Source organism: Electrophorus electricus, unplaced genomic scaffold (genome assembly GCF_041902795.1).
Source record: "Electrophorus electricus isolate QZ-2024a unplaced genomic scaffold, ASM4190279v1 Scaffold49, whole genome shotgun sequence".
NCBI lineage: Eukaryota > Metazoa > Chordata > Actinopteri > Gymnotiformes > Gymnotidae > Electrophorus > Electrophorus electricus.
The window spans coordinates 883658-955746 of record NW_027658767.1 but is presented as its reverse complement, the minus strand read 5'-3'; the positions used below and the strand labels follow the sequence as shown (position 1 = coordinate 955746).

Below are 72089 nucleotides of genomic sequence, written 5' to 3'. Positions count from 1 at the left end.
TAAAGGAGTAAAGTTATGTTAATATGGAAAGGACATGAAATTCTATACCATACAGCTATTTTTGAAAGAAAGACTTAATTCCTTTAAATCCTTTCCATACAATCCTAATTCGAAATCTCTTCTTCTCACATGTTCTTGCTTCCGAGGCTCCATTCGCTTCTTTCGATGTCTGCTCTATGTCTTTTTGATGACGTTTCAGTTTCTTCTTCCCATGTGTCTTTTTCTCCTTGAACTGTTTCTCCTGTGCATTTGGTGCTGGCCTCACATCTGAGTGAGGCAGTAGTGGACGGCAAGGCCTGTAGGGTCTGGATGATGGGGCTTCTTGGAACCAGTGGGGCTCACCAGGTGCAAATCTGGTAGGCTGTCTGAGGGAGAGTGAGGGAAACCTGTTGTCTCGTGGTTTGGGAGACTCCAGGGGGAAACTGGGCCTTGGGCTTTCCAACTGTGAAAAAGCATTTAATTTAGCATCACTATTAAATACATGCATGTGCACACACTTTGATATACTATCAAAAATATAATGTAAGTGATATTGTAGTGCCATAGGCAATCCATTTGTTGATATGCCCTAATACATTTATGCTCACTATTTACCTGGACTTTAATTATAGTTCCTTATTTCAGTCTAAAACCATCTGCTGTGTATAGCAGAACATTGCTTCATTGGATGTGCACTGCAGTGTAACTAAGTGTTTCTCTTTTCCTACTTTCTCAAGCTGTGCTCTCAGCCTTCTCAGTTCAGCTTTGATCTCCACATTCTCCCTCTGCAGTTCTCGCACTGCTAGCTCGAGGTCTAGACCTCCAAGACACCGCCCCACACGTGCAGCCTTCCGTCGGTTGTCCTCCCATGTCTTTCTCCGACATTCACCCAGGGTCTCTTTGCTCAACTCCTCCTCCACCTTATGGATTCCCATTTGGAACATACAGAGACATATGACCCAGCAATGTGTATTCGGTATCTTCAGCCGACAAAGAGTATATATATATATATATATAGTTATTGTTCTTCTCTGCGTTCTTTCTTTCTTTTTCAATCTGAGATGTTGCAGAGCCTCATTCCAATCCCTAAAAGGCAATCTCTATCTAAAAAGGGCTCATATCAAAATTTAAAGTGGTGTGTTAGTTGTAACAGTCGCCAGCTGTGTTGATAACTCACTCTACGATGCGCTGACACGGTGGAATCTTCCAGCTGCTTACCGTCCTCCTACAAAACAGAAACCTGCTTAACACACTGATATCCAGCTCAACAGGAGGATGTTTTACAATGTAGGTCGGCTCTAAAGTGGGAGAATTGCTGCAACTAACTTCAAAAGGATGAACGCTGTTCTGCCAAAAATGCATCTCACTTTTTTAATCGTATCTTTTTTAAATGTTTCTACTACTGTTTGTCTTGTTTATTCTGACTAGCAGTTGCTATCACACCACGCGACTAGAATGTTATACGTATGACGCCGCATGGTTACAGAATTCAAAAGATTACAGCTCGGACGATATTGAACGCGCGTTAAAATACGCTCATGAATGAGTTTAACAGACACCTGTTCATTTCAACACAATGGGAGAAATTACTCTGCTCACAGAGCTTAGTAACGCGTTAGAGGAAAATTCGCTGCTGCACTTTAAAACACTGAGCGTTTTTCTTAAAACACATAAAAGGTGCAAGATCACGCGTTGTCGTGTGAGCACCTCAGTCGTAAAAAGGGCTGAGTTGTCATGAATACGTTATGATCAGGAGTAGTCGGCCGTACTGCTGCGACATCCGGTCAAATCAACTGTCCTCTAAGAATCAGCGCAGTACTAGTTTTGGTAATAGCAGCATCTATGGACATAAACGGCGGGGAAACGGATGGTTTCTTTCTCGTCAACGTTATAGTCCATCACACTTGCTCCTATAGATCGGGATAAAATCTCCATACCAAAACCTCTGTGCATTGGCATGATGAAAATTTAGAGCACGCAAATCCTTCACTTCTGAAACAGCAGAAATTATGTAATTTTACACAGATTAAAAAACCCCTCAACGTTAAAGACTGCTGTTGACGGAGTTTTAATGTAAATATAGCAGGTTGGGGAAGTGTAACGATGAGCGGTAAGGAGGCGGACGCATTGTGTGGAAAAGAGTGAGATTTATTAGGGGCAAATCCAAAGTCCAGGGTCAAATTATTAACATGGAGAGTCCGAGAATTCACGATAAACTAAAGTAAAGAAAAGTGCACGAAGACAAACCAGGGATGCAGGCTATAACATTGGGGCGAGGATAAACATTCAGGCTTATATTCACATGCACGGAAGCCTCGATTAACAAACAGCAGCTGGACTTACAATAAATAGCAACAAGACTAAACTAAAACAGGGCTTAAAAACATGGTCACATGAGCATGGGCCACTGGGACCACTGCACGCCTCGCACCAGAACACCTTTCCAGTGATGACTCCCCTCGTGTGGAATTAGTTCACAGCTGTTTAGTCTTATACTTATCCACAACTAGGATTAGTCCATTTACTATTTCTTAGAAGTGGGGATCAAGAACATTGGAAGACGTGAGTAGTTTTTTGGAGCAATACAGATCAATACATAAAAACAGGCAAATGACCTGGTTATACTCAAATACATCCATAAACTTATCAAACAAAGTAATGCTTAGGTATGAGTTTTCTTGACTTCGTGACTTATTATGAAGCTTAACTTGTTATGAACTGACACATGTGATAATGTTCACACATTTAGCTGCAATTCTTTGTTTAACTTCAGAGGGTTAAATGGAGCTCACTCAGATGATGGTGTTGACTGCTTCAAGGATTTTCACTAGAAGTTATATAACTGCAAGTTATATTACCGATGTCTAAGTGTATGCAGCGCAGAATTCTTTATTCGTAATGTAATACATGTCCTATTTAATTCTACAAGATAAACAGGTTGGAAAATATTTGTGTAAAATAGATTAGACATAAAGCCATGCAGACATTGTAAGTGGACATCAAGGAAAAATATAAAATAAAAGAATAGTATAGCATACAGTTACAGGGTATGCCTGTTTTCATTGATTACTAGGGAAGCTCTTTGTCTCCCTCTTGTGGCCATTGTTGTCTGAGCCAACAACCATATCAACATAAGTGACATGAAGTTATAGAAATTAATTAAAACTGAAACGTATTTTTATAAACACGATTTGACAGTGTGTTTTACATATTCTGGTTGAATATGACATTTGTGTCGACAAGATTATAAAAAACATAACCATACCTTTACCTGATACTTATATCCAAAGTGACTTACGAGTGAGTATAACTTGAGCAATTGAGGGTTAAGGGCCTTGCTCAGATAACCAACAGTGGCAACTTGGCAGCAGTAGGGCTGGAACCGGTAAGCTTCTGACTACATGTCAAGTATCTTAACCACTGAGCTACCACTGATCACTGCTGGGGGTCACCATAAATGTTAGAATTTAAAATGTTGGATACTAAACTATTTAAAAAAAACATTTTGGGACATTTATTTATTTAATTTCCCCTAACCTTTGACAGCACGGCTAGTACAGACCTCTGTATATCCATCTTCTTACCCCTTCTCTCTGCACACAAAAAATAAAACACATTGAGAAGAGACTAATTGCCCAAAGGATAAAAAATAAAATGACATATATAATGATAAAAGGAAAAGGTAACTAGATAACAGTAGATGTGTTAATATAAAATCAAAAGTCATCTAAACAGAACTCAATGCAATAAGTGTGTTTTGAGATGTTTTTGTTTTGCTGTTGTTTTTGTTTTGTTTTTTTTGTTTTTTTTTGCCTTCAAGTGCTAATGCCATTATGAGTTGCTAGACCATGAAGACATTTAAAGACATTTAAAGAATAATAAAATAATTAGATTTTGCTGTAAAAGACAGATGTCATGTTCACACTGCACAACTGCACTGCTTAATGTGAGCAGACATCTGGCAGACACGCTTATCTATAGCAACTTACAGTTTCAACTATATTACAGAGCTAGGTCCATATAGCGGTAGGAGTTTGATTCAGTTCAGTTCAGCTCACTCAGGCTTTCATTTCTGTTTTCTTGTCTTCAGGTTTTGTTTCATTGTCCCTAATAGGTCCAACTTGTGCTTGTCTACTCATGTCTCACTGTCCTCCTTTGCTTGATGTCACAACTTCATTGATACCTAAAGTGAATGTTGGAAATATCACATGTTCTTTGAGTAGGAATCAAACATCATTGCTCTAATACACTGGACTGATAGTGGACTCTGCCGAGGTACACCTACCCCTGATGTTGTGATGTTACTGAGCCTCATCCTGTCTCAGATGCCTTGGCTACTCCCATCATCCCCTGATGTCCCCTGTTGTAGCCCACACCACCTCCACCCCAAGCAGCTACTCTCTTTTGCCCTTAATGGACGTTCTCTTGTGACTTGGGTCTCGGACACATGCACACAAGTCTAGAACCTCCAGAAAGTTGGACTAAACATTAAATGCTTATTTTATTTTTTTATTTATGTCTCTCTTTAAACAGCCAGAGGAGGATGGGACCCCCTTTGAGTCTTGGTTCCTCTCAACGTTTCTTCCTCATGCTCTAGGGAGCTTTTCCTTGCCACTGTCACCCTTGGCTTGCTTACTGGGGGCTTGGACTTGGACATTTGAAAAGCTGCTTTGTAATAGCACCTGTTGTAAATAAAATAAAATAAAATACAATTTTAAAAAGTACTTTATAAATAAATTTTGAGTATTTGATTTTTATATGTAATCTTAAAATGTATAAGATAACTAAAATTTGTTTTTTAATCATTACATTTTTTCACTTAAAACAAAAATATAATTTGGATAGTCCCAATAATCTAGAAAAATCAAATCTCATCATTACAGTGCCAACAACACATCAACATCACCAGACTTCAAAGCACTTGTCTGAGAGGAAGATTTGTATGCCTGTAATTCTGTTGTTGAAGAGCCTATAAAATCAAAATAGGCTTTTAAATTTGAAATTTTAAACTCAAATAAATACAGCCTTATTTTAAATGCCTAAACACACACACACACAGTTACCTCACAGTGTGAATATTGTTGTTGGTGGAGAAAGTATCATAGATCCTCTTTGCTGACACATCAGTGATGTCATTGTGACTGAGGTTGAAATTAGATGGATTATAATTACCACATTGTTCAGGATTCCCAAACACACCTCCCTCTACTAAATCACCGTGTAGTACAAATACCTGTAGATTTATATATCAATGAATTAAAGTAATGAACGAATGAATGAATAAACGAATGATTGAATTAGCAAATCAATGAATAAGCAAAGAAATAAATAGTATATTTGTGTCAGTGGACCTGAGTCATTAATGGCCAGATAATTATGCATTCTGACATTTTAAACAAAATATCATTTATTTCAGTTCTTGTACACATGACTTGTTATCTATCAGGCATGACACTGTAAATCATAAAGAGTCTGTTATGCCTTATTTCTCTTTTTAATGAGAACATGTGTTTCTACAAGCAGTCTGGATATTTTGTAGACCACAGAGGTCCATCTTGCCAAGTACAGGCAGTGATCAGTGAACCAGTCAGCCAGTGAGAGAGGTCGTCATTTCCAAATAAAATCACCAAGAAAATCAAGCTTTTTGCTGTTTGCTTTTGAAAAAAATAAGTCCTTGAAGGAACACAGGATATGACTGAATGAGCAAAGTTACATTTATATAGAGCCTTTCAAGGAACATACAATGCTTTACAATGAACACACACAGCTTCTATGTTCAGTCACATGCCGGATTTTGTGTTAAATTGTGAGAAAAAGAGTAAAATGTGTTATATCTATGTTAGTGTTCACTGTGCACTCAACAATCAAGACTCTCTACACATTCCTCCTCCCGCTTGTCCACTCACTCCAGGATGTGGGCTTTGTGCTGGTGTGGGAACAGCAGCTGCAGGCAGTGGTCAGTGAGCTGACAGTGGTTAAGGTCCAGTTCTGACAGCCCTTCAGAATGTTCCAGAAACAGCGCCAGTGACCTACAGGCCATATCAGTCCCCACACAGAGAAGAGACAGGAACTGGAGCAGCATGGCTTTATTGCAGCTGAACACACTCAACATTCTCCAACATGTAGAGTCACAAAACACTAACACACTCACATAACTACTAACATTAATGCTATTTACACACATTTTGTTTCAGATGATAAAATTATTTTCCCTTTTCCAGAATGTTTCCCTAGTTTGTGTGGTGTTGAGTCATTGGCTTACTGAAGGGTGACTGTGTGTAAAATGGGGAAGAGTTGCCCTCACAGCCATGTAGAGTGAGCTGTGTGTGTGTGTGTGAGAGAGCTCACTCTCTGGATGACCATGGAGACAACTTTGCAGTCCTCAGTGCTCAGAGTCAGTAGGTGTGTGTGTCTGTGTGTCTCCTGTCAACACGGAGAAAATAAAACACACACAGACAGTGGCTGGGCAGTTAATTTCGGATTAATATAAATATTTCACTTAAATTTACCAATTTCCTCCAGAAAGTCATTTTATTCTAGGTAAATATCCATGGATATTGCTGATTACCTGACAGGAGTCTCAATAAAACCTAAATGATGCTGGCACAAAATGACTTTTGAGGAAACTCGTGAAAAACACATAAACGTACATAAACGTTTATATAACACTCCCTAAACAGACCAGTTCTGTCTTAAAATTCTGATTGTGAGAAAAGTTCAAGCCTGAGACGGGAGTCGTGTTAGAGCAGTGGCTCAATGCTCTCCAACTCCGCCTTTGGTATGGAGGTGAAAAGCAGGCTGAGAGAGACTGCTGTGCAGTGCTGGAGGGTGAAGCGCAGGGCAGCACAGTGGACAGAGTCCAGCTCTCTGCTGTTCAGGTTGATGCAGTTCTCTGCTGAACTCAACAAGCTGGACACACAGTGAGCAGAGCCAGTCTGATAGATCTCTCTGATGATGGACATTACAAAGCTGGAGCTCAGCCTGGGGAGAAGACACACACACACACATACACACATTTCCAGGTCTCATGCTGTACAGTATAATTAAAGTGTTTGGACTGTTACTAACTGTGTGAACAATCTGAGCCACACAACACATGACTGTATTCTCTCACCTTCTGATCTGAAGTCTGGCCAGTACAGGCAGAAGGTCTCTGGGATTTTGTTACTTAATGTTGGGGATGTGTAGTGGTCCCATGAGCTGGTGGAAGCTCGTCTACTTTGCCGTAACGTCACCCTTTCGCCTTGCTGTCTGGATGCGTACTGTCTGTCAGACTAGCAATTCATCTACACTTCTCACAGATAAAACTGCCACTAATGACGAAGAATAAACATGCTGCATTCAGTGCTCTGAAGCAGAACATAAGTCATGATGAAAAAGCAAAATGTTAACATTACTTATGTTTGTGGTAGTTCCTTAGATATAGTTTGTGATGATAAAATAGTTTTCCATGGAAGTTGCCAGTTTCCAGGTAGAAAGTAGTTAAATCCAACAAAACATTTGTTAAACAGATAGAGAGCAGTAAGAGCTAGTATGCTGAAACTACCTGTTTCAAAAACAGGAAGCTTCCTTATGAAGGAAAGAGGTTGTTATGAACCTCAGCATTTTGACAGCAAGTATTAACCATGGCTATAAAACCATGTGAATAATTCAGTTATGGGATTAATCCACAAAATAGAACATCAAATCTAATTATTTGGCCAGTACAGGGTTATGCAATATTCCTTCATCTCAGCAAAATGCAATAGCTTGACTTCCTTAACTGATTAATAATTAAAAAATATCTTTCTTGACTATAAGAATATAGCTTACCCATTAGAAAGATTAAACATCCAGTCAGTGTGTATCCTGGCATGTTAATGTAAAAGGCAGCTCCTACTGGATTTGGGGAAAGATTAGTAAAAGATTTCAAGTATCTGCAAAGCAGAAAACTGCCTATTCAACAGGCATGAATGATCTGCTACCGAAGTAGTTGTGTTATTTGCATAGCCTAATTAATATCATTAGATCATGTTCTATATTACCTATATAATTATATTAAAATTTTGCTATTGCTTTTTTGCTTCACAATTGTTACACATAATTGCTGCACCTGATACAAGGATAGGAATTTCAATTTATTCATACTGGATATAAGAATCATTAATGGCTGCTGAGTGAAGCACTTTCGTTGAAAATTCATCCACCAATTTTTTTTTTTTTTTTTTTTTTTGTAACTAGAAACAGGGCACATCAACCAGGAATACATTCCAGGTCTGTTTTAGAACACTGGCTGTGATTCATTACATTTTGGCAATTGTGAAAAGAAACTGGATGATACTTCTAAAAGTAATTGTGTTTGCAGTTTATTTGCACAGTTACATGAACAACACTGGTAGCATAGTCAACAGGCTTGATGGTTTTCCAGTGCACGACACTGTGATACCAGGGCTGGCCCAAGCCTGTGTGGGGCCCTATGCAGAAATCTGAGCTGCCACTGACATAACATAGGTAAAAAACAAATAGAAATAAATACATGGTCTTTGGCACCCTCTTGGCGGCCTTAGCAGGCTCTCATTTTGCTTATACGGCGGGACAATTGTTCTGCTGTTATCCTAGCTATTGAGCAGTCCTACCTAGATTTAATGTACTTATGTACATTACCCTTAGTCCAGGTTTCTGGTGTTTATTTTAGATGGATTTTTGGTTGTATATATTATAATTAGGCTACTGTGGACAATTGTATACCGTATAGCTACAGCACCTGTACTTCACACACATGTAGTAATCGGAACTAGAAAGTTGCCAACCCTATTAAAATATTAGGTTTATAGTATAATATTTGAATTAAACAGACAAAGCATTAATCACAATCATTTGCATGATGATTAAATCTTGAACCAAAAATGTATCAGAGAGCTGTAGTGTTTTTTACAGACACACACCCAATAAAACTGTGCTTGACCATTTCTTGCCCTCTATATCATTCTCTGCAGTTTACTGAGAAAGACCTGACACTGGGTAATGCCATTGTCTATTCGAAGGCCAAAACAACAACAATCTTGGTTATCAAAGACTCACTCCACCCTGACCACAGCCTCTTCTTTTAGAAGCCATGAGAAGACCACCATCGCAGCTTGAGAGCACAAATCTAGCCTCTTAAGAGGTGTTATGTTCCACAGGCAGATCGATATCTCAATGCGGTCCACATGAAAGCAATTTTCTTTCCATGAGTGCAAATTGCACTTTTAATGCCTGATATTTCAGCCACTCATTTCTCTCACTACATGACAAAACTCTCGAAACTTTTCTCCAAAAGCACTGAATGTTATTCTAACCATTTATGGCCTTTCTCCAATCATGTACACAAAGTCCAGTATGATTCCAAATGTCATCAAAAGATATATCTGTTTGTAGCTGAACAACTTATACAATACGATCTTTCTTCTTTGTGTCAAATGAACTTAACAATTGAAACATCCAAAACTGGCTGTGTTTCTTGCCAACATACTGGTGTTTGGACATGTGGGATTACTTGCATGTCGCTTTCAATAACTCAGTTGGTAGAGTAGAAGTTAAAACTGTCATCCTTAGGCTGTCGGCTCAACTCCAACTCACACAAACTTTATGTTTTAATGCAGAATCTGTCATTTTATATGAGCATAAAAAGAGGCTTTTCCCTGACCGGGAATCGAACCCGGGCCGCAGCGGTGAAAGCTCCAAATCCTAACCAGACAACCAGGTACAAAGCTACTGAGTTTACCTGACAAGACCATTTTTCAAAGTCTGCACTCCTACTATTCTGACAATGTTTGGATGCATACTGGACTTGGTATGCATGAGTGGAAAAAGGCCATAAAGCGAGTTATTTATCTTTCTCTTTGTTCTACAAAAAAATGAAGTTTGCAATAGTCAGGGCTCTTTTTTACCATCTGGGAAAAGAGGGAACGCTGGTGTCACTAACACATGGAAAGAGCTGTTATAGTATTCCCCATTTGTCTCCTTAATGTTTCTGACATTTTAGCCACTCATTTCTCTCTCTACATGAAAACACTCTAGAAAACTTTCTCCAAAAAATACGGAATGTTATTCTAAGTACTCAGAAAATAGTCTTTTCCTCCCCCTTCTGACGCGTGAACTTATAGACGCCCTTGATTGCACGGTGTCTCTGTAATTGACAGGAGAGAGAGCGTATGCCACTCCCTCTCTCCCTAAGAGTACAGCCAATTATGCTCTTCTAGACTCTCGGCCACAAATGGCTGTGACACCATCAGTTTCAAAGTTAAACACAACTCCTATAGTACTAATAAAAGCTTCACACTCACCTCAGCTGGGGCATGGCAGACACTGAAGGAAACTCCTCACTTCACTCTCTTCATCTGACCAGTCATTAAGCTCCACTGGTTTCTTCACTGTTTGGAGTTTCAGCACTTCTAGCACTTGTAATATTAGAATAGAATCCCTTTATTTACTAAAGGTACACAGAAATGTACACCGGTACACAGAAACTTACTGTATGTAAGAGTGCAATAGTTCAAAGCTGTATTAGTGCAGATAAATACAACTACAGTGCCATTGCAGCTTTTAATGCTGTTTCAGTATCAGGGTCTTCAGGAAGGCTCCACCTGGCAACCCTGAAGTGCCTTGCTATGCTTAAAACTACACACACACACACACACACACACACACACACACACACACACACACACACACACACACACACACAAACACAAACACTTAACAAGGTGAGTTCTGCTTATTTGTTATTGGAGATTTGTTAAGAAGGCTGATCGCCATTTAAAATTAGATTTCACAAACTGTAATTGTTACACTGGTGAGTTTGAGGTAGAGATGCACTTTCATTAATACTGCTTACACTCTGTTTCTTTACAACACGCATGGACGTGTTGAAGCATCTCATATGCATGGAACACTAATACTCAGAGCATTGGAAGGTTGAAAACAGAAGCTATCTGGCTCACACAATGTTTTAAATGTGCCAAGGGAAATTCCAAGTGTGGCCATCCTTGAGTGGAGTGGAAGATAAATATGTTTTCTTTGTATTTCAAAGCGGCTGTAAGAGTATAACAGGCAGTTTAGAACATGTCATTCCCTCCATGTAATTTGAGAGAAAATATCCTATGAAGATTGGACCAAGATTCCTGCAGAGTATTTTCAGCACATAGTGGAAACTATGCCAGAAAGAATTGCTGCAGTTCTGGAGGCCAAAGAAGGTCCAACATGCTATTAAATGGGTGTACTTAAGCCCACTGTGTCCTATAATAGGATGTTGCTGGAATGTATGTGAATGTTGTTGGAATGGTCGCAGTTGCGGCAGCAGTGCAGGTAAGCTGTAATCCTTTCCCCCATCCGAGTGAGTTTGCCCTATTGCACGGGGTCGAGTTATGATGTGAATGTTTAATTACACAGGATGGATTGTGGGCGACAGAACCGAACAGCCTTCAGGATTCAAGTAGAGAAAGGTGAAACTTCTCCAGCCTTTGAGTTAATCACAGGACTATTGCATAGCAATTAGAGATAACAGAACAGCTTTCGGGGGGTTTGGGTGGGTTGCCTTATCCGCCCCTTTAACAGAGTAGTCACAATTCAAATTTCCCTTGTTCCATTGTTTACAAGGCATTATACATGTGGTTTATTTATAGTGCACGGAGTAATATGCAGCAAGTCTGGTCTGTCTGCTTTGGAAGAGAAACATTTGGCCAAAAGAGCAAGACACAGCCAGGAGGATGATTGGTAAGAGCACATCATAATATGCACCTTAAAGCTGTGCTCTACAGCTAGGTCCTGTTCCATGACTGCATATATAAATTTACTACTGACATTGCCATTTATATCTGGCCATTTACAGTGCACTCTTGCTCAGTGCAGCACTTGAAGCTGATTTTCCATTGTGTAGTTATTATGTTCAAGAGATGTTTGACCCGGTCAGGGTGACACACTTTAGTGAGGGCAGCAGTATCCTAGAGGACACTACAGACAGTGACGGAGACATCTCAGAGCGCGAGGTGAGAGGTTGAGTTTTTTGTTACTCTCTCTACGACATACTTTTCATGCCAGGTACTATTGTCCAGTTCAGCTAAATTTAATTTACTGCCTTGTATTATCATATATAAATTGCTGAACATCTTATCACTCAGTTTCAAACATCCCCTCAGCTGTTTTAAGCCATTTCGGTTATTCAGAAGTACTGCTAAATGGATGTGGTGGGAAAATGAGAGCACATCAAACATAGACAGCTTTATGCATTGAGTAGTAAAGAGTAAAATTTTATTGAGTTCTGTCCCCTGTATAACAGAGTAAGAGGACTGACGCGCAGTACGGTCCCCCTCCCCTTATACAGAGAACAGAAGAAAGAGAAAAAAAAGAAAAACGACTCCTACAGAGTATCGGCTAATTCATGTTTTGGTCAGCCTGAGCGCTGAAGGCTTCTTCTATCTCTATGGTTAGAACGGTATGTGAGCAGCTGGTGTCCCTGACTCACACGCTTATCTGCAGACTGTTATGCTGTGACTATAGAAACATAAAGCAAAGTAAAATAAAGCAAAGTAAATTTCCACAAAATGAAGTAAGGTAAATTTCCACAACATTTCCCCCCTATATCACACATTATCACACATTTATTCAGCAAATAGCACTACAATGTCTTCATGTGGATCACCAGCACCGCCCATCTTGGGGAGCAGAATGTCTTCAAAGAGCTGGGGTTGGTCATTGGCATGGCCGCTGAACGCTGGCATGGTGAACACACTAGAAAGACGTCTGACACACAATGACAAAAAAGGAGGTAAACACAGAAGAAGAAGAAAAAGAAGAAGAATGAGTAGCAGAATGGGCAACGCTACAGCCGCTACTGGAACTGTAGGCTGCGGAGTGAAGGCAGATCACATAAGATTCATATAATCAGTAATATTAGCGCTGAGATCTGGAATGTAAAAACAGCAGGAAGTGTTAATCATTTTGCACACTCCTCCTTCCTTCATGGTTAGGAGATTTAATACCATTCTATGTTGAAGCACTGCTGCCCTTATCACTTGTTGTTCTATCTTTAAGGCACCTATTGCTGCTAAGGTGTCATTAACTACTTGCAGTAACTGATAAGCTAAGCCATTGATCTTTTGCAGGGCTGCTACTGTGCCACCGCCCAGGAAAAGGGACCAACCAATGGTTTCACCCGGAGTGGTCCATGGGTCCCTCAGAATTCTACCACAATAGTCTGTGCTGGTTATGTCTCTCCTCACCCTGTGCTGCTTGGCATGGGGAAGTGTATACACCTGCGTCCTTGGGCGCACTACAGCTGGATAACAACAACCAGTCCAGTTCTGTGGCAATTCGCCATAGGCCACCGAACCACCGACCCACATTACATTCCAATACCCCTGCAGGGTTGTCATGGAGCAATTCCACAGGGAACTGCTATTGGAGTCACTGCAAGTGCCATTGCTGTGCACCTGCACATAATCGATGCATCTGGACCAGACTTCCGGCACCTGCTGCTTCATCTGCTATACAAATATCTGACCCTTACTAGCTGCCACATGCAGCATCATTTTCGGTGGTGCGGGGTTAGTGGGACTGGGACAGTTTGAGGTCTGGTTAATAATCTGGCACATAGAGATTGTCATATTCACTTCTCCTACGTCTGCGTTTTTCAGAGGGATTACAGTCCTTGGAACACTGGTGTGCTGGCACACCAGGTACTCTTGCTCGATATGTTGGGCATGCACAAGGGCTGACATACACGCTGTATTTTGTTGGCATTTAGCTGCTAATCATTCTGCTTCAGTGGCGTTGGGACCCTGAAATGGTAACAAGTCTTCTCATAAGTCATGGGATTCTTCATCCATATTAATATTCAGTCTATGTTCTGACTGTGTTAGCTGTGTCTGATTTTCTCTACCGTCTCTTGACGGTTCCGAGTGTCGAAAGGGTAGGCCTTGCCTTTAACACCCTACTCAACACAGTTCTGACCTAGTCTGTTTGGGTGCTGCTGCTTGGAGTTGGGGCTGGTGTCGGAGCCTTCTTACGGTGTGTGTGATGTACCCAGGTTCCTCGTCCTTCTATTTTGACAGCAGCGTGGGTTGTTAACAGGAGGTTCTAGTTGTCTCCACCTGGTGCCTTCAGTGGCGGTAGCCCCTGACTGAATTTCCCGTAATGTGGCCTGCGGGGTAGCAGCGGTTTCCTGTATTGCTTGCACAGCGGTTTTAGTTGCAGCTGCCTTTGCTACTCTATCTGCAAAAGTATTCCCCTTGCTGATTTGGTCTTCTGTAGTCCTGTGAGCTGCACACTTAACAACTGCAATTGTCTTTGGCAGCGAAATGGCTTCTAGCAAGATGGTGATGTCTAATATATTTACCCGAGCTTGTCAGGAATTGCCTATGTTTCCATATGGCTCCAAAATCATTAACAGTTTTGTCTGCAGCTAGTTTGCATGCTTCCATCAGTGCTACTAGTTCAGCAGCCTGCGCTGAATAGGAGGATGGTAATACTTCTGTTTTAAGTATTTCATGATCTGTTACTACAGCGTATGCTTCCCTATTGACCCCTGTGTCGTCCCTGCATGCTGACCCATCCACATAGAGGCATAGGTCTGGGTTACTTATGGCTTCTTCAAAGAGATCAACCCGCGGTATATATACTTCAGCTAAGACTGCTGTGCAGTCTTGTGGATCTCCATCCTCCTCCGTAGGAAGGAGTGTAGCTGGGTTCAGTGTTATACACCTTTTGACAGTTATATTAGGCATATCTAAGAGGGTGGTGTGGTATCTCAGCTACCATTGGGCTGATAAGTGTGACACTCTTTGGTCCTGCAGTATTCGGTGTAATGCGTGTGGGACTAAAACAGTAAGAGGGGAGTATGCCACTATGGTTTAGGTAGCGAAATTATGGCTTGTGGTCGGTTTTGAGACAGCTTGTGTGTATTTCCCCCTTTAATGATATGCCCCAAGAACGTCACTTCCTCCTTACAATTCTGTAATTTTGCTCTACTAGGTCAGTTACATGTATATTACATCTGAAATATTTCCATGAGCTTTTATGCAACATACTAAACAAAGGTTAGGAACAGGCTAAGTCAAATCAGGCTAACTCTCAGCAGGTCATAAGTACTTCAGACTGCAATCTATGATCTAGTATTTTATCAAATTTTATCATAATTGTAACACAGGGAGGCTTGGCAGGATACAAAAGAGGAGCAATGATGCATACAACGATGTTTATTTAGAGACATGGAAGACAACGTAGCACTAAGGCTATCGTGGGATCAAACACTGACAACGTTAACGTTTACACAAAGGACTTATATACGCAAACAATAACAACACAATGAAGGGCAGCCGTGAAACACAAGGGAGCATGGCCACACGGATGAACACACACACACACACACACACACACACATAAGCAAACACACACGGGGAGACGTTTGGGGGGGGGGGGGGGGGCATACCGTGACAAGAATATGTTCACACATGCTCGCTCGCTCGCTCTCTCGCTCTCTCTCTCCCCATCCTTTCAGCCTTTGGGTTTCAATAATACCCCCAGGGCAGACAGAGCCACTATTCAAGCAATGTAATATTCTGTAATATTCTACTCTGGCTCCTCCTACCTCTGCAATGACATCCTCAGCTTTTATTTCAGTGGGTGGCGTGTGATGTCATAATGCAGCCGCATCAATTAAGCGATTATGATGTAGTCAAAGAACAGATTTTTCAAATGAACAATTTCTGTGACCCATTTTTAGACTACAGATCACAGATAACGGGTACACTAAATTTATTATGGGTCAGTGCGGTAGTTACAATTGCAATCCAAGACGCAAGGAACATGTTCCTTCTGAGAAATATGAAAAGGAAAAGCACGGGATATTTGGTAAATATGGGAAAAAGAAAAACGAAAAAACACGAGCCCAGATCCCTGCCAGAATAGAGGATGACTTCTTGGATGAACTGTGTGTGTGTGTGTGTTTGTCTGAGAGAGAGAGATCTACGTAGAAGTGTTCTAAGTATCTATACAACGCTAATAAGACATTTTCTGTTACTTTTTAAACAGATACTAGACCAAAGTATTTATTGAAAAATGACTTGCCTACTGAGAGAACTGAATCAGCCATGGTAAGTAAAGTAGAACCAAGACAAATGATTTAAAGCCATACTGAGGCAAGGGACAAAAGCCACAAAAAATGGAAAAACAGCTATGGTGAACAGTGATGCTAATTTAATACTTGTACTTAAGTACACTGAAATGTCTTTGAATATAAATTACAAATGCATTTCAACAAATGTTGGAGAAATTAATTAAAAACACTAATGTCAATTTATTTAGAATATATTTAGGACACATACATTTAGCATATGCAATCTTTGTCAATTACAGGAAAAAAAAATACTGTTGGTGGGTTTTTTGTTTGTTTGTTTTACATTCTCCTTACTATAGAATTAACAGTCGACTGTTCGGTGACTTTGCATGCTGAGTTGTAACACTGATTATTAGTATAATTGTGGCTAGAATCAAAATCAACACTAGTTAAAATGACTGAATGCATTGGAATTTATTATTCCAATAGCACAATTTGAATGGCTCTACGGTACCTTAGTGTGTCAGGTCCTGTTATTTCTGTTGAACATTTGATGTTTGGGGGCACATTTTTACATCATTAGGCCTGCAGGCTATGTGATAACGGCTATGCGATAAAAATTGTATTTGTTTCCTTTCCAGTCCAATACAAACTATAAATTCCAAATGCATCAAAATGTAATTAAAGTCATATTTCAATTAAATGTATTTAAATACTGTTCAACAATATTTCTACTTATATCTACAGGTGGAACTGAAGTCTTTCAAAAAGATAGAACCTCCAGATATGAATTTCAAGATGATGCTTCCTGAAAAGACTCCTTTGAATCAGATTTACGATGACAATGACTGGGATGAATGTATTGAGGACCTGGAAGCCATGTTTGCTAGAGTGAGAAAGTCTGCAGTGGAGCAGAGCAATCCTAACACTTGTTTTCCATAAATTCTCACAATGCTATGAACTATGCATTTCAAGTAGATGTAATTAAATATTGCTTAACACTGTTTCTCTTCATAGCTGGAACTGAAACTGAATTCTTTCATAAAGATGCAATATGATTTCTGTGAACATGATATGGGCCAACTGATTGAGGAGATGGAATCCACAGTTGTTAGAGTGAGAAAGTCTGCAATGCAGCAGAGCAATCCTAACACTTGTTTTCCATAAATACTAACAATGCAATTAAATATGCATTTCAAGTAGATGTAATTAAATATTGCTCAACACGGTATTTGTGTCTGCAGGTATTAGACGCCGTACTTGCTAGGGAGGATATGGCTGCATAACCTCTGACGACAGCAATAAACAGCATTAAAAATACTCTGACATTTTTCAGTCTAATCCTTGCCTATGTTGTCTGCAACACAGTCAATTATACCATGGATAGTAATTATATGTTATTTTTTTTGTCTCAGAAACATTCTGAATGTAACATTTCCTACAGCCTTTAAGATACAATCACCATACTTGGCACCCACACTATTTTTTCCCTCGATGTCAACTTACATCTGTGTGGCTTAACAATCACAATTCATTTTTACACAACCAATTTCCAACTTCTATATATATATATCGCTCGGAATTCAACAGACACCTGTTGCTACTGCACCTTTGAGACGGATGTAAGATAAATGAGCTCCTTTATGATTGGCTGCCCTGTATTGTGCTTCATTCAAAAGGTACTCAGAGCTGAAATGCCTGAGAAAGGCAATTTAAGTGGGTGTGCTAAACCTCTATAGGCTGAATAGGCAGAGATAGGTAAATAAAGTGTTCTTGTGACATTAGAAATACAAATTTCAAAAGGGGCATTTTTGGCAGCTTAACTGACATAGTTAAGAATTTTAACATTTAAAATATATATATTAAAAGGAGAATGTTACTTATTTCACTCTGACTGTAAAACAGTGCATATTGTGTTAAATGGGATTTCCATCCCATGTTTTTAAGGCTGCCTTATGTATAAATAAATATGCAAGAATGCAGAGCATGAATAGGTCGGTCTTCCATTCTGTATCACATACCTACCCTTGATAACACCGTGGTAACTGGAAAAAAAACCAACCCTTTTTACTCAGTTGTCACTACTTCCAATAGACTTCACGCTAATCTCATAGAAGTCCACCCGTTTCCGTGTCCTCCGGAAACAGCACTTCCGTTGTGTTGTGACAGGATTTGTTACTGAAGTTGTATGCGTTTTCTAAATTTGCACCGCATTTCTAAAGTGTGTTACCACTTTGATGAATATGCTTTGTGTATTTGCAGCACGATGGGTTTTCCAGGACACCGTAATTTATGCATGTTTAATTCCATCTTTTATTCACGTACTAAGCCCAACCCTATAGGCTAATATTTATAAAACCGAGATAACCATAGAAACGTCTTCATCTGTGCTTGATACTTTCACGAAAAAACGGAACTGCTGCTTGTCAAGCTTGTTTCATCAGGTTTTATATCATCGTCATGACGTGTTTGAATTGATCCCAGGCATATGCAGTCCTCATCAAAATCCATGCATGTCCTAGGCTGTGAGTAAGGTATGTTCTCTCTCTGGTCACAGTTGGCAAATAAATTATGCATATAGATTGTGGGGAAAACACTTTAGCACGTGTTCTCCAAAGAAGTGTCTTAATATGAGCTATCTAGCTAGTTCCAATGTCAACTGTAATCATAACACTGGGTTTCTCTCTGTGCTCAGGTGTCTTATTCGCATGCCAGTAACATGTTAGCGATATTGCAGTAGTGTGAATTTTTATGTTGCCCGTGATGAAAGGTGACAGGAAATAAAAATCCAAACATTTTTTTTGTTCAGGTCTTTTTAACGGTCATAACCGACACATATTTATCTAACAAAAAAATCAGGTTCCTCTAAATGTGTGGAAGAACTGCTGTGTATATTTTTGTTTCCAGTGGCCTGAGTACCTAAAATATGTCACCATTTTAGGAAGCAGGAAAGCAGGGCTGCTTACAAACATGACATTAGTATATTATTTTTGGGATATTTTCATTTATGATTTTCCCCTTTTTGTTGTTTGTTTGCTTTTTCACTTTCATTTTTTGTAGGGACTGTGATATATATTTTGTTATTTGAATGCATAATATAGCTTTGGGGCTCCCACAGACACTTGTGTATATAAACATATTAGGGGAGATTTTTTCATTGATTTGTATATGTTTGTGAAGGAATGCACATAGTTCTCATGTTTGACCCACTTTAAAGATATTTTTTGACTTGTATCAGAAAGGAATACAAGCATTTATTCACATCAGCATTTTCCTTGCAGAGTCATTTCAAAGATGATGCAACAGAATAGTTTTGCTTATCTATTCTGTACTTTGTTTATTGACAGGTAATTCCACCCTCAACTTTTTAGGGTGCCTCCCCATAATTGCTCAGCTCTTCTGTGTAATAAAAGCAGGATTGGTTTGTATATCACATTGGTGTAGGTCATTTTCACCTGTTATATAAAGAACATTCTAATGGCTTTGGGGGAGACGAACCAAATTAGTCCTTTATAATTGTAATTATATATTACTTTGCTTCATTAGAAGTTTGTGATTATTCCTGTTATTCATCAAGTTAGGTACCGTGATTTACTGGGGTAGGTCAAATTAAAAGATAATTGCCTGCTTATATTAGGTAAAGAAAGTTTTTTATGTCATAGTTTTCACTTACTATGATTGGGACAATACATCTTTTACATGAGGATGGATTTTATCAAAGCTTATAGGGATCTGTATGCCATGCATAGGACGCTTATGCTTTATTTAGTTCACTAAATACAAGCAGTTCATTTTTGTTTTAAATGTTGATGTTCCACCTGCTCCATCAGACCCTCTGCTTTGACACTATGTCCACCTGGTGTACATCAGTAAGCACAGCCTATAACAAGGTATGTCTTAGCCACTTGTAATCTTCTAAGCATTAACTTTCACAACATTTTTATGACAATGTTAGTCTTTATAGTTTCCATAACTAGGTGCTTAACTGAAATCAGCTCCAGTGTTTCATGTTGATGTCTTTCATTTTTCATACATAGTCATGTATATATTTGTGACATGCTACATTTGTTACTGTTTTCACTTGAACAAGGAAAATCATACTCAAAACAGATATATAAGTGGACAGTCAGGGTGAAATAAGTAACATTCTCCTTTTAATGTTATATTTAAAAAAAATATTAAAGGTCTTAAGTATGTCAGTGTTTTAGTTAGTCTTTTGGCCAATGTTTTTTTTAAAAAGAGATAAGGAGATACCAGAACAAAATAGACAAGCAAATAATAGGAAGATGGCATGGGATGGAGGGATGGAGGGATGATAAAAGACAGGGGTAGTAACGGATAATTTATTCTATTCTCTCAGCTATTCTCTTTAACTAATTCTGAAGTCTGCATCTTTATTTTATATTTGAATGTTAACTTTACGACTATCTGATTGGGGATTTAGGAACGACACTAGCGTTGATTTTGATTCTAGCCACAGTTCTAGTAATAAGCAGTGTTACAACTCTGCATGCAAAACTACTTTTAATATTTCCAAATGTGCATTAGACTTTACAGTAACCTAAGACAACCCTTTTGCATGAAGGGAACTGGTAACTATGCTCACACTCCATAATGTGCAAAAGATATTTAAAGTGTAGGACAGTCGAAGCATTATGTGTGCGTGTGCGTGATGTTATTCACGTGACAGTAAAAGCTTACCATTTTTAAATGGGGGCTGATCGACTTTCCACTTATGCAAGACTTATGTCAAGAGTACATGTCAAAAATTAGAGACGAAATGAGGTGCTAAATGCCGCAATTAGGCATACAGCAGTCAAAGGCAATTTGGAAACACACTTAGAAAACAAAGATCATGATCTTTGATCATGATCAAACTTTCAAAAAGCTTATCAACGTGACGAGAATGTGAGGTTTAGGTTCATCTATAGTGTTACAGTATCAATGTGAAATATGGATATCGAGGTCAGCATCACGTAAGAATGTATATGTGTGAAACATCTTCGTCGCCATAAATGTTGTGTTGTTACATAATTAAGCAGTCCATCCAGTTTCATTTACTTGATTTATTAGTGTCCACTGTCTAACTCAAGTATTTTTATTTTTATTTCCTCCATGTTGTTTATAATAGGCCTACAGTAAGAAATCCTTTTAACTGATTAATAATTAAAAAATATCTTTCTTCACTATAAGAATATAGCTTAACCACTAGAAAGATTAAACATCCAGTGAGTGTGTATCCTGGCATGTTAATGTAAAAGGCAGCTCCTACTGGATTTGGGGAAAGATTAGTAAAATATTTCAAGTATCTGCAAAGCAGAAAACTGCCTATTCAACAGGCATAAATGATGTGCTACCGAAGTAGTTGTGTTATTTGCATAGCCTAATTAATATCATTAAATCAAGTTCTATATTACCTATATTGTTATATTACAATTTTGCTTTTGCTTTTTTGCTTCACAATTGTTACACATAATTGCTGCACCTGCTACAAGGATAGGAATTTCAATTTATTCATACTGGATATAAGAATCATTAATGGCTGCTGAGTGAAGCACTTTCATTGAAAATTCATCCACCAATTTTTTATTTTTTATTTATTTATTTTTTAACCAGAAACAGGGCACATCAACCAGGAATACATTCCAGCTCTGTGTTAGAACACTGGCTGTGATTCATTACATTTTGGCAATTGTGAAAACAAACTGGATGATACTTCTAAAAGTAATTGTGTTTGCAGTTTATTTGCACAGTTACATGAACAACACATGTAGTAATCGGATCTAGAAAGTTGCCAACCCTATTAAAATATTAGGTTTATAGTATAATATTTGAATTAAACAGACAAAACATTAATCACAATCATTTGCATGATGATTAAATCTTGAACCAAAAATGTATCAGAGAGCTCTAGTGTTTTTCACAGACACACACCCAATTAAACTGTGCTTGACCATTTGTTGCCCTCTATATCATTCTCTGCAGTTTACTGAGAAAGACCTGACACTGGGTAATGCCATTGTCTATTCGAAGGCCAAAACAACAACAATTTTGGTTATCAAAGATTCACTCCACCCTGACCACAGCCTCTTCTTTTAGAAGCTATGAAAAAACCACCATCGCAGCTTGTGAGCACAAATCTAGCCTCTTAAAAATACTCGCCTGGAATTAAACCTAGTAGAGTTCCACAACGAGGTGCAATTTGTAAAAGGACGTCTTTTTCTCTCAGAGTTAGAAATCTGCAGAAATAAATACATCAGTTAAATTTTTAAATATGTAGGTTAGAAATCCAAGTATAAAGAGCAGATATATTATCTGTGCTAATTAATAAATGTATTTAAAGTATACATTTAGTAGGCCTAAAAATATAACTCGTATGTAAATCATATCTAAATCTTTTTATTTAGAGTAAATTACATGCGACATATTGAAGATTTTGATTTTTTTGGCCCGCTACCACCATACCGCCTCATCGGGAACTGTTACACTTTATTTTTTATTTATTTTTATTTATAACTTAAAAATAATCACCTGGAATGTAAACCTAGCCGAGGTCCACAACGAGGTACAATTTGTAAAAGGACGTTTTTTTTCTCTCAGAGTTAGAAATCTGGAGAAATATATATATGAATTTATTACCCCCCATCAGTGGACCTTTAGAGCTTTATTATTAAAAATAAGACAGACAGATGAACAGACAAACGCAAAATGTATATATAATATTTTTAAGTATTCGCCATCTGCACCATTACAGGAATAATGTGTGTGTGTGTGTGTGTGTGTGTGTGTGTGTGTGTGTGTGTGTGTGTGTGTGTGTGTGTGTGTGTGTGTGTGTATGTATTTATGTATGTATGTATATATCTATGTATATGGTTATGTGTTTGTACATGTATGTTGGATTGTATATGTACACGTATTAGAGTATGATATTTATCGTTTATGGATTGGCTCTGTATGGATTTTATCAAAGGTGTCCAGTCTAGATTATTGGTTCTGTTATTGATTAATTCTGAGAATTATTCTATTGATATATATACTCTATCAATAGATTTTTCTATTGGGTGACACTAATATTATTTTTTGTTTTCCAGTTCATGAGTATGTTTTTTTGTTTGTTGTTTTTTTGCAAGAATATTTTTATTATATCAATATAATAATGTTATACATAGTATCCTGTCATATTGGTTGATGATATGTCTCCTAGGAGACATAAAGATGGTGTTGGATGGATATGGTTATTTAAAGCATGGGATATGTTGGTGATGCACTATATTGGACTGTTTGCACTTGTGTAGCATGTTGTCTGTTGCACTGTTGTTTTTATGTTGCACCATGGCCCTGGAGGAACGTTGTCTCGTTTTTGTTGTGTACTTGTGTATATATACCTGAAATGACAACAAAACCACTTGAACTTGAACTCGAACTTGATGACGACTTGCCAAAATTGCTTGATAGGTGTGCTCTGCCACGTGGCGTGAATGTAATCGTCAACTGTGATTTGAGTAAAGTATGTACAGATTGCTGAGCTTGTGAAACCAATTTTAAACATCCAATGTGTAGTATAATGTACTCTGTATTATTTTGTACTGAATGCATTGTAGGTTAGTGTTGCTGTCATGTGGTAATTATTATTACACATTTTAATCCAAACTGCAGCGTCGGGGGCTAGTAATAAATGTTCCTCCTATTGTCTCGATGGGAGAGTAACTGTGAGATTTGATTTCACTATTATTTTGTATATCTTAGATAATAGGTTTTTTGTATTAAGAATGCTTGTTTATAAATTCTGATATGGATGTAGGTATCGGAATTGATTTTTGAACACATAGGTGATCTTAGCTGATGGTATTGTAGGAACTGGGGGCTTTCTATAGCATATTTTGGGGCTAGTTGTGGGCGTGACATGAAACAAGTCTTAGGATAAATATGTTTAAGGTTTGTAATGCCTTTTTCTATCCAAGATGTAAAGTTTAATATTTTTGTTCATGGTAAAGCCTGGATTGTTCCAAATTGGAGAATGAATAGTTCGTGTGAGTGTGGAGTTTGATATCTTGTGGAATTTCCACCAGACTGTTAGTGTCATGGCCACCTTCAAACTGTTGAAACATGGATATTTTTGAATATGAGTCTGGGCACATTTGAAACACCTGCCGCAAACATTACTGACATTATATCTTGTTTATGTGATTGGCTGTGCAAACAAGCTGGCCTGAGAGGTGTGTAGCGGGATATGACTCAGTGCATCTCTGGTGCAGCTTTTGATGAGTACAGTGTCATGAGTGTGTCTGTCCAGCAGCACAAAAAGGGGATACAGCTTCTTCTACTGGAGGTTTCCGATAAATATGTAGATATGTTAGTATGTAATAGAAAGACAGCTGTCCATCCTCATAGTCTAGGTACATGCCCACATTCCTGGGCAATTGTGTCAGGGGCAGAGGGGTCTCAGGCATGGTGCAGGTGTACGACTTCTGGTTGCTCCTCCAGAGCACCCAGAAACCCTCACAGTGGGTTTCTCAACTTGCTCAGACTCAAATCTCAATATCGGCATCCGAACCGTCTTAGAGAGGAACAAAAAACACAACTCATTTGATTAAATTGTTCCAGTATAAATATGGTTATCAAACATGCTTTTAAAAATATACTTCCATGGAGATGGTGCCCTACAGGGTAGTGTTGGATCAGTGTGTACAGGCTTAGTGTCATGTTGTGGCCCCGCCCCCTCCTCAAACATCTTGGTATGTGTGTGTTCGTCTGTGTTGCCACACCCTCTCGTGCCGTTCACCTGTTCTCTGTTATGTGTAATCGGCTTGGGTGTATATATGTCTCGTGTGTCATAGTACGTGTGTTGGTGTTTGAGATGTGCATAGTATTTGAGCTTTGTTGTATGTTTTGCATGTTTGCAAAAATAAAAGTGCGTTTCATCGTGCCTCGTCCCCGCATCCTGCTTATCCTCACAGCGTCACTACTAGACCACTTTAGATGTAACTTAGAACCTCCAGTGACCTCTGTATGTGTTTCTTTAGTTGTATGAGCTCCACTGGAGGACTCTGAATAGTTGACAATGGAAGAGGGGTATATCAGATTCACCCTTTCTGCCTCGGTATGACAGATTAACACACTGCATTAACGTTTAGAAATAAAAACATATGGTAAACACAGTCTAGAAAATATTACCTTGTAACAATTCATTCAGTATATGAACTGTTTTCTGTGTCCTTATGTCTATAAATTAAAATTAATAAAACATTTAAATGATAAATAAATTACAATGAATGTATAAATGTTCACAAATAAGAAACTGCATTGGTCTGCACTTTTCTCCACAGATTCAAGGAACTCATGAAAGTTGGAAGCTATAAAAATACATAATACAGAATTATAGACTGACTGATGTGTGATGTTCTCATATCTAAAGCACTCAAAGCATTGATGTTATGTAAATGAACTGTGATCTGATTGGTTTAAGGAAATAGATTCACCTACTTTGAAGTTCAAGTTTTTATCAAAAGGTTAGAACTGGTTGACTATACTTTGTCTGTCCTGCAACAGGAAATTTAAACATTTATATCCAAAGTATTACGCGATAGAAATCAATTCAAGACTACCCGTTATTGACCGCTAGATGGGGAAAGATACGAAGAAATAAATGAGTCCAGCTCCTCCTGCCCGACTTTATGGTGAGACTCTGCTTTTACGTCATTAAAACGCTAAAGAAAAAAGGCCGCCATATTTGTAGTTCCACAACGTGAAAAGGCGTCATTTTGTATGCCGAAGAAAGAATAAATACCATGCCATGCTTTGAAGACGACGAAATTGCAATTTATTTAGCTAGCCATAAGAATAAGAATAGCTGTTTAATTTACATAATCACAAATATATTGCATGTACATACATCTACATTTCAGTCGATCAAAATGTTTCACGTATTTATAACCGCAACTTTGTTACAGTGGTCATATCAGAGATTTACCAATATAAAACGCAACAGGTGTCGTGTTCTGTAATAGAACATTTTAACATTTATATCCATATTACACATAACCAAGGTGTAATATAACCATATGTACTGAACAGACATGAACAGCCTGTGTATTGTGAAAATACATGTATGTGTCTTCTACAGCAATTACTGTGCAGTGCACACCTTAAGTTTGGCATGAAGTGTTTGCTTTTTCCAAAGCAAGTAGTATTAAATTATTCTCATAGAATAAATTTCACAAAGACATGGACTTCTCAGTTGACCGTAGAAAGATGGGGTTTTTTTTGTATTTAATTTCTTTAATGCGAATCGTATGTAGGTTACCACTGCTAAGCTTCACCACTGTCAAGGTAAGACCTAGAAAAGACGCAGAAATTTAATTTATTTGGATTCCCCAAAGCCAAGTGCAGCTGATGACAGCACAGCTACACCCACAGTGGCAGTGAACTGCTTTACAGCACTGACCAACGCTGCAAGGCAGCAGGGTTTAAATAAGAGTCATAAACATCTTGTGACATGAGTTCAGCTGAGAGCACACCTGATCGAATCGAAAGGTGAAGAATATCTGAAATTTGTCGACGTTTCTCTTACACTCTCTCTCTCTCTCTCTCTCTCTCTCTCTCTCAGCCAAAAATGGATCACTACTTTAAATATATAGAAAAGACAGTGAAGGAGAGGAGGGGTTCCTCACGCATTCGGTTCCTGCTCCAGGACGTCATCGACCTGCGACTGGTTAGAGACTCTGCCTGTGTTTGTGTGTTTGTGTTTGCCATTCCAGCGCATGGTGATGCAAAAGTATGCATCTGCTGATTTTGCTTTTCTAGAATAACTGGGTGTCGCGGCGAGCTGACGACGGGCCCAAGACCATTGAGCAGATCCATAAGGAGGCCAAACTTGAGGAGCAGGAGGAGCAGAGGAAGGTGCACCAGCAGCTGCTGTCCAAGCACAACAAGAGGCAAAGGTGTGGCCCTCAATTCCGTGACAGCCTTTTTCACCTGTCTGTGTGAGGCCGAGGACAAGTCCAAGGACAATCGATAAGAGGATGGACACATTTGACAACGTGTGCTAAAAGACAATGCAATAATTCAAAAAAAATAATAAAACTGTGTGACAAAGAAACAAGTTCTGACTCTAATGTATTTTTGCTTTTTCCTTTATGAACTGCAGACAAAACTATATTTAACATTTGCAGATGTTCAAAAGAAAAGACAGAGGTGAATATAGAAATAATAATATTTATTTTTTATTTTATTCTTCCTTGGCTTCTCGTGAATTCAGATAGGCTCTGCCCATTAGATTTCACTTTTTTGTTTGTTTTTTTTTTATTTTTTTTTTGCTAATTTCAAACCTGTCCTAGGATTTTCACACAATCTGAGTGAAATTGGTGTCAAAATATTTGCAAGAGTCTGAATCTCAATAATTATTTAAACAAAAACCTGACATAAAAAATACAGCTGTCCTCTTCCAGTCTAATATTAGTAGTACAAATTAGTAGTACTGGCTGCAAGTAAGAAATTATGATATGCAAAATAAATGCTGTTTGATGGAATAAATGAATGACAAATATGAAGTTACGATGTGAACATAAAATGGCTTAGGCTAATGTGTCCATGTGTTCTTACAATCCTGGCAGGTCATGTGTGACTGGGGTTGGAGCTTTACTGAAACAGATGTTTTACATCTTGTTCTGGATTATAATCTGGCTAGTGGAATTGAGAGCCCTTTCCCCAATGGGAGAAAATGATTTTATTGTTTTATGTGAGATCATCCTGAGCAGACCATTCACAAATCAGAACAGTTTCCTGTGGCTACAGTGAGGACCTCAGCTGATACTGGAATATTCACCCACTGCTTTGATATGCTTATCTCACAGATTTCACAACAAAACCCCAGAATATCTACAATGTAGATGAGACAGGATTTGTCACTGGTCCATGACAAATCCTGTAAGATTATGTAGCAGACTACAGGTGGAAGTGGGAAGGAACAGATAACCGTCCACATCACTGGGAATGTTGTTGGGCAGATTCATCATCTACAAAGGGAAACAGTTGTACAATTCTTGGTGTCAAGGAGGTCCAGACCGCAACCCCATTTTTGTGACAGAACATGGACGGTTGGACAAATATCTTCCTTAAACTATTCACTCAGATCTCAGACTGAACATTTCTCAGGGTTTTAATATTTGATGGTTAAACCTCGCATGTGACTCTGGGACTGCGGGACTAGGGGGCTTCTTAACATTTTTTCTACTCCTGAACCTCTTACTGAATAAATGTTGAGCTGTTAATCCTTTCAAAACTATACATTTTTAATATTTTGTCAATAAATCATGACATGATCTTACTTGGAACTTAAATGGACTTAAATGATGCAACTGTACCTATTAAGATGATGCCAGACTTTGCACCTATTTAAGAAAATATCTTTATTTACATTATAAAACAGACATGAACTAATAAGCACATTTTGAAATGAGAAGTTAGACATTCATATTATAAATCAATTAAATATCTATGAAAAATGCCTGGAAAATTATTTTGGCAGGCTTATTGCATGCAGTAAAGGAGTAAAGTTATGTTAATATGGAAAGGACATGAAATTCTATACCATACAGCTATTTTTGAAAGAAAGACTTAATTCCTTTAAATCCTTTCCATACAATCCTAATTCGAAATCTCTTCTTCTCACATGTTCTTGCTTCCGAGGCTCCATTCGCTTCTTTCGTTGTCTGCTCTATGTCTTTTTGATGACGTTTCAGTTTCTTCTTCCCATGTGTCTTTTTCTCCTTGAACTGTTTCTCCTGTGCATTTGGTGCTGGCCTCACATCTGAGTGAGGCAGTAGTGGACGGCAAGGCCTGTAGGGTCTGGATGATGGGGCTTCTTGGAACCAGTGGGGCTCACCAGGTGCAAATCTGGTAGGCTGTCTGAGGGAGAGTGAGGGAAACCTGTTGTCTCGTGGTTTGGGAGACTCCAGGGGGAAACTGGGCCTTGGGCTTTCCAACTGTGAAAAAGCATTTAATTTAGCATCACTATTAAATACATGCATGTGCACACACTTTGATATACTATCAAAAATATAATGTAAGCGATATTGTAGTGCCATAGGCAATCCATTTGTTGATATGCCCTAACACATTTATGCTCACTATTTACCTGGACTTTACAGTTCCTTATTTCAATCTAAAACCATCTGCTGTGTATAGCAGAACATTGCTTCATTGGATGTGCACTGCAGTGTAACTAAGTGTTTCTCTTTTCCTACTTTCTCAAGCTGTGCTCTCAGCCTTCTCAGTTCAGCTTTGATCTCCACATTCTCCCTCTGCAGTTCTTGCACTGCTAGCTCGAGGTCTAGACCTCCAAGACACCGCCCCACACGTGCAGCCTTCCGTCGGTTGTTCTCCCATGTCTTTCTCCGACATTCACCCAGGGTCTCTTTGCTCAACTCCTCCTCCACCTTATGGATTCCCATTTGGAACATACAGAGACATATGACCCAGCAATGTGTATTCGGTCCCTAGAGATCTTCAACCGACAAAGATTATATATATATATATATATAGTTATTCTGTTCTTCTCTGCGTTCTTTCTTTCTTTTTCAATCTGAGATGTTGCAGAGCCTCATTCTAATCCCTAAAAGGCAATCTCTATCTAAAAAGGGCTCATATCAAAATTTAAAGGGGTGTGTTAGTTGTAACAGTCGCCAGCTGTGTTGATAACTCACTCTACGATGCGCTGACACGGTGGAATCTTCCAGCTGCTTACCGTCCTCCTACAAAACAGAAACCTGCTTAACACACTGATATCCAGCTCAACAGGAGGATGTCTTACAATGTAGGTCGGCTCTAAAGTGGGAGAATTGCTGCAACTAACTTCAAAAGGATGAACGCTGTTCTGCCAAAAATGCATCTCACTTTTGTAATCGTATCTTTTTTAAATGTTTCTACTACTGTTTGTCTTGTTTATTCTGACTAGCAGTTGCTATCACACCACGCGACTAGAATGTTATACGTATGACGCCGCATGGTTACAGAATTCAAAAGATTACAGCTCGGACGATATTGAACGCGCGTTAAAATACGCTCATGAATGAGTTTAACAGACACCTGTTCATTTCAACACAATGGGAGAAATTACTCTGCTCACAGATCTTAGTAACGCGTTAGAGGAAAATTCGCTGCTGCACTTTAAAACACAGCGTTTTTCTTAAAACACATAAAAGGTGCAAGATCACGCGTTGTCGTGTGAGCACCTCAGTCGTAAAAAGGGCTGAGTTGTCATGAATACGTTATGATCAGGAGTAGTCGGCCGTACTGCTGCGGCATCCGGTCAAATCAACCGTCCTCTAAGAATCAGCGCAGTACTAGTTTTGGTAATAGCAGCATCTATGGACATAAACGGCGGCGAAACGGATGGTTTCTTTCTCGTCAACTTTATAGTCCATCACACCTGCTCCTATAGATCGGGATAAAATCTCCATACCAAAACCTCTGTGCATTGGCATGATGAAAATTTAGAGCGCGCAAATCCTTCACTTCTGAAACAGCAGAAATTATGTAATTTTACACAGATTAAAAAACCCCTCAACGCTAAAGACTGCTGTTGACGGAGTTTTAATGTAAATATAGTAGGTTGGGGAAGTGTAACGATGAGCAGTGTGTGGAAAAGAGTGAGATTTATTAGGGGCAAATCCAAAGTCCAGGGTCAAATTATTAACATGGAGAGTCCGAGAATTCACGATAAACTAAAGTAAAGAAAAGTGCACGAAGACAAACCAGGGATGCAGGCTATAACATTGGGGCGAGGATAAACATTCAGGCTTATATTCACATGCACGGAAGCCTCGATTAACAAACAGCAGCTGGACTTACAATAAATAGCAGGGCTTAAAAACATGGTCAAATGAGCATTAAACCAGACACAAGTGCAAATTATGAGGGGTGCAGAAAACGAAACGAAGGAATGGAACCACAACAAGGGAGTAAATGAAAATAAAGACACTAGACAGGGAAACCGTGGAGACATGAACGCTAGGAGGGTGGTCAGTGGTGACAGGAAGCTTGTTTCAGTCATGGATGTCTTTGGCAAAATGAATGCAACTAAAATGCTTTCCTCATGTGTCCTAATAACCAAATAATAACCAAGTTCTTCTTTATTTCTAAATAATATGCCTTTCGGAAATTGTATAACTGCTTGTGTTATATTACTTTCTTTTATTCAGAAACACAGGAGACTCAGGTGAAAAGTGTGATGGAAATTATACACTTATTATTATATCCTAAAACTTGTCTCACCTAATCGTAGTCATCAGTTTATTAGATAAATGCATACCTATTTTTATGTTTGTGTTTCACATGTTCCATTCCTTTTCTCTTCTTTGAAAGAAAAATTCCTTAACTTAATCAAAGACTAGGATTAAAAAAATAAAATAAAATAAAATCATAGACAGGTCAGCTGAGCCCACTCCCTTGTCGTAATGTCCCCATATTGACAGTTAAATACCACATATTAAATACAATAGAGACTGGAGTGTCTTGTTTTTCTCTGAACATTCCACAGTGCATCTAGAATTTTAATAGTTGTTTATTTCTGCTCAGTTTTTCTGCTCTTATTTTAATTTGTTTTTGTCTTAAGGAGAAAAAAAAGGCGACAAACGAGACCTGTGACCCCAGGGGGAAATCGTGGATCAGATGCCTCACACCAAGTCACTGTGTAAACAACACCAGGTTCATGTTTTAGTGTGAGGAATGAGTGCAGGAGTGTTTTGAAAGAGCAAATACAAACACTAACAAGAAGAGAACAAAGAAAACAGGAAGGAGAAGCTCCTTTCCTTTTTGAGTTACTTACTGAGATCATTCTCATAGCAAGTTCATTACACCTTGTGTACTTGTTGTAGTGCAGTTTGCTGTTTCTATATTGGCTGAGAGAAGGAGCAGACCTGTTCCATTTACATTTAAACAACAGAATCTTGTCAGTGGAGGATGTACTTTCTCAAACCTTTTTAACTGGTATCTCGCCTCTGTGTCTCTCTGTGTTCGCAGGACAGGGACCACTGCACGCCTCGCACCAGAACACCTTTCCAGTGATGACTCCCCTTGTGTGGAATTAGTTCACAGCTGTTTAGTCTTATACTTATCCACAACTAGGATTAGTCCATTTACTATTTCTTAGAAGTGGGGATCAAGAACATTGGAAGACGTGAGTAGTTTTTTGGAGCAATACAGATCAATACATAAAAACAGGCAAATGACCTGGTTATACTCAAATACATCCATAAACATATCAAACAAAGTAATGCTTAGGTATGAATTTTCTTGACTTCGTGACCTATTATGAAGCTTAACTTGTTATGAACTGACACGTGATAATGTTCACACATTTAGCTGCAATTCTTTGTTTAACTTCAGAGGGTTAAATGGAGCTCACCCAGATGATGGTGTTGACTGCTTCAAGGATTTTCACTAGAAGTTATATAACTGCAAGTTATATTACCGATGTCTAAGTGTATGCAGCGCAGAATTCTTTATTCGTAATGTAATACATGTCCTATTTCATTCTACAAGATAAACAGGTTGGAAAATATTTGTGTAAAATAGATTATGATTATTTTTGGAACATAAAGCCATGCAAACATTGTAAGTGGACATCAAGGAAAAATATAAAATAAAAGAATAGTATAGCATACAGTTACAGGGTATGCCTGTTTTCATTGATTACTAGGGAAGCTCTTTGTCTCCCTCTTGTGGCCATTGTTGTCTGAGCCAACAACCATATCAGCATAAGTGACATGAAGTTACAGAAATTAATTAAAACTAAAACGTATTTTTATAAACACGATTTGACAGTGTGTTTTACATATTCTGGTTGAATATGACATTTATGTGTACAAGATTATAAAAAACACAATCATACATTTACCTGATACTTATATCCAAAGTGACTTACGAGTGAGTATAACTTGAGCAATTGAGGGTTAAGGGCCTTGCTCAGAGAACCAACAGTGGCAACTTGGCAGCAGTAGGGCTGGAACCAGTAAGCTTCTGACTACAAGTCAAGTATTTTAACCAATGGGCTACCACTGATCACTGCTGCTGCTGCTGACCATAAATGTTAGAATTTACAATGTTGGATACTAAACTATTTAAAAAACATTTTGAAACATTTATTTATTTCATTTCCCCTAACCTTTGACAGCACGGCTAGTCCAGACCTCTGTATATGCATCTTCTTACCCCTTCTCTCTGCACAAAGAAAATAAAAGACATTAAGAAGAGACTAATTGCCCAAAGGATAAAAAAATTAAATGACATTTATAATGATAAAAGGAAAAAGTAAATAGATAACAGTAGATGTGTTAATATAAAATCAAAAGTCATCTAAACAGAACTCAATGCAATAAGTGTGTTTTGAGATGTTTTTGTTTTGTTGTTTGTTTGGGGTTTTTTTCCTTTCAAGTGCTAATGCCATCATGGGTTGCTAGACCTTGAAGACATTTAAAGAATAATAAAATAATCTTCAAATGTTTTTATAGTTATGAAGTTATAAAGCCTATAAAGGCGTTTGACCCTGATTTTGCTGTAAAAAACAGATGTGTTCACACTGCACAACTGCACTGCTTTATGTGATCTCCTGCTCACATCTGGCAGACACGCTTATCTATAGCAACTTACAGTTTCAACTATATTACAGAGCTAGGTCCATATAGCGGTAGGAGTTTGATTCAGTTCAGTTCAGCTCACTCAGGCTTTCATTTCTATTGTCTTGTCTTCAAGTTTTGTTTCATTGTCCCTAATAAGTCCAAATTGTGCTTGTCTACTCATGTCTCACTGTCCTCCTTTGCTTGATGTCACAACTTCATTGATACCTAAAGTGAATGTTGGAAATATCACATGTTCTTTGAGTAGGAATCAAATATCATTGCACTAATACACTGGACTGATAGTGGACTCTGATGAGGTACACCTACCCCTGATGTCGTGATGTTACTGAGCCTCATCCTGTCTCAGATGCCTTGGCTACTCCCATCATCCCCTGATGTCCCCTGTTGTAGCCCACACCACCTCCACCCCAACCAACTACTCTCTGTTGCCCTTAATGGACGTTCTCTTGCGACTTGGGTCTCGGACACATGCACACTATCGGGACAAGACTAGAACCTCCAGAAAGTTGGTCTAAACATTAAATGCTTATTTCATTTTTTAATTTATGTCTCTCTTTAAACAGCCAGAGGAGGATGGGGCCCCCTTTGAGTCTTGGTACCTCTCAAGGTTTCTTCCTCATGCTCTAGGGAGCTTTTCCTTGCCACTGTCACCCTTGGCTTGCTTACTGGGGGCTTGGACTTGGACATTTGAAAGCTGCTTTGTAACAACACCTGTTGTAATAAAATAAAATAAAATAAAATTTTAAAAAGCACTTTATAAATAAATTTTGAGTATTTGATTTTTATATGTAATCTTAAAATTTATAAGATAACTAAAATTTGTTTTTTAATCATTACATTTTTTCACTTAAAACAAAAATAGAATTTGGAGAGTCCCAATAATCTAGAAAAATCAAATCTCATCATTACAGTGCCAACAACACATCAACATCACCAGACTTCAAAGCACTTGTCTAAGAGGAAGATTTGTATGCCTGTAATTCTGTTGTTGAAGAGCCTATAAAATCAAAATAGACTTTTAAATTTGAAATTTTAAACTCAAATAAATACAGCCTTATTTTACATGCCTAAACACACACACACACACACACACACACACACACACACACACACACACACACACACACAGTTACCTCACAGTGTAAATATTGTTGTTGGTGGAGAAAGTATCATAGATCCTCTTTGCTGACACATCAGTGATGTCATTGTGACTGAGGTTGAAATTAGATGGATTATAATTACCACATTGTTCAGGATTCCCAAACACACCTCCCTCTACTAAATCACCGTGTAGTAGTACAAACACCTGTAGATTTATATATCAATGAATTAAATTAATGAACGAATGAATGAATAAACGAATGACTGAATTAGCAAATGAATGAATAAGCAAAGCAATAAATAGTATATTTGTGTCAGTGGACCTGAGTCATTAATGGCCAGATAATTATGCATTTTGACATTTTAAACAAATTATCATTTCTTTCAGTTCTTGTACACATGACTTGTTATCTATCAGGCATGAAACTGTAAATCATAAAGAGTCTGTTATGCCTTATTTCTCTTTTTAATGAGAACATGTGTTTCTACAAGCAGTCTGGATATTCTGTAGACCACAGAGGTCCATCCTGTCAAGTACAGGAAGTGATCAGTGAACCAGGCAGCCAATGAGAGAGGTCGTCATTTCCAAATAAAATCACCAAGAAAATCAAGCTTTTTGCTGTTTGCTTTTGAAAAAAAAAAAAGTCATTGAAGGAACACAGGATATGACTGAATGAGCAAAGTTACATTTATATAGAGCCTTTCAAGGAACATACAATGCTTTACAATGAACACACACAGCTTCTATGTTCAGTCACATGCCAGATTTTGTGTTAAATTGTGAGAAAAAGAGTAAAATGTGTTATATCTATGTTAGTGTTCACTGTGGACTCAACAATCAAGACTCTCTACACATCCCTCCTCCTGCTTGTCCACTCACTCCAGGATGTGGGCTTTGTGCTGGTGTGGGAACAGCAGCTGCAGGCAGTGGTCAGTGAGCTGACAGTGGCTAAGGTCCAGTTCTGACAGCCCTTCAGAATGTTCCAGAAACAGCGCCAGTGACGTTACGGCAAAGTAGACGAGCTTCGACCAGCTCATGGGAGCACTACACATCCCCAACATTAAGCAGCAAAACCCCAGAGACCTTCTGCCTGTACTGGCCAGACCTGATACAAGGATAGGAATTTCAATTTATTCATATTGGATATAAGAATGATTAATGGCTGCTGAGCGAAGCACTTTCATTGAAAATTCATCCACCAATTTAAATTCTTTTTTTTCTTTTTTTTTTTTTTTTGTAACCAGAAACAGGGCACACCAGCCAGGAATACATTCCAGGTCTGTTTTAGAACACTGGCTGTGATTCATTACATTTTGGCAATTGTGAAAAGAAACTGGATGATACTTCTAAAAGTAATTGTGTTTGCAGTTTATTTGCACAGTTACATGAACAACACTGGTAGCATAGTCAACAGGCTTGATGGTTTTCCAGTGCACGACACTGTGATACCAGGGCTGGCCCAAGCCTGTGTGGGGCCCCATGCAGAAATCTGAGCTGCCCCTTCATAACATAGATAAAAAACAAATAGAAATAAATACAAGGCCTTAGCACGCACTCATTTTGCTTATACGCCGGGACAATTGTTCTGCTGTTATCCTACCTATTGAGCAGTCCTACCTAGATTTAATGCACTTATGTACATCACCCTTAGTCCAGGTTTCTGGTGTTTATTTTAGATGCATTTTTAGTTGTATATATTATAATTAGGCTACTGTGGACAATTGTATACCGTATAGCTACAGCACCTGTACTTCACACACATGAAGTAATCGGATCTAGAAAGTTGCCAACCCTATTAAAATATTAGGTTTATAGTATAATATTTGAATCAAACAGACAAAGCATTAATCACAATCATTTGCATGATGATTAAATCTTGAACCAAAAATGTATCAGAGAGCTGTAGTGTTTTTCACAGACACACACCCAATTAAACTGTGCTTGACCATTTCTTGCTCTCTATATCATTCTCTGCAGTTTACTGAGAAAGACCTGACACTGGGTAATGCCATTGTCTATTCGAAGGCCAAAACAACAACAATCTTGGTTATCAAAGATTCACTCCACCCTGACCACAGCCTCTTCTTTTAGAAGCTATGAAAAAACCACCATCGCAGCTTGTGAGCACAAATCTAGCCTCTTAAAAATACTCGCCTGGAATTAAACCTAGTAGAGTTCCACAACGAGGTGCAATTTGTAAAAGGACGTCTTTTTCTCTCAGAGTTAGAAATCTGCAGAAATAAATACATCAGTTAAATTTTTAAATATGTAGGTTAGAAATCCAAGTATAAAGAGCAGATATATTATCTGTGCTAATTAATGAATGTATTTAAAGTATACATTTAGTAGGCCTAAAAATAGAACTTGTATGTAAATCATATCTAAAAATTTTTATTTAGAGTAAATTACATGTGACATATTGAAGATTTTGATTTTTTTGGCCTGCTACCACCACACCGCCTCATCGGGAACTGTTACACTTTATTTTTTATTTATTTTTATTTATAACTTAAAAATAATCACCTGGAATGTAAACTTAGCCGAGGTCCACAACGAGGTGCAATTTGTAAAAGGACGTTTTTTTTCTCTCAGAGTTAGACATCTGGAGAAATAAATATATGAATTTATTACCCCCCATCAGTGGACCTTTAGAGCTTTATTATTAAAAATAAGACAGACAGATGAACAGAGAAACCCAAAATGTATATATAATATTTTTAAGTATTCGCCATCTGCACCATTACAGGAATGATGTGTGTGTGTGTGTGTGTGTGTGTGTGTGTGTGTGTGTGTGTGTGTGTGTGTGTGTGTGTGTGTGTGTGTGTGTATGTATGTATGTATGTATCTATGTATATGGTTATGTGTGAGTACATGTATGTTGGATTGTATATGTACACGTATTAGAGTGTGATATTTAGCGTTTATGGATTGGCTCTGTATGGATTTTATCAAAGGTGTCCACTCTAGATTATTGGTTCTGTTATTGATTAATTCTGAGAATTATTCTATTGATATATATACTATCAATAGATTTTTCTATTGGGTGACACTAATATTATTTTTTGTTTTCCAGTTCATGAGTATGTTTTTTTGTTTGTTGTTTTTTTTGCAAGAATATTTTTATTATATCAATATAATAATGTTATACATAGTATCCTGTCATATTGGTTGATGATATGTCTCCTAGGAGACATAAAGATGGTGTTGGATGGATATGGTTATTTAAAGCATGGGATATGTTGGTGATGCACTATATTGGACTGTTTGCACTTGTGTAGCATGTTGTCTGTTGCACTGTTGTTTTTATGTTGCACCATGGCCCTGGAGGAACGTTGTCTCGTTTTTGTTGTGTACTTGTATATATAGCTGAAATGACAATAAAACCACTTGAACTTGAACTCGAACTTGATGACGACTTGCCAAAATTGCTTGATAGGTGTGCTCTGCCACGTGACGTGAATGTAATCGTCAACTGTGATTTGAATAAAGTATGTACAGATTGCTGAGCTTGTGAAACCAATTTTAAACATCCAATGTGTAGTATAATGTACTCTGTATTATTTTGTACTGAATGCATTGTAGGTTAGTGTTGCAGTCATGTGGTAATTATTATTACACATTTTAATCCAAACTGCAGCGTCGGGGGCTAGTAATAAATGTTCCTCCTATTGTCTCGATGGGAGAGTAACTGTGAGATTTGATTTCACTATTATTTTGTATATCTTAGATAATAGGTTTTTTGTATTAAGAATGCTTGTTTATAAATTCTGATATGGATGTAGGTATCGGAATTGATTTTTGAACACATAGGTGATCTTAGCTGATGGTATTGTAGGAACTGGGGGCTTTCTATAGCATATTTTGGGGCTAGTTGTGGGCGTGACATGAAACAAGTCTTAGGATAAATATGTTTAAGGTTTGTAATGCCTTTTTCTATCCAAGATGTAAAGTTTAATATTTTTGTTCATGGTAAAGCCTGGATTGTTCCAAATTGGAGAATGAATAGTTCGTGTGAGTGTGGAGTTTGATATCTTGTGGAATTTCCACCAGACTGTTAGTGTCATGGCCACCTTCAAACTGTTGAAACATGGATATTTTTGAATATGAGTCTGGGCACATTTGAAACACCTGCCGCAAACATTACTGACATTATATCTTGTTTATGTGATTGGCTGTGCAAACAAGCTGGCCTGAGAGGTGTGTAGCGGGATATGACTCAGTGCATCTCTGGTGCAGCTTTTGATGAGTACAGTGTCATGAGTGTGTCTGTCCAGCAGCACAAAAAGGGGATACAGCTTCTTCTACTGGAGGTTTCCGATAAATATGTAGATATGTTAGTATGTAATAGAAAGACAGCTGTCCATCCTCATAGTCTAGGTACATGCCCACATTCCTGGGCAATTGTGTCAGGGGCAGAGGGGTCTCAGGCATGGTGCAGGTGTACGACTTCTGGTTGCTCCTCCAGAGCACCCAGAAACCCTCACAGTGGGTTTCTCAACTTGCTCAGACTCAAATCTCAATATCGGCATCCGAACCGTCTTAGAGAGGAACAAAAAACACAACTCATTTGATTAAATTGTTCCAGTATAAATATGGTTATCAAACATGCTTTTAAAAATACACTTCCATGGAGATGGTGCCCTACAGGGTAGTGTTGGAACAGTGTGTACAGGCTTAGTGTCATGTTGTGGCCCCGCCCCCTCCTCAAACATCTTGGTATGTGTGTGTTCGTCTGTGTTGCCACACCCTCTCGTGCCGTTCACCTGTTCTCTGTTATGTGTAATCGGCTTGGGTGTATATATGTCTCGTGTGTCATAGTACGTGTGTTGGTGTTTGAGATGTGCATTGTATTTGAGCTTTGTTGTATGTTTTGCATGTTTGTAAAAATAAAAGTGCGTTTCATCTTGCCTCGTCCCCGCATCCTGCTTATCCTCGCAACGTCACAAGTAGACCACTTTAGATGTAACTTAGAACCTCCAGTGACCTCTGTATGTGTTTCTTTAGTTGTATGAGCTCCACTGGAGGACTCTGAATAGTTGACAATGGAAGAGGGGTATATCAGATTCACCCCTTCTGCCTCGGTGTGACAGATTAACACACTGCATTAACGTTTAGAAATAAAAACATATGGTAAACACAGTCTAGAAAATATTACCTTGTAACAATTCATTCAGTATATGAACTGTTTTCTGTGTCCTTATGTCTATAAATTAAAAGTAATAAAACATTTAAATGATAAATAAATTACAATGAATGTATAAATGTTCACAAATAAGAAACTACATTGGTCTGCACTTTTCTCCACAGATTCAAGGAACTCATGAAAGTTGGAAGCTATAGAAACACATAATACAGAATTATAGACTGACTGATGTGTGAGCAGAAAGATCACTGTGATGTTCTCATATCTAAAGCACTCAAAGCATTGATGTTATGTAAATGAACTGTGATCTGATTGGTTTAAGGAAATAGATTCACCTACTTTGAAGTTCAAGTTTTTATCAAAAGGTTAGAACTGGTTGACTATACTTTGTCTGTCCTCCAACAGGAAATTTAAACATTTATATCCAAAGTATTACGCGATAGAAATCAATTCAAGACTACCCGTTATTGACCGCTAGAAGGGGGAAGATACGAAGAAATAAATGAGTCCAGCTCCTCCTGCCCGACTTTACGGTGAGACTCTGCTTTTACGTCATTAAAACGCTAAAGATAAAAGGCCGCCATATTTGTAGTTCCACAACGTGAAAAGGCGTCATTTTGTATGCCAAAGAATGAATAAACACCATGCCATGCCTTGAAGACGACGAAATTGCAATCTATTTAGCTAGCCATAAGAATAAGAATAGCTGCTTGATTTATATAATCACAAATATATTGTGTTATGCCTCTTTTCCCAGTTAACACTCTTTTTATTACCTCAAACTTATGCTTATTTTGCATCTCTTCTAGGTATTTTAGCAGTATTCTAGTTCAGTGGTATCTTTGTCTCTAACCTACTGTACTTGCTAGGATACAATAGATGACAAAGTATTTTTGTAAGTCACTCTGGATAAAAGCATCTGCTAAATGCCAAAAATGTAAATGTAAATGTAAATGTAAATGGAGGGTTGTATTAATACAGAATCCTGTTGTTGTGAAGCATAGTGTCATAGCATTTAAATTGATACTGTATGTATATCAACTTGGCAGCTCAGCTCAGCCAATCAGATTTTAAGGCCAGATCTCTCTATGGCTTTTTATACTTCCAGCCAGCTGCTTCAGCAGTGCGCAGTGCTGTTGCACAAAGTCCAGGGAAGCGTCTCCGTTGCAGAGGATGTCTGCTCAGTCAGCTGTAGCAGGCAGTCTTCACGCAGGAGCACTCAGAGGCCTGGATCAGCTTCTTTGAGACCGACATCCCGAACCATGGAAAACTGTCCTATGAATACGGTTATCGATTTCAGCAAGAGTGCTGAACATGTGGAGACTCACTCAACCAGCCAAAGAAAGCACAGTGGACTAGCTAAAAAAGTGCAGAATCTGGTTACTGAAAATGAGCGTGATTCCTGGACAGCTATTTCCCAAACCCAGAGATTCCCGATATGGCAATCAAGAAATTCAGCAATGACTACACCAAGAAGCCTTATGATGACGCCTGTTGAGGAAATCTGTTTGAATCTGGACACCCTATTTGCCACTCCACGAAGTTCCAAGTGTTCATTTTCAACTAGAAACAGCCCTACTTCTTTACTGATGTGTTTTGACCTACCTGGTGTGCCCATTTATGAGCTGGACCACACTTTGACTGTCCGGGACAAAGCTAGAAGTTGCTCGCCTGATCTTAAAATGGACACAAATCCACAAAGCCGCAAGTGTGCATCTGCGCCTTCGGCTGGACGCGGAGCTGCTCTCTTGCCCTCTGCTTTGGACTTTCTGCCACACGATGTTCCTCCTTCTGAGCCAGCCCAATCTCGGACCTTCCTGGATGAAGCTAACAGTACAGTAACAGAACAGTAACAGATGAAGCTCTTACTTGACCTGGATGAACTGAGTGTGAGGACGCCTGAGCCGTTCGACCTGGAAGAGCAGGACAGCTGTCGTGGCAGTGTAGCCTCCTGGCCTGCACATCCGTGGTCTGAAGACAGCCCTTGTGCAATGCTGAAAACCAGCCTTAACCTTGACTGAACATTTCAGTTAGCCTGATATCGCAATAATATCCCAATATCTTATGGTATTTCAATAAAAAGCATGAATAAAAATCACAGCAAGCCGTATAGTTACTGTAGGACATATACATACACAGGGGCAGCTGTTATAAATGGGCTAGTGGGGCTAAATCCTAATCATAATCATCAATACCATATTCTTACCATTCAAACCTTCTTATATGTAGTTAAGAAATGCATTGAAGCAGATTATTTTGGACTTCTGTGGACCCAAGAACAATAGCATCACTTAAAGGTCATAATAAAAATACAAATTGGCTAAGATGGACTGATTTGATCTAGCCACAAGCTGCAGATTCACACAGCCTATCTAGCAAGCACATTCTGACATATTACATACACTGAAATCAGTGAAATACTCCACTAATTAGATCTTCTTGGGCTAATTTTTTTAGGCCCACAATGTCAAGCTCCACCTTCTTGATATCTACATTTCAGTACTGTTTGAAAAGGACTGGCTATAAAAAGCAAATCACTGACTATAAAAATGTAGAAATGTAAGAAAACACATGGAGGGCTCATTAAGAGTGAGTACATTCATAACACGTGGTCAGTGTTTGTAGTCGTTTTTGTTTATCTAAATGTATCCTAGTCTGTTTATGCCTGGGAACAACCGCAAAGCATTAGTTATCTAGCTTTCATTGCTTAAAGCCAGAATGTTTATATTTTTCTTTGGTTGCCTGTTTGTTTTGTTTAGTTGATGATGTTAAAAACATCTCTGCCACATATTTGCCATATAAAAGATAAGAGAAATATATGTTTCAAATATGATGTGAGCATTCTACGACATTAAAAGTCGCATCCGTTTTTCTTTGTTTCAATAGGCCTTTATTCTAACAGTCATATATGCTAGCATAAATAAATAAAATGCTGAATTGCATAGATCATTGAGTTAAGGCTGCTGTCCTTCCTCTGAGTGTTGTGGAGCCTTTTGGAAGTGCCTCATTATTGCTGAAGAAACCCTTATCTCTACAATATAGCACATTTCCAAGCAGGAAATAAAATGTAGGAATATCAAATGTGCAATCATGAGGTTTATAATTTTTGGTTCCTATATAGATGCAAATGATTCTGAAGCCAAGCAGACGAAACGGTGCTTGTCCAGTTTCTCTGTTCACTCTGATTTCCAGACCTAAGAGGTTCAGTGTGAGAAAGGTAGATGTGTTCAACACTGCACTGAAACCTCAATGGTGGACATTTCCATCAGATACTCTTATATCAGCTTGTATTGAAACAAGCTGGTGATATGGAGCTGAAATGATAGCTCTTCATCATGAAAACAGAGGGACTGGGCTTGACAACATGACATGATTTATAGGGGGCGTCAGGGTGGGCATTGACCATATGCCTGTCACATTTGGTCCTTTATATTGATTGGTTGTCCTTCCTGCAGCAGTGGTCTTTGGGCCACCTCCCATCTCAACCCCCTCACAGGCTGATGCTTTTATCCAAAGCAACTTACAATTACAACCGAGTACAACTTGAGAAACTGAGGGTTAAGGGCCTTGCTCAGGGGTCCAACAGCTTGGCAGTGGTGGCACTTGAACCAGCAACCTTCTGATTATAAGTCAATTACCTTAACCCCTGAGCTCGGACAGTTCAAGAGGAAGGTCAGCTAGTTCACTATGTGACATTAAATCACTTCAGTGGTGTATAATTATGCTGGAGTGACTTCTCATCATGTTTATTGGCAGAGACATTGAATTTGACATTTTTGGAGTAGGTATTATAGTTAATGGACTGGAGTAAGTTCCATTACGTAAAATTGTATTTTGAATGAATGAATTGAACAAATGCAGTTTGTCACATTTTTTACACTGAGGAAGTAATAAACTACTTCTGATTTCACACAAATACTTAGTTTTACCTGGATTATATTTTTTATGGGTGTAAAGCAAACTGTTTTGTATTTGGCATTCAACTCATTCAAACAAGTCTTCTGTTTTGTTTAGCTGTGTAACGTTGAGCGGTAAGGAGGCAGACACGTGCGGAGAAGAGCGAGATTTAATAGGGGCAAATACAAAATCAGTCGTTTAGGCAGTCCAGGGTCAAAGAGCCAACACAGAGAGCGAGGCGATACATGATTAAACAAAACAAACACACAAAGGCACGAAAGCAAACAGGGAAGCAGGCTATAACTAAGGCTAGGGAAAACTCAGAGCTAGGAAACACGGAGCACAAACCAACACAACCATACGAATAAACATGCAAACATTCAATGAACTAAACACATAGACCAATCAGTCAAAATTCAATAATTCAAATGAACAGCAAAATCTAAGGGAACAAGGCAGGGTTTAAATATATTCAACTTCACAAAACTAGAAACGAAGGACAGGTGTAAGCAATCAAACAAGGTGAGGACAAAATCAAACTATGGAACGGAACAGAGCTAAACACAAGACAGGGAAAACACGGAACACCGAAGATGAAAGGGACTGATCGTGACAAGTTGTTTATTTTAAGAGACTTTTCTTATTCTTTTTGTATATTTCCAATTGCTCTTTAATAAAGCAAAGTATTACTTATCTGAAAAATCAGTTAGTTGATGCCATAATCGAGAGAATACTCGATTACTAAAATATCCTATAGCTGCAGGCCTAGTGTGCATATATAAAATATGGCATTGAAATAAATGGAACCAATGCTAAAGTATGGCTCTGAAACAGAGAAGGTCTCTTCTGTGATAAGCTCTGGAAATAAACTGATGCATACCGACATTTGTAATGTAATGTAAACCTGACATTACAAATGTAAACCTGGAATTACCGTTACAGTATCTGAACCATAACTGCTGCTGATGCAACAAAATGGTCCAAAATTAATTATGGAAATAACAGAGCGCCCTTTAACTTCATCACCACAATGGCTGACACATGGCAGTTTCATAGAGGAAGCCTCTTTCTGTCCTCTGCATTCTTATGAATGACACTAATATAGTACACACAAATATTTGCCAAGCAAAAAGACACTTAGAATGATACTATCAGCAAATCAAAGATGGCCCAGAAGCTCCAGGTGACCATGAGTTGATACTGTACCTTGCTGCTGGCAGGAGTCCACAGACAGCAATGAATGCATCTGTGTTTTGTCTGCTGCAGGTAAGTAGGTCAAGAATGGCTCACCTAGTGTGTGTGTGTGTGTGTGTGTGTGTGTGTGTCTGTGTCTGTGTCTGTCTGAGTGCATGAGCGTGTGCAGTACCTTGCAGGCCACACGGTGGGGACAGAGCATCCCAAAGCCCAGAGGAAGCTGGATAGTCCTAAGCAGGGCCACCACGTCCAAGTGCTTTGTGAAACCCTGTGAAGAATGCTGGAGTGAGAAAAGTGGACGATGAAGAGAGACGGCAAAGCGAGACATGGAGGTGGAGCTTACTTATGTAGGTGGGGCTTACTTATGGAGGTGTATCTTACTTATGGAGGTGGGGCTTACTTATGGAGGTGGGCCTTACATGGCTTCGGGATCATACTCTGACCAGATCCTTTTGAACTCATCCAAGTGATGCAATCCCAGAATCGACCAATCATGTGTCAAGTAGTCAAAATTGTCCACGATGACAGCAACAATGAGATTGATAATCTGGGAAAGGTGATAAATGGACACAGCAAATAAAGAGGAATGTAAGCATCTGAATTAAATTCACATGAAAGTAAAAGAATTGTGCATTACCAAGAAAGCACAGAGCATGAAGAAGCTGATGAAATAGATGATGGCAAAGTTGCTGCCGCAGGTGAATTCCTTGCCGGGCTCGTAGTCCGACTCTGGATCACAGCGTTTCCCTGGCAATCTGGCCAACATAATCTCCTGCCAAGCCTCGCCCGTGGCACACCTATGTACGCACACACACACAAACACGAGCACACACGCACACAGGTGGGGATGAGACTCATCCAACCTGAGTGCAGTTTTGTCTACGCTCCCGCGGGCTGTGAGGTCCACAATGACTCCACTGCTGTGCCTCCTGCTGGCTCCTCTGCTCCAATGTCTGCTAGGGAGAAAGACAGTCAGGCAAGCACCATGTCCCTGAGATGCCTGCACAGCAGTGGGTTCATATTCGGTGCTCTTCAAATGACGTGTATTTGTATGTTCACACTCATCAGAATCTGTATTCCCTCCCCCACCCACCTGCATGCCAATCACAGCATAGATGAAGAAGATCATGGCGATGAGCAGCGCTACATAAGGGAGGGCCTTTGGGACAAACAGAAGAAAACAGAAGAAAAAAATCTCATTTGAATTCTCAGCTTTTGTGTGTTCAGGTAGAGAGAAGAAACTGAGGGGTTTTTTGTTGTTGTTGCAGTGACCATTGACCTAAAGAGATTTCACAAAGGTCCAGAGGCGTGTGCGGATGCCCTCCCCCTTGCTGAGCATCTTAACCAGTCTCATCACACGAAACAGACAGAAGAAAGCGATATACACCCGAGAACTGTCTTCAGAGCTCTGTGGAAAAGGAAGTAAGAGAGGCAGAGGCTATATAAAGAATTTCTATGAGTAAGATTATCTGATTGCTGTGCCTAATGTCTAGTAGATCTCCAAGTTTATAAACTTGCAATAATATCACCTTCTGGACAGTCTTAAAAATTCAATTGCAGTGATGATTATGACAAGTATATAGTTGTAAATAATTTTTGCTGATTACTGATTATAAATAATGATTCTAATGAAATAATAATCTAAAATACTAATGAGAATATTTCTGAGAAATCATACGATACTGTATGGCAGGTATGCCACTGCCATAGTTTCCCCACCCTGACATCATGGTTGCCGTGGTGCTAGTGCCATGTGGATTTGTTGTTCTTTTTTGTTTCCACCCTGTAATATGCTTTGTTCTAACTGTTCTTAACACCTGTTTTGAGTTTTCCCCTAAGTAACCTGTCCTGCTGTGGTGCTTGTTCCTCTACTTCTAGTCATGTTTTCTGGTTTTATGTCTCAGTCTCAATGTTACAGCCAATACATTTTCTATACTTCTATATTGATAGTAACAGTATGAAAGCAGACTGGACACTCACAATGAACTCTGTAACCACAATTTCCACCACACTCCCCACCACAATGAGAGCATTGAAGAAATTCCAGGCATCCATGAAATAATGCTGGGGACAAGACAAATGGCCAAATAACTAGCTTCAGTTACAGCATGACATAGCATGAATAGTGGAGGAGTGTGATGATGACAAAACCCACGAAGATGTTCCTCATGAAGAAGGCAATGATGATGATATAGACGATGAAGAAGATGGATATCTCCACGCGGTAGTTGTAGAATGAGCCATGGTTCTCCCCGTTGGCATCGATGGCCTTGTAAAGGAGTCTGAGGGAAATCATGAAACAGAAGAGAACAAGTGTAACCCAGGGGAGGAAATATGTGCTTAGTTGACCTTTGCCCTTTGACATGGGATCACATCATTGTGGAGACTTACGTGGGTCAAGCCTCAAAGGTGGAGACAGTGAAGAGGGCCATCATGCCCATCAGCACGTTATCAAAGTTAAACTCGCTGTTGAGCCAGAAGTGCTGGCGCATGATCGGGTGAGTCACATCACCATCTTTATATACCACAAATGTGCCTCTGCATTACATGCAAACACACGCACACACACACACACACACACACACACACACACACACACACACACACACACACACACTATGAGAACAACACAGAATCAATGAATCATTGCCATTTGATAACACACAGACACCTTCCCTAAGTAGTGCTTACTTGCACTGCTTCAGTGTGTGTTTTGCCTCATCTGTGCGGCAATAAAATTTGCCCTGCGATACAAAATGTAACATTTACTCTCAACAGCACCCACAAGAGCACCTACTTTGTCAAAAGTGAGACAAGTCATAAGTGCAATTCATGTATTGCTGGTGTCATTACGAAGTAAGGGAGGTGCAGGGGGTGGTACGTGTGCACGGGGAGCAGAGAGCACCTTAAAGAGCTGGACGCCAACGCAGGCGAACATGAACTGAAGCAGAGCGGTGGCAATCATGATGTTCCCGATGGTCCTGATAGCCACGAACACACACTGCACCATGTTCTGGTCAGACGGGCAGAGAGGCAGTTATCAGGGATGGCAGGAGAGAGGCGTGTGGCACGCATGGGCACAGGCACAACGGGCAGTACCTTGAGTCCCTTTGCTCTGTTGATGGCTCGGACAGGCCTGAACACTCGTAGCACTCTCAGGATCTAGTAAAATGTTGTGATCTATATTGTCAAATGCTGCACGCAGTTCAAGCATTATAAGCACAGAGACCTAACCAAGGTCAGAAGCCAACAACAGGTCATTAACTACTTTATTTAGTTCTGTTTCTGTACTGTGATTAAGCCTAAACCCTGACTGAAAAACTTCATGTATCTGGTACTGATTCAGATATGAGCTTAGCTGCTGAGCTACAGCTTTTTCTAGGATCTTGGAAATAAATGTAAGCTTTGAGATCAGCCTGTAGTTTGACAGCTGACATAGGTCGACGTTAGATTTATTGATAAGTGGTCTGATTACTGGTAATTTGAATGGTTTAGGGATGTAGCCAAGGTTCAAGGAGGAGTTTATTAAATTTAGAAAAGGTTCAATTACTTCAGGTAGGATTTCCTTAAGAAAGTGTGCAGGCAGTGAATCTAGTAAGCATGTGGAGGATTTTGAGCGCAAGATCAAAGATGTAATTTCTGTAATTTTCTAGGTGTAAAGGATTCTAGAGTCACAACTAATAAGGCGATTTTTTAAATTGCTGTGATTCATTACATTTTGGCACTCATAAAATGTAACTGGATCCAAGTTCTAAAAGAAATTGTGTTTGCAATTTATTTGTACAGTTACTTGAAAAACCCTGGTAGCGCAGTTAACAGGTTTGATGATTTTCCTGTGCACAAAACTGTGATGCCAGGGCTGTCCCAAGTCTTTATGAAGCCCTAAGCAAAAATCTGAGTCGCCATTGCAATAGCATAGGACATAGATGTCAAACTCAGGGCCGCAAGCCAAATCTCGCCCACAGTGTAATTATATTTGGCCTGCGAGAAAATACTATATGTCTACTAGAGCTGGCCCACCGGTAGACAGTGAATTCACCGCTAATACTACAAATCCCAGAATGCTCTGCTGGTGCATTGGCGTGTCAATCAGGACCCACAAACGCCCCCTCCTCTGTTGACATTCATTAGCAACCTCATGCCACCAGCTGCACAACTTGCAGCTTCAGGGTCAGGGCCATGTCATCACAGACATGTATGTTGCAGTGAGGGCTTTTAAAACAAAATTGTGCCTGTGGCCAATTTTATGGCCAAACCATAAAAATGCAGAGCTCTACTGCCATGTTCCCAAGTGCACAGTTTGCTGAAAAACTCAAGTTACTCAGTGCCGAGTGACCTGGCAATTTGCTGACTTTGATGCCCAGAAATGTAGGTTTTAACTGCTTAGTAATCCTTTTGCAGTTGATATGGAAAGCCCACCAACTAACCTCCAAATGGAGCTGCTTGAACTCCAGTATAGTGACACGCTGAAGTCAAAGTATGACGCTGTGGGCGCTGCACAGTTTCCACATTACATCCATGACACAATGCCCCAGCTGCTCCAATGCTCTCTATGTTAGGCAGCACATATCTGTGTGAGCAACTATTCTCCTTGATGAAGATGAGAAAAACATCACACAGGAGTCGTCTCACTGATGAACACCTTCACTCAATCCTGAGGATTTTCTCAGCTCAGAGCCTGACCCCAAACATTGATGAGCTAGCATCCAAGAAGAGATGTCAGGTATCTGGCTTGGACCAGTGTGCATCAGAGTAGATCAGAGAGTAGCAAACTGAGCTTGAATGAATGTTTTCTTTATGCACTTTTCCTCGCTACTCCAAAGCATGGACTTGAATGGGTGGATTTTCATTGAAGGAAATTATTATTATTATTATTATTATTATTATTATTATTATTATTGTTAGCCTGTGAAAAAAAAGGTTACCATTGAAATTTAACTCATAAGGCTACAAATAAAGAAAGAGGCATAAGATTTTTAAAAACATTTATTTAAAAAATGAATGCCACAGATGTCTTTGATTTGACATTTGATTTCACGTGTGTCTATAGTATTAAACTTTGCTTGTTCCAGATTCAATGTTTAAGCAAAACATTGTCCAAGTTTTTAATTTTTGCCCACTGTGTATTTGAGTTTGACTCCCCTGGCATAGGACAATAAATAAATAAATACAATGACAATGTTCCCCAACTCTGATGATTTTTTATTTATTTTTTTCAACAGGACAATGCTCCATGTCACACAGCCAGGTCAATCAAAGTGTGGATGAGGGACCACCAGACCCTTTCATAGCCAGCCCAATCTCCAGACCTGAGCCCCAATGAAAACCTTTGCAATGTAATCAAGAGGAAGATGGATGGTCACAAGCCATCAAACAAAGCCGAGCTCCTGGAATTTCTGTGCCAGGAGTGGCATAAAATTACCCAACAGCAATGTGAAAGACTGGTGGAAAGCATACCAAGATGCATGACAGCTGTGATTAAAAATCAGGGTTATTCCACCAAATATTGATTCTTGACTCATCCAAAGTAGAAATATTAGTACCGTGTTGTTTGTAAATGCTTGTTTTCTTTGCATTATTTGTGGTCTGAAATTTCTGTAACTGTTTTGTTATTTTGACCATTAGTCATTTTCATAAAGAACATGCTCTAAAATACAATATTTTTATCTGGAATTTGGAAGACATGTTGCCAGTAGTTTATGGGATAAAACAAAACTACTCAGCCTGGTCAAACTCATACACATCAATTGTAAAACTAGAGAAACTGATCATTTTGTAGTGGTCTCTCATTTTTTTCCAGAGCTGTAAATACATTTAAGTGCTCTGGGGAGCCAATTGGTGGCCACTTGGAGACCTAAGCAGGCGTTCATTTCGCTTATATGGCGGGACAAGTGTTCTGTTGTTATCCAACCTATCGCAGTCCTACAAAGAGTTAATGCACTTATGATTTCTGATGTTTATTTTAGATGCATTTTGGGTTGTACATGTAACCGGGTGATTATCGGTTGTGCCTACACAAAGCTGGTGGAACAAATAGGTCGTGGTACCTTTAAAACCACCAGGTGGTGCCATCGCGATAACAAGCGGGATTAACATGTTTATCAATAAACGAACAAGGAACATTTTGCTCCTGTGAGTTGCCTTTTTGTGAGTTTTAAGAAAAAGGTGAAAAAACCTTGGATTATTCCCTTACCAACACAGTAAAGATTTAAGATTTGTTTTAGCCGTCTAACAAAAGGGTTGTTGAATGATTTTGTGGGTGTGTGCGTGCATGAGTTGTAAGATAAAGGTTGGAGTTTTCCATCAGTGTTGCAGGTTCACCTTCCATGAACCTTTCTATCTGTTTAGGACCAACCGGAAGGCAGTTGTTTTGGGACTTTATTTTAGTTTAGTTTGTTGACGCTTCTGTAATAAGGGACATAGAAAATAATTGTATACGGTCAGTGGAAAAGTGAATATGTTCTTTTCTGTTTAGTTAGTTTGTGTAGCTACTGTGAGTGAGCGCAGATAAGTTCCAGTGTTTAGCCTACGTGTGTTGTGGAGTTTAGCACATGTTAACAAAGTAAGTACAGGCACAACAGGTCAGCGATCATTTTAGAAGATGCTTTCTAATTGTAATCCTTCACACTACAGTGTGGAAGCATAGTTTGTTTTTTTGTTTTTTTTTTAAATTTCCAAACAGCCACTGACATATTATGTGTACACTAGCTTGTGTGTACTACAGGAAGTTTAAAAAAGAGAAATACATATATTTTCAATTGATGTGCCTGGTTTCCTCTTACTCTCATGTATGTATAGGAAAGGAATGTCCCATTGGGTCTCAAATATTCACAGGCCATAAAACTTGCTACCAGGAGTGGAGTATTCCAAGTAGCTAAGAGGAACTAAAGGGTTTTTTTTTTATGTGCAAGTATAGAGTGAAGTACCTAATGCGGTAGTGCTGAAGAGCAGGTTGGCATTTAGTGGGAGACCGAGTGGTGTTCTGGTGTCTGGTTACAACTGTTTTGATACCACGTCAGAGCTACAGAGATCATCGTTGTGACGCAACAGGACAACGACAGGAACTTTAGGCCAGAGGGACTGTGCCAGCCAACTCATCATCAACTCCTATCCTTCACCAAGCTCGTAGTAGGGACTGTAAAGACTGAAGTTTGTACAGTATCACAGTCAGGTGAACAAGAATCACAGTTGCAAGAACAAATTAGGGAGTTGCATACTAAACATGAGGAAGCTATGGCTACGATAGATTTTATGTTTATGTTCCCATGGAGAAGCATATTCCCCCATTTTGTGGCGAGCTTGAGAAAGATGGTAGGCCTGTCGATGATTTCACTGAAGATGTCGACCAGATGATAGGAATCAGTCTGACCATGACCAGTATGATTTTATGTCCCTGCTAAGAGGTCTGGCTCTAGAAGAGGCATGTATGTGCAGCAGTGCTGACCTTGATAATGCTAGTGACTAGTTAACCTACCTCAGAGAAGCATTTTCAGACAATCACAGTGTACCCCAACTGTTGCATTGTTTTTACAGCTGTAAACAGCAGGAGGGTGAAGACATAAGAGAATTTTCACATGCCTTGGCGCAAGCCCTTAGCTTGCTACTGAAGTGGTGTCGTAGTTGATGAGAGATTGGCACTAAGGGATCAGTTCATAGAGGGAGTCAGATTCTTCTCTTAGGAGAGAGCTTTGCAGATATGTGCAAAACAACCCAGAATCCTCTGTGATGGAGGTGCGGGAGGAGGCTTATTTGTGGTTTCTAGAGGAGTCCTTAGTTAAAGCCAAAGCTGTAAAGTTGAGAGGTGGTAGTAGTACTAGTCGAGCACAGTGTGCAGCTCATAAAGTGCAAGAACTAATGTCAGTCACTCTGGAGGACGTCCTTAAAGTGATAGCAGAGCCGTGCCATAGTTGAATTAACTAAAGCAGCTAAAGACCTCACAGTACAGAAAAGTAGTACTGCTAGCAGACCGAATTCACAGCCAAAGTATCCGTTGGATGTGCAACCAGTCTGTTTCAAATGTGAGGTTCCAAGGCATATTGCAAAGAACTGCCCACAGAAGTGAAGCATAAGAAATGCAAACCCAGTGTTCTCTAGCTCCCAGGGAAACGAGACCCCCCAGTTGTTGTTCCCCCAGATTGCCTGACTCACCCCATTTACTCAGCTAGTACACAACCCTCCTGTGATCAATTATTGCAGTGTGTTATTGGAACATGTCCTCTAGTAGAGCTCAAGATTTGCAATGTTGTTACTCCTTACCTGTTGGAGAATAATAATCAAGTGAGTACTCTTACGGAGCAATTTTTCTGAATGCATTTATATGGGGAAGATGAGGATATGTTGCCCACTATAGGTTGTGTTAAATTGACAGCCACTAATGGGCTCAATACACCATACCCTGGGTATCTCGAGCTGGAGGTTGAGGCAATGGGCCTAAAAATTCTATTTGTAATCCTTTACACTACAGTGTTGGCGGCATTTGTATTCTGTATAGCTACAGCACCTCTACTTAACACTCATGTTGTAATCTGATCTAGAAAGTTGCCAGCCCTTTTAAAATATTAGGTTTATAGTATAATAGTTGAATTAAACAGACACAGCTTTAATCGCAATTATTTTCATGACGATTAATCTTAAACCAAAAAATGAGCTCACTGAGAGCTGTAGTTCTTTTTACAGACACACCCAGTAAAACTGCTTGATCAATTCTTGATAGCCACTGACCTATAGGATCAATAGACTAGTACAACCAAATAACCTTTAATGTGTTGCTTTACTGCAATGCATTTTAGAATTGAGATGTTAGTGTGTTCTGTTCTTGAAAAGGTTACAAAAGCAGCTGGATAAAGCTTTGATTGACATGCTAGTCATGGACTAGAATCTAATATGGTTATAATAAATTAATTCAGGACAAGTGCAGCATAATACATTTTTTAAATTAACATTAGTATAAAAATGTGGGTTCTTTGTTTTATTCTTAGACATATGATGGTGCCTCAATAATGCTTAACATTAACCTGCAATAAAGAACAGGACCAGCTATTCTCTTGTACTAATTCTGAAGTTTGCATCTTTATTTTATATTTGAATGTTTAACAGCTGACTGGGGATTTAGGAACAACACCCTCCCAGGGCAAGGCCTTCACCAAAGGCATGACCATGGCCAGTGACTTGGGCAGGTCGGCGGTGTTCTACACGACGCTTGGGGCAGACACTTGGGACTGAGCGGTCTGCATGTGGACGAGTCTAAGTCCTGCACAGTCACGCAGGTGATGACGTTTGCCTATTGGCTCACGCCGCAGCTGGAAGGTGGGGCTAAGGAAGGGGAGGAAGGATTAAACCACAAGATGAGCAACAGCAGGGAAACTGTTAGGAAGGATTTCATAATGGATTTAAAAAGACTTGAGTTGCAGTGGAGCAGCAGGTGGAACAGCAGGGGTGTGAGAGGTCACGGCAAGGGCACCTGGTGGGCGGGACCTAGGCATCGGTGTCGTCCTCGTCCTCTTGAGTCGCTGGGGATGGTGATGTTGCTGACAGCCAGGCCGGGCGTGAGATGATGATCGGCTGTGACAGGTCGCCGATGCCTTGCATGGCGGAGGAAACAGGCCTGGGACAAAGGGGCACGTCAACACTCAACACACACCGCACACTCGAGTGAACACACAGCCTATCACCAAATTGTGATGCCAAAGAGCCATCCAGCACTTGTTAGAACAGTTGTACCCACTATGCAGACCGACATACTAGACCAGTAGGTCTCAGTTCCAGTTCTAGGGTTTCCTTGCGTTGTATTAGTGTGGGGTTTTAGCCTTAATGCTAACCATGTCGTCCATGTCCTCTCTAAGGTTCTTGATGTACGCACTGGGGAACTCCTTGGCCCTGGCTCCCATCTCAGCCTCACACTCCTTGCGAGACCTGAAGCAGCCAATGAACACTTTGCGGTCATTGAGCATCATGCCATTAAGTTTCTCAATGGCTCTCTCCGAAGCCTCGCCGCTCTCAAAGTGTACAAAGCCGTAGCCCTTAGAGCCGTTCTCATCACAAATCACCTTGCAGGAAAGGAATGGCAAAGTTGCAGAATGTGTCATAAAGGGCTCCGCAGTCAATAGACTTGTCCAGGTTTTTGAGGAAGATGTTGCCAATTCTGCTCTTCCTCAGAAAGGGGTCTTTCTGGGACCACATAATGCGCATAGGCCTGCCTTTGATGACGTTAAAGTTCATCATATCCAAAGCACGCTCAGCATGGCTGCTGAAGGTTCACATATGCATATCCAGGTGAGCAACTGGTCATCATGTCCCCACACACTCGGATGGAGACAATTAGACCAGCAGGGCTCAGTTTCTCGAATAGCATGGCCTCCGTAACGTCTGAATGAAGATCACCTACGTACAACAAGGCCATCGGAGCACTTGGAGCACTCGGATTCATCTTTGTGAGGGACGTCGTTGAACCTTTCTGGAAATCGTAGGTGAAAGTAGTAAATGAACAAAATAAAATATTAAACGACTTAACCAAATAATCTAAATACACAAATTATACAACAGTTTTCCAAAAAGCAACAACAATTCAACAGAGCCAGGGAAGTGTCGATTGACCAAAGCGATCAAAGGAACACTTTAGCTTTAGAATTCAGATGACAGATGACAACTTAGTTGTTACGTAAGAGTTATTTTATGTAAATGTTTATTTTTTAATATTATCCAAATGCCATTTATTTATTTATTTTTATCGTTAATGATTAATTATTCAATTATTTAAACTGATAGCCTTAATAACATGAATGAGAGGCTTGTTTCTCTACTAGCCTATTAACTGTACTAGACTTTAACAATGCCTTACATTTCAAAATATTACCCAGTTAAAGTATTTTCCAAAAATCGTCCATATGCTGGTCACACTGGATCATTTACCACATGGCTCAAAATAAATTCTTTTACATTGATAAGCACAGCAACATTCATGGCAACAAAAATCTATCACATTAAAGATAGTTAATGGGATTAAATCAGTTTGCCTTGAAGAAGGCATTTGTTCTTTGACGTTAAAAATACTCGCCTGGAATTAAACCTAGTAGAGTTCCACAACGAGGTGCAATTTGTAAAAGGACGTCTTTTTCTCTCAGAGTAAGAAATCTGCAGAAATAAATACATCAGTTAAATTTTTAAATATATAGGTTAAAAATCCAAGTATAAAGAGCAGATATATTATCTGTGCTAATTAATGAATGTATTTAAAGTATACATTTAGTAGGCCTAAAAATATAACTGGTATGTAAATCATATCTAAATATATTTATTTAGAGTAAATTACATGCGACATATTGAAGATTTTGATTTTTTTGGCCCGCTACCACCATACCGCCTCATCGGGAACTGTTACACTTTATTTTTTATTTTTTTTTATTTATATCTTAAAAATAATCACCTGGAATGTAAACCTAGCCGAGGTCCACAACGAGGTGCAATTTGTAAAAGGACGTTTTTTTTTTCTCTCAGAGTTAGAAATCTGGAGAAATAAATATTTTAATTTATTACCCCCCCATCAGAGGACCTTTAGAGCTTTATTATTAAAAATAAGACAGACAGATGAACAGACAAACGCAAAATGTATATATAATATTTTTAAGTATTCGCCATCTGCACCATTACAGGAATAGTGTGTGTGTGTGTGTGTGTGTGTGTGTGTGTGTGTGTGTGTGTGTGTGTGTGTGTGTGTGTGTGTGTGTGTGTGTGTGTGTGTGAGTGTGAATGTGAATGTATGTATATGGTTATGTGCGAGTACATGTATGTTGGATTGTATATGTACACGTATTAGAGTGTGATATTTAGCGTTTATGGATTGGCTCTGTATGGATTTTATCAAAGGTGTCCAGTCTAGATTATTGGTTCTGTTATTGATTAATTCTGAGAATTATTCTATTGATATATAGTCTATTAATAGATTTTTCTATTGGGTGACACTAACATTATTTTTTGTTTTCCAGTTCATGAGTATGTTTTTTTGTTTGTTGTTTTTTTGCAATAATATTTTTATTATATCAATATAATAATGTTATACATAGTATCCTGTCCTATTGGTTGATGATCTGTCTCCTAGGAGACATAAAGATGGTGTTGGATGGATATGGTTATTTAAAGCATGGGATATGTTGGTGATGACAACTTGCCAAAATTGCTTGATAGATGTGCTCTGCCGAGTGGTATGAATGTAATCGTCAGATGTGTTTTGAGTAAAGTATGTACAGATTGCTGAGCTTGTGAAACCAATTTTAAACATCCAATGTGTAGTATAATGTACTCTGTATTATTTTGTACTGAATGCATTGTAGGTTAGTGTTCCTGTCATGTGGTAATGATTATTACACATTTTAATCCAAACTGCGGCATCGGGGGCTGGTAATAAATCTTCCTCCCATTGTCTCGATGGGAGAGTAACTGTGATATTTGATTTCACTATTATTTTGTATATCTTGGATAATAGGTTTTTTGTATTAGGAATGTTTATAAATTCTGATATGGATGTAGGTATCGGAATTGATTTTTGAACACATAGGTGATCTTAGCTGATGGTATTGTAGGAATTGGGGGCTTTCTATACCATATTTTGGGGCTAGTTGTGGGCATGACATGAAAGAAGTCTTATGATAAATATGTTTAAGGTGTGTAATGCCTTTTTCTATCCAAGATGTAAAGTTTAATATTTTTGTTCATGGTAAATTCTGGATTTTTCCAAATGGGAGAATGACTAGTTTGTGTGAGTGTGGAGTTTGATATCTTGTGGAATTTCCACCAGACTGTTAGTGTCATGGCCACCTTCAAACTGTTGAAACATGGATATTTTTGAATATGAGTCTGGGCACATTTGAAACACCTGCCGCAAACATTACTGACATTATATCTTGTTTATGTGATTGGCTGTGTTTCTCTAGCCACAAGTACTTTTTGATTTATTTATTTTTTAATTTGGTAATTTTATATATAACAGCAACAAATGACATCTTAAGTTTTATGACAAAATGTGCAAACAAGCTGGCCTGAGAGGTGTGTAGCGGGATATGACTCAGTGCATCTCTGGTGCTGCTTTTGATGAGTACAGTGTCATGAGTGTGTCTGTCCAGCAGTGCAAAGAGGAGATACAGCTTCTTCTCCCAGAGGTTTCCGATAAATATGTAGATATGTTAGTATGTAATAGAAAGACAGCTGCCCATCCTCATAGTCTAGGTACATGCCCACATTCCTGGGCAATTGTGTCAGGGGCAGAGGGGTCTCAGGCTTGGTGCAGGTGTACAACTTCTGGATGCTCCTCCAGAGCACCCAGAAACCCTCACAGTGGGTTTCTCAACTTGCTCAGACTCAAATCTGAATATCGGCGTCCGAAAGGTCTTAGAGAGGAACAAAAAACACAACTCATTTGATTAAATTGTTCCAGTATAAATATGGTTATCAAACATGCTTTTAAAAATACACTTCCATGGAGATGGTGCCCTACAGGGTAGTGTTGGAACAGTGTGTACAGGCTTAGTGTCATGTTGTGGCCCCGCCCCCTCCTCAAACATCTTGGTGTGTGTGTGTTCGTCTGTGTTGCCACACCCTCTCGTGTCGTTCACCTGTTCTCTGTTATGTGTAATCGGCTTGGGTGTATATATGTCTCGTGTGTCATAGTACGTGTGTTGGTGTTTGAGATGTGCATAGTGTTTGAGCTTTGTTGTATGTTTTGCATGTTTGCAAAAATAAAAGTGCGTTTCATCGTGCCTCGTCCCCGCATCCTGCTTATCCTCGCAACGTCACAACTAGACCACTTTAGATGTAACTTAGAACCTCCAGTGACCTCTGTATGTGTTTCTTTAGTTGTATGAGCTCCACTGGAGGACTCTGAATAGTTGACAATGGAAGAGGGGTATATCAGATTCACCCCTTCTGCCTCGGTGTGACAGATTAACACACTGCATTAACATTTAGAAATAAAAACATATGGTAAACACAGTCTAGAAAATATTACCATGTAACAATTCATTCAGTATATGAACTGTTTTCTGTGTCCTTATGTCTATAAATTAAAAGTAATAAAACATTTAAATGATAAATAAATTACATAAAATGTATAAATGTTCACAAATAAGAAACTACATTGGTCTGCAATTTTCTCCACAGATTCAAGGAACTCATGAAAGTTGGAAGCTATAGAAACATAATACAGAATTATAGACTGACTGATGTGTGAGCAGAAAGATCACTGTGATGTTCTCATATCTAAAGCACTCAAAGCATTGATGTTATGTAAATGAACTTTGATCTGATTGGTTTAAGGAAATAGATTCACCTACTTTGAAGTTCAAGTTTTTATCAAAAGGTTAGAACTGGTTGACTATACTTTGTCTGTTCTGCAACAGGAAATTTAAACATTTATATCCAAAGTATTACACGATAGAAATCAATTCAAGACTAACCGTTATTGACCGCTAGATGGCGGAAGATACGAAGAAATAAATGAGTCCAGATCCTCCTGCCCGACTTTACGGTGAGACTCTGCTTTTACGTCATTAAAACGCTAAAGAAAAAAGGCCGCCATATTTGTAGTTCCACAACGTGAAAAGGCGTCATTTTGTATGCCAACGAATGAATAAACACCATGCCATGCCTTGAAGACGACGAAATTGCAATCTATTTAGCTAGCCATAAGAATAAGAATAGCTGTTTGATTTACATACTCACAAATATATTGCATGTACATACATCTACATTTCAGTCGATCAAAATGTTTCACGTACTTAGAACCGCAACTTTATGTTACAGTGGTCATATCAGAGATATAATATAAAATATAAAACGCAATAGGTGTCGTGTTCTGTAATAGAACATTTTAACATTTATATCCATATTACACTGCAGAAATCAATTCAAGACTGTAGAGTCGTCGTACCAAATGACGTAAACTCAATATAAACCGCTGACTTAATTTAATGAACAGTATTAAGATAATGAGTGAGTACAGCGAGTCTCATCTTACTGATGCCTGTTCTAACTGAACATAGGCAGACTCCTGCATGCTGACTGGTCTAGTCACCAAACACCTGCAGCTATGGCAGCTCGTAGCAGGCAAACAGGACAGTCATTTATTCAAATGATTTACACTGACAACAGTTCTGGAATGTTACCCCTGCTGACATCAGAATTAATAAGATTCAAGTTCATCAAATGTTAGCGCATTTGACAATGGGACAGAGACGGAGCAGGACGAAAATCCACCCTCTGCCGACTGAACAAGAGCAGCAGAGGATGAGCAATGACTGGCCCATTAGACCAATCTTGAAGCGTGTGGAATTCTGTATAGAAAGTGCGTTATAAGTATAAAGTGTTACAGTAAGTGTTTTGGCCCCTGACTGCCATTAGGACAAGCCAAGACAACCGCTCACTACGTTAGCTTATCTACTTGTTAAATCAGCCTGAAATTAAGATACAGATAAAAGTGTTGATTTTTATACTAACATTTTAACAACTTGAGCCAAAGTATTCAGAATGTAAATGTTTGGTCTAGCAGGTATGGCCCACAACTGATGCAGAGAGTGCATGACATGGCAGAGGGGATTCATGTTGGCAAAATGCCCTCCTACGAATTAGTCTCAAATACTGAAGCAAAAAAGAGGCCGAATTCACCTGATGGAAGTAAGTCTAAAAGGGCTTCTTGATGATGTTACCCTGGTGACTTGCATACTTTCCAGATGCTCAACAACCATTAAAAGTAGTGCATTGCTAAAAACTACTACTTGTTGTGCTGGAGGTGTTGAAAATATGGTTTCCTTGTCATTGTCAGTTTGATTTTATAAGGTTCTACCTGGGTATCGATAGGAGCTGAAACTGTGCATTTGTTGCCCCTCTGAGGAGATGAGCCAATGAGGAAGATGCCCGTGTTCAAATTTGGCTCTAGACCACGCTTTGAGCCGGTGCACTTTGTCAACGGTTGAAGTTGCAGCAGCATTGGCGGAGTGGGACGCAATGGTGAGAAGGAGAACGAGAAGGATCTCAGGAGTGAGAAGCTGAACAGCGGCAAGCAGCGAGAGGCTGGAGACAAAGCCTCTCCTCTCCCTTCTCTGACACAAACACAGTCACGTGTTATATACTCACATAATCCAAAATCCAGCATCTTTTATTTGCTGTTAGCTGGCAAAGAGTAATCAGTATAGTCAGATTCCTTTAATGTAAACACTTGGGAAAATTCCTGCCATGAGATCACTTTGGACACAGGGAAGATCTGATATTAAATATTATGACAGGGTGAGGTCATGACTGCTTAAAAAAGTTTATAATGAAGGTCATGAAAGGTCAGTTTTGACTAATTACAAAAAACAGCATGTAAACATTAGAATGGGAAATTCAAGTGGTCTGAGCGAAGCGAACTGCGAACGAGGCATAGACCAGACTAGCCAGGACCAATATTTTGAAAGGGATCAGAGGAGGATGACATCAAGAATAATTCTGATGATCAAGTGGCGCACGGTCAAGCAAATTGCAGCCAGATACAATGCTGTTGCTCCAACTAACATGTCTGAATGCACAGGTCATCGTCCCTTAGCACATTTGGATGACCTGTTCAGATGACCTGTTCGAGTGTCATTGCTGTCTGAGGCAAACAGAACGGCAAGGCTCCAGTGGGCAGAAGAGCAGAAAACTAAACAGTGGAACATCATCTTGTCAGATGTATCCAAAATTCTGTTGCACTATGATGATGGGAGGGTAAGAATTTGGCATAAGCAGCATGAAATAACGAGTCCTTCCTGTCAGGTGTCAGCAGTTCAAGCTGGTAGAGGTGGCATAAAGGTGTGAGGAATGTTTTCTTGGCACACCATGGGTCCTCTGAAATCAGTAGACATTTGAACAGAAGGGCTTACCTATGTACTGCGACCGAGTGCATCCCTTCATGCAGCTGCTTAAACTATGGCAGAAGGACACTTTCAACAAGACAAGAAACCCTGCCACAAGGGTTGTATAATCACGGATTTGTTCCAGTATTAAGACAGCAAATTTTCAATGTTTCCCTGACCTTCACAATCCCCAGATCTTAATCCTATAGAACATCCCTGGGTAAAGGTATAACAGGCAGTTTAGAACATGTCAGTCCCTCCATGTAATTTGAGAGAAAATATCCTATGAAGATTGGACCAATATTCCTGCAGGGTATTTTCAGCATATAGTGGAAACTATGCCAGAAAGAATTGCTGCAGTTCTGGAGGCCAAAGAAGGTCCAACATGCTATTAAATGGGTGTACTTAAGCCAGATACACTGTGTCCTATAATGGGATGTTGCTAGAATGTATGTGGATGTTGTTGGAATGGCCGCAGAGTTGCGGCAGCAGTACAGGTAGTCTGTAATCCTTTCCCCCATCCGAGTGAGTTTGCCCTATTACACGGGGTCGAGTTATGATGTGAATGTTTAATTACACAGGATGGATTGTGGGCGACGGAACCGAACAGCCTTCAGGATTCAAATAGAGAAAGGTGAAACTTCTCCAGCCTTTGAGTTAATCACAGGACTATCGCATAGCAATTAGGGATAACAGAACAGCTTTCGGGGGGTTTGGGTGGGGTGCCTTATCCGCCCCTTTAACAGAGTGGTCACAATTCAAATTTCCCTTCTTCCATTGTTTACAAGGCATTATACATGTGGTTTATTTATAGTGCACGGAGTAATATGCAGCGAGTCTGGTCTGTCTGCTTTGGAAGAGAAACATTTGGCCAAAAGAGCAAGACACAGCCAGGAGGATGATTGGTAAGAGCACATCATAATATGCACCTTAAAGCTGTGCTCTACAGCTAGGTCCTGTTCCATGACTGCATATATAAATTTACTACTGACATTGCCATTTATATCTGGCCATTTACAGTGCACTCTTGCTCAATGCAGCACTTGAAGCTGATTTTCCATTGTGTAGTTATTATGTTCAAGAGATGTTTGACCCGGTCAGGGTGACACACTTTAGTGAGGGCAGCAGTATCCTAGAGGACACTACAGACAGTGACGGAGACATCTCAGAGCGCGAGGTGAGAGGTTGAGTTTTTTGTTACTCTCTCTACGACATACTTTTCATGCCAGGTACTATTGTCCAGTTCAGCCCAATTTAATTTACTGCCTTGTATTATCATATATAAATTGCTGAACATCTTATCACTCAGTTTCAAACATCCCCTCAGCTGTTTTAAGCCATTTCGGTTATTCAGAAGTACTGCTAAATGGATGTGGTGGGAAAATGAGAGCACATCAAACACAGACAGCTTTATGCATTGAGTAGTAAAGAGTAAAAGTTTATTGAGTTTGTAAAGGGAAAGAAATGTGAGTTCCACCTTCCAACTATAACTTTTCTAGGATACGTGATCAGCCATGGTGAAATCACTACGGATGATAAGAAGATCAAAGCCATCTTCCAGTGGCCCATTACTATTATAATTAAAAAACTCCAGAGATTCTTGGGATTTGCAAACTTTTACCGATGCTTCATATGGAATTTTAGCAGCATTGCAGCTCCTCTCACAGCCCTCCTGAAAGGAGCAATGACCAAGTTACTTTGGAATCAGGAGGCTGATCAAGCATTCAGGAAACTGAAAGAAGCTTTTACCACGACTAGCATACGTCGACATCCTGATCCTTCCATTCCATTTGTCGTGGAAGCTGATGCTGCTAACATCGGGGTAGGAGCTGTACTTTCACAACGATACGACAAGTCCAAGTTACAATAGATGATTAAATAGACAAGTGTATATAAAATAGATGATGGAATAAACAAGCCATACAAGACACAGTCATCCCAATGGAATGTCTGTCGGGAAAACATTACCTACCTTGTGCTGTGACCATCTGTTGAAGTGGGCTCATTCTTCGCTGGTTCAGGGCTATGACAAGCGATATTTATAAGTATGTTTCTTCATGTTCAATTTGCAGTCAAAGCAAGATGCCTAAGACCCTACCCACAGGAAAGCTCATGCTTCTTCCCGTACCAGAAAGTCCTTGGTCTCACATCACCTTAGATTGCGTTACTGACCTCTCTGTCCTCACTGTAGTTGATGGATTCTCCAGGGGTGTGTGGTTCATTGTGTTTCCGAGTATGCCTACAGCCTGCCAAACTGTGGAAGCCTTGTTTAACCAGGTGTTCCGTATATTTGGCATCCCAGAGGACATAATATCATATTGGGGACATCAATTCACATCTCGAGTTTGGGCTTCCTATATTGAACACATCGGGGTAGCTATTAGTTTTACATCCACAGTCAAATGGCCAATTCCTACATTGTTTTTATATGAACAATCCATCAGACCGGTCCAAGTTCCTCTTATTGGCAGAAATGGCCCAAAATTCACTTACTAGTTCATCCACTGGCTTGACTCCTTTTTATTGTATTTTAGGTTATCAGCCTCAAATGTCCCATGGACTTCCATATCAGCTGGTTTCCCCGCTGTGGATGAGTGGATGCAGCGGAGCGAAAGGGTATGGGAGGAAACAGATCAGTGTATTGTATGAGTTCTCTGAACGTATAAGGAAATTGCGGACAGGCACAGAGGGGAGAACCCGATATACCAACCTGGTGACAGAGTGTGGCTCTCTACACAGGACTACCGCAAGCCGGGGTCATGTCGCAGGTTAGGTCCCAAGTATATCGGTCCATATGAAATTACCAAGCACATTAATGAAGTCACATATCAACTCAACTTACCTGCTCACTTTTGTGTTTTGAGGTCATTTCATGTGTCCCTTCTTAAGCCTGTTGTTCCTGTTGTGGCCTTTGGATGAGATCACCCCTGAGGTCACTCCTGTATTAAGTATGTTGGTTGCTGTCATTAGAGTGTATTGTTTCTGAAGGTTTTTTTGCATTATGCAATGCCTCTTCGCAGAGTGTGATTTTCAAGAACTTTAGTAAGCAGATGACTTATTTGCATCACCTTTTTTGGTAGGACAAAGCCCATCCATGAGCCAAAGGAAGCTGAGGTAGGCCCCATTCCATGAAAACACAGGGAGTGTGTGAACCAGGATACCAACACAAGCATACATGCAAGCTGACACCTACCCTCCCCTTGTCCAGTGGTTTGGCCAGTAGACAACTAATGAAAAACATTTCAAAAGCGTTTATACAGAAGCCAATGTTCAAATGGCTCTCTGTGCAGTGAGGAAACATATCATAAGGAAGTGCAAATTCCACTAAAGTTTAAGTAGGATCACTGAATTCAAAGTCTAGAGCACTATTACACTATGACTTCTAACAATAGCGTAAAAACAGTAATGTCATTCGTTTTTAGGAAAGGAATGTAAAAGTTTATGAAATATTCTTAAAAAGAGGACAGTTTGATGAGGAGCTTGGTCTTGCACAGCTACCAAAACCCAGGACTGAACTAGGAGTCTTTTGATATTCAATCTAACACTCACCCAGCTGAGCTATTTCAGCTAGTGACTAAATACTTTTGCCTGGTTTCGATCAAAATGTTACCAATGAATGTAGCTCATGTTCATGTCAGAGGAAACTGTCACCTTTATCCCTGGTGAGCTAGTGGCTAGGATTCTCTTTCAAACTTAATTTTTATGTGGAATAAAAAGAAATATGAATACCTCTCTTTATGACCTCCTAATGCTCATGGATACCAAGTCCAGTATGCATACAAACATCGTCAGTATACTAGGAATACAGAGTTTGAAAAATGTTTGTCAGAAGCATCTGAGCTTTATTGCTGGTGGGTGAGTGGCTAGGATTCAACACTTTCACCACTGCGACTTGGGCTTGATTCCTGGTCAGGGGACGCTCTTTTTGCTCACTTAAAAAAGAAGCTTGTATGTGAAAAAACAAACTTCCTTTGAGTCAGATTTTAACTGACAGACTAAGGATAACAGTTTTAAATTCTACAGTCCTCCACTCTACCAACTAAGCTATTGAAGGCAACAGACATGTAATCCCATAAGTCCAAACACCAGTATGTTGGCAAGAAACACGGCCAGTTATGGATGTTTGAATTGTTAAGTTCATTTGACACAAAGAAGAAACATTGCATTGTACGAGTTGGAGATGTTCAACAGATATCTCTTGATTACATTTGGATGCATACTGGACTTTGTGTACAATCAATAACTACTGGTACTAACTCAAAGTATGTTTCCCCCTTCAGTTTTATTTTATGCCAGAATAAAGACTTTCTGTCTTTAGAATTCTACATGACTCAAACTGAGATGCAGCAGATCACTTAGCTAGAACAAAGGGTCTTGTACTACAATAATGACTTTTGCTTTATTGCCCATAAGGTCCACCTCTTTTTTCTTTAACGCTCAGATCATCCCGTAGATGTTAGAATTATTCTAATGAAATTATAATTAACATTTTAAAAAATTCCTTAACATCACTCTTAAAATAACTTTTACCTTACAAATGATTTCTTTACCAGCAAATTTGAGTTGGTATGAATTCATCTATTAATTTTTCGTTATTATTTCATTAAATACATGCCCCCCCCCCGCCCCCTAAAAAAAGAATAACAGTCCAAATGAAAGGTCTAAATGAATCTTTGCAGTAACAACAGTCTTTTATGCTCTTCCAACCACCCCACCTCCCCCCAGTGGACACACCATGCTCCAGTACATGATTCTGGAGTGCTGTGCTATCTGTGCTCCCCACTAACTCTTCCTACCTGCTGGGGTTTCTCCTTCCTGGACCTGCCTTAAAATGCTTAAAATGACAGCACCTTGCCCTCCATTTACCTGCAACATTCTGCACTGTCACAAACAATATTTATGTGCAGATTAGCAGATGAACCTCACCTGGATGATCCACATTTCATTTCTTTGTACTGTTATAATAATGAGTTACTGTATTTCTACCCAGGTGTTCTATCCAGGTGAACTGTGCTCTGTTTCTATCTCCTATGATGTCTTTGTGTAGGAATGCTGTAGTGTATCTTTCATGCTTACAATTTGTCAGCCATCCTCTACCCAACTCATCTTTGCCCAGGTTTATCCAGGGTTAACCGAAGGAGGATGAGTTCCCTTTTGGATTGGATTATAAAGTGAATTTCATTGGTGAGTACTATATTTTTTGGTATAATCTAATCTTTACAAAGCAGTGACCAGAAAGGAAGAGCTGGATGAGGCTTTGGTCCCCATGATAGTTAGAGACACACAGCCATTTAGCATAGTTGAGGATAAAAGCTTCAGGGACTTGGTAGCAAAATTGGATTCAACTTATATTCTCCTAACTAGGAAGGTATGTGTGGTGACATGGATACATTATGAGAGTAGTATTAAAAATATATATAATTATTTTCTTCCTTCCCTTTAGACTGTAAAGGCCATGGTTGAGGCCAAATGTCAATAAGAGAAAGAGAAGGCCAAAGCTGAGGTCCAGAAAATTCCTGCAATGAGTTTGTCAGCAGATATGTGGACATCTCTTAATGTGGATGCCTTCTTGGCTGTGACCTGCCATTTTATAGATGACAACACATTTCTGAAGTCTACACTACTTGGTGTTGTGAAATTCCTGCAGGCGCATACGGCTGAAAATTTGGCCTGTGTGAAATCCTCTCTTATGGAAGAATGGGGAATAAAATAAAGTCACATGTCTGGTTACTGATGGCACATCTAATATGATTGCCTGTGGAAATAGCTGAAGCTGCCTCATGCGCTTCAAAAAAAAAGAAACTGAGGTTGAAACAAGGTGTTGGAGCGATTAGTAGAACTCAGGGAGCCTGTGGGGGCAGATTTGGCGGGTTTACAAACTGATATTCCTGCGCTGATCTCTGATGTATACAGTAATGTATGTGGGTGACGGTCTATACTATATTCTTTTCACAAGGCAACTGTGGAGCTGTCAGACCTCAGTGGCAGGCATAATCATATCCCAACACATTTCAGACTAAACGATTTGAACTCCCTGGCACTTCCAGACACCTAACTGGCTATAATTTGATGGGGAGGATGCAGGTTGTCTGCATGCCTCTGGAATGGCTTCTTTGACCTATTCACACAGCGATCGAGAGCCTTACACTAATGCCAGAGTCCCTCTGATTTCATACTTTTCTCTGCATTGTCCAAGATTTGTAAACAAGCACAAATCCAGGGGTAAAGTTTTGTAATCAAGAACACACTCTCATGTACTTGGAACATGTCTTAGCAGATTGTGATTTACAAGCAATGTTATAAGCAACACAAGTTCAAACAGGTGGTTTGTTGACAAGGGGTCATTCATCAAACAAAACCCACATGGCCCATATGGGGATCGAACCCATGACCTTGGCGTTATTAGCACCACGCTCTGACCAACTGAGCTAATCGGCCTTTCTCTGTTCATTTCGCAGTTTTTGGTGGAGCACTGAAGGGAACCTTTCCATGAAATTGTAGACTTGGTGTCAACGAGATTACGGCCACTTTTTCGACCGAGCATAGGTGAAAGTTGACACTTATTGTTCCCTCTGACAAATGGTTATTCTGCAGCCAACTTTTGAATTAAACTTCAAAAGCAAATGTGGAGAAGCTTTTGTTAAAGAGCAAATCAGTGCAGTTGTACACAGTGACGAAATCATCAATTGCAAAGTCCACTGAGCTTTATTGCTGCGAGTTACATAGTGCTGTCTATTACACCATGAAATCTGCCATAACAACAAAAATGTAATGTCTGATTCTGTGAGCCAAGGAATATAAACCTTTTAGGGACATATTTAAAATATCAGATTTTCTGCCTGAGCACAGAGTAGGCATTTTTTTCTAGCTTTAACCATACGTCCTCTTTCTTTGGAAATCTGTGTCATTGCTGCATGAATAAGCAAAAAGATTTTGAGCAATTTTTTGTCTGGGTCTAAGGGGCAATTTATTCAAACCAAAAGATGCTATTTTAGCTAGTTTGTCAAATGAACATGTCAAACCTACAGAGACAATGTGTCTAGCTACAGAGCTCTGCAAGGTTTAATTCTTGGAAGTATTTGAAGCCATAGAAAGTTATTCTGTAAGCATTGCTTAACTCAATAAAAAGAGACAGTTAGAGCCAATGGCTGCCAGATCTAACATAGCTCACATTTTATAGTGTTTGCATAGCATATCAGAATCTGCAAGAACTATTCCTGTCATTTCAGGAATAAGCTTTTTTGACTTCACAGCTAGATGAAATATTTAGGGTGGATGCAGGATTTGGTATGATCTCCTAGAGAATTGCCATTCCACTGTGTCTTCAGCTTTTGTCCGATCTGCAAACAAGTCCCACTCTAGGAGAACTAGGTCAAGTGGTAGAGTGCTCTTTTAGTATGTGAGTGTTAGTGGGATTGATGCTCACATTCTCAAGTCTAGAATTTGTAGTTTTTTTCTATGATGAAATCCTTTCTGATAGCAAATGTTTTCGGGACCTGCTAATACGCTTATGCCATGCACACATTACGTGACTTTTGAAGTTTTCAAATTGATGTATGGCTCACACTGCACAACTGTATGTCTTGGAATCTGGAAAGCTTAATTTGTGGTATCTCAGTGGCAGACATAATCAGTGATAAACCACTGATATGTCAACTGGTCTTAACACAGACAGATTTAACTTACTCTGTTGAGACTGTGTCTAACTTAAACCTTTCCTTCAAATAGAAGAGATCCTTGTTGCAGAGGTAATGTTTTTACCTTTATATGGTTTTCCCACTCATAGTCATGCAACACACAAATGCAAACCTCTCACAGACTGTCTCACACACATCCAGTTATTCATCTGAACACATGATGTTTCTGTCTCTGTACCGCTATTAGTTATGCAATGGTTCCTCAATACTAGCACTAACTGAACAGGGTTCTGTATAAATATGATCTTTATAACAGCTGCCATAACAGCAAAAATGTAATGTCTGATTCTGTGAGCCAAGGAATTATTATTGATATTGTGAATATTTAATAACCTCCAATGCCAGCAAATTAAATTTAACAATATTGTGAAAATTGTAAAAGATACTTTATTCATGTCCTCATTGCTAAAGATTGTATCGCTTTATCACAGCGATACGCTAGTTAGCTAGCTAACAGTTGAGGTCAGCGAGTGTCAAACTCGGGGCTATAAACCATTCCTTGTGGAACCATTTCATTGTTCAGCTTTCAACTTTGATCGTTTAGGTGCTGGTAGTTTGTTAGCTAGCTAACTGTTCAGCAATAGAAAACCTACTTTTGTATGATTTAGAGACCCAAATTCACAAACCTGTGGGTTTTCAAATGTATCGTTCTCTCTAAATAAGCAAAATGAGTTAAGCCATTACTACAGCTATCGGACTGTTTGAACTACAATATTCGACTGTTCATTTATTGTTAATTAGATTAAATTAACTTTCATAAACATTCTGTATTAATAGAATGTAGTTTGTAATGACTGATTAACTGTGTATATTCAACATGAAGCTATTCATATAACGTTTCAAGTTTGGTTTATTTGTAACATACATGTATTTGTCACTTTCATTTTTAGGCTGTAAAATGAAAGCTCCTTGCTCACAATCATTGCTATAGTTTGATCAAATTCAGTTATATATATAAACTCCCTATTCAATGGGAAGAAACCAGTTCATGTCATTGTGAATTGCTGGTTCTGTAATCAAAACACTGAGGTTCCATATGAGAACAGAAACTGCTGAGACTGTCCATTCTGTGTGCAGTACAATGGCTTCTAAGAGGTATTGCTGTATTTGAGACATGGTGAGGACATATTTTAGTGAAAGTCTTCCAATGATGCACCCTTAACTGAACCATTTTATGCTGTTGCTGCTGTTAAAAAATGCAGAATGGTGATTATAACGAACCGATCCTTGCACAATATATGGAGCACCTCAACCATGGGGTATCAGCTGGTGTCCCTGTGCTTGATGCATCCAAGACTCAACCAGACACTGAAGATCAAGCAGCTGGCTTCCTTCACTCCCAGAGAGGAAGTAGGTTTTCCATTTGAACTGTTGCCTTCTTAGTTAAGACGTATGCATTGTTGATTGCAGTGCCAGAGCTGTGAAACTGTGCAAGGTAATGCATGTCCAGTGCTGGACTTGGGCAAAGATTGTGAGTGGGTCTTCAAGGGCAAACAGGATCTGATGGCCCACATGTAGTTTGTTATTATTCCTAAATAACTAAGTTTACATGGCTATTTGAAAGAAGCTGATCATGTAAGCAGCAAAGACAGAATATCATTCTCTGACTAAGGATTTAGTTGACTCATGTTTAACCCAACTAAACTGTGGTCCTGGCTGATTTTAGTTGGACTATTGAGCCACTGACTCATGCACAGAGTTTTCTGAGTATTTTGCAGTTTCTTACTGTACTGAGTTCTTACTGAGTATAACGTCAACTTTGATACATTTGTTTTCTTTTCACCGAACAAAGCCTTCAACTTTGACTGTGGTGACATGAAATCCAGATGTGCAGAGTGTTTTTTCAGTAATGCATCTTTTGCCCGTGCATTTTGATTGCAGTGTTAGGAGGTCATAACTGCTGATCAGAACTTTGGACAAGAGGGCTTATCCTCATGGCTCTCTGACTTTCATGTACAACAACAAACAATATTTTCTTATTTATTTTTTTCCAGTTGTAACAAACCGTTCTGCTGTTTTTTAACTTCTGTCAAATTTTTAATGGTTGTACAGGACAATTACGATGGAAATTGAGGTGTACAAGTGCCACCTTGAACAGACCTACGAGTTGTGCGGGCCTGTCAGACAGCTAAGCAGTATGACATCCAGCACCAGAACCGACAGCTGCGGGCCCTGCTTTTCAACCACCAGCTCAGATGCAGCCAAGATGCAGACAAAGAATTCATTAAGGTGAGTAATTATTGTCAATGGTTGTCTTAGAATGGTGCTAAAGTGCTTAAGATAGTTTTTGGCGATTCTCTAGCCAAGAATTCTCAAGATCACATCTAGCTGCATTCCTGTTGGGTGTGAATGACAGTTGCTCCTTCCCAGTTGATACAAAGTGACGATAGAAAAAAAGGCGTACACGGAACTGGTAGTGAACACTGTCCTTCAAGTGCATATAAGTGCATACAGTGTTTGAGCCTGCAATCCAGTTCATTACCCTGTCCAACAGGCTCCCAGGTTCCCCT

General features: G+C 39.3%; 1 non-coding gene and 3 pseudogenes across 1 annotated transcript; all 4 read right to left on the bottom strand.

The window, feature by feature from the left end:
* Nucleotides 1-41612: 41612 nt before the first annotated feature.
* Nucleotides 41613-46380, bottom strand: LOC145656131 (voltage-dependent L-type calcium channel subunit alpha-1D-like; annotated as a pseudogene).
* Nucleotides 46381-47127: 747 nt separating this feature from the next.
* Nucleotides 47128-54765, bottom strand: LOC145656130 (voltage-dependent L-type calcium channel subunit alpha-1D-like; annotated as a pseudogene).
* A 49-nt stretch (nt 54766-54814) lies between these two features.
* On the bottom strand, nt 54815-55452 carry LOC145656128 (polyadenylate-binding protein 1A pseudogene; annotated as a pseudogene).
* A 12794-nt stretch (nt 55453-68246) lies between these two features.
* On the bottom strand, nt 68247-68320 carry trnai-aau (transfer RNA isoleucine (anticodon AAU)). The gene has a single exon. It is a non-coding gene; the product is annotated as a tRNA-Ile (tRNA).
* Between the last annotated feature and the right edge of the window lie 3769 nt (nt 68321-72089).